The sequence below is a fragment of the Brassica rapa genome, chromosome A02, assembly GCF_000309985.2.
Source record: "Brassica rapa cultivar Chiifu-401-42 chromosome A02, CAAS_Brap_v3.01, whole genome shotgun sequence".
Classification (NCBI taxonomy): domain Eukaryota; kingdom Viridiplantae; phylum Streptophyta; class Magnoliopsida; order Brassicales; family Brassicaceae; genus Brassica; species Brassica rapa.
Window position 1 is genome coordinate 22158435 of NC_024796.2, and position 53940 is coordinate 22212374.

Consider the following 53940-nt stretch of genomic DNA (forward strand, 5'->3'; position numbering starts at 1 on the left):
CTCATTCCACGCATAGCGCTGATCTTAACCTAGTGTTGTAGTAATAGACCATGTCGACAAACACAACAACCTTTAAACAAAACATGTAAGAACAACACCATGTTCCTTTCTCAATAATGAAACCATCATGCTCAGAAACAATTTTTGGCTTCAGCCTAACTAGGTCTTGCGAACCGGTTTACTTGACAATCTCATCAGACCACTCAATTCGATGGTTTCTAGAGCTTCCATGGACTTTTTTTCCTTTGTCTTTTGCATGGTCTTTTTTTTGGGTAAAATGTTAAATTATTATACCAATTTTCGAATTTGTAACAGAAGTTACACAGTTAACAAGTAGCGGAATGCGAAAAAATGAAACTAAACAACATAACTAAGCGGAATGAAACAAACCCGAAAGTAGCGGGACAAAGACTAAGAACCCGGTTAGTTATGAGCCAAGCGCGGACCTTACAAACCGAAACCAGTCGAGAATGAGAACCGGGCACCGCGAGCTACCCTCAAACCTTGAAGCTACGGCTCCTACAGCTTCCGACAGCTCTACCGAAACCAGATACGACAGAAGAATCCGAGCATGAGCAAACTCAACCCACCCGACAGCTAAATCTCCGACGGCACGAGAGAGAACCACCAAGCGACGATGCCGTCGTTCATCGAGTTGTCCCGGAGATTGCTGTCTCCATTCCAACTCGCCGTGACCGTTTACACCCATTGAACCGGAACCCCATATAGAGATAACAGACCAGAAGATAGCTAACCCTCCGGAAGCACAACTGCAGAAGAACAAGCCGTCCGCTAGACCAACAACTGCACAAGAACAAGAACAAGATCCAACCACCATACGAGCTCATCCAAGACCGCAATACCTTATTCGAGAGAGTTGAGGCGTGGAGGCCTCAGGACACGGCACAGACCACACCGGAACCACCGGGAAGCTGCCTTGAAGATAGACTGGAAGAGCAAAGACCCATCTGAACGTGTGAGCTGCCACCACCACACGCGTCGCCGTGACCATCGCGTTGCCACCACAAGCTCACCGGAGACAGAGAGACCGTCACCCGGAGAGCCCACACGCGCCTACCAGAGACCACCCGTAGAAGAAGAGAGACCGAGCTTCACCATGCCACTGGACAGAAGAGCTCACCAAGCATGGCCCATCATCTCTGCAACCACCACACAAACACCACTCTGACCCACGCACGAGAAAGCTAAAAAACCCAATCCGAACAGAGACACAATCTGGCCACAAACAGAGACTTTGGAGGAGCCATACACCGTCCTCAAGCGCTAGCACCCCCTAGATCTGACCATGAACCAGAAAAGCCTCCGGATCTGAACCGAATTGGACCTTCACCGCACAAGAGAAGCCGCAGAGATAACAGAGGAGGAGCACGAAGAATAGGACCCAACAACAGAGAAAACCAAAAAAACAAAAAACGGAACCCGGCGGCCACCAGAGAGACATAATGGCGACCGCCGGAAGCGGCAGAAAACGGTGGTGAAAACCCTAGGTTTGAAGTGAGAAGGGAGAGCGTTTTATTATTTAGAGAGAGAAAGGAAAGTCCATTCTGTTGCATGGTCTAAGATGGTTTTTCTTCTTCGGTAAGCTCTGTGACGAGAGTAAGCTTGTCTAGTGATAACGCACCAATCAGCCCAAAGTGACTTTTAATCTTTTTCTTCCTCCGTTGGTCCTGTCCAAAGTAACACTTGCTTCTTGATTCATCCTATCAAGAACAGAACCATACGCTTCACACAACGATTTCTCAATACTTCAACGTTCATGTTGATTATTATTTCGAGAACGGTACATTTATTAACCATGAATCTCACCCTTCTGTCAACCTTGTAAATGCCAGGCTAAGAGCATCTCCAAAAAGATTATCTATTAAAAAGTTTGCAAAATTCTATATTTGAAATTTCAAAGTGTTATTCTCCAAAAACAAAACTTCAAATTTAACTTTAAAATTATTTGTAATTTACACTAAGGTCTTTATATTAATCATAATTAATATAAATCCATAAAACTTTTATAAATAACTATCACATATATAAAAATATTATAGTAATATTAATTTAAAAAATCTTATAATTAAGTATAAAATTATAAACATAAATACATAATCAATACTATTAAAAGGGGAGGAGTCTTAAAAAATCTACCTAACAAAGTTGTTTGGACCATTTTATTTAATTCATTATTTTTTGGTCTTACCTTAAACTTAGACTAACAATATGTTACCATATATTTCTCTAACAATACTTTATTCAATTCTTTTATTTATTCAAATACCACTCCTAAATCTTAATCATTACTAATTTACTATTATTATGTTTACCATTTTGACTTTTAATCATAAAAGCATTGAAACTAATGTTTTATATTATCATTTTTATCATATAATATATAATTTAAAGTAAGAGAAGTTACACGACATATATGTGTACATTCCTCTTTCCTTTATAATAACGTAATCATATCATATATAAATTTTCCCATTAAAATCTCATATTATATACTAAATTTTCAACCGTCTATAGTTTGATAGATATTTTCATATTAAAAAATGAGTTTTCTAAAAAAATATTTCATCAACCATGTTTTTGTACAATAACGTTAAAAATCTATATCAAAAGGTTGTTGGACCCGATATGGACGTAATGGGTCCACATCTGTTCGGGTATTTAGGATCCTAAAAAGATTCGAAATATCTAAAAAATCTGAAAAATATCCGAAACACGGAAATTACTTGAAACTCCAAACAAAAACCCAAAAAATTCAAATACATAAAAATTCAAAATCTTATTCAAAATCTCACACTGAATTGAAAATACCCAAAATATTATCCAAATACTCAAAAAAATTTTAATTTGAAAATTTTACCTGAAATAAAAAACTATAATCGTAAACCAAAAACCTAAAAAAAATAGTCATAATGCCGGAAACATCAAAATATCCAAATATACCAAATAAACACAACATATTTATGATCGGGTCTAGGGTAGGATCCAGACTCAAACAAAGACATGCGGATCCAAAAAAAACCCCAATAGGTTATCTTCTCTGGACCTGAACTAAACCTATATTTCCGTGTCAGTTCGATTTGTTTTTTTGATCCGGATATAATTATCATGCCTAAAAAAACTTACGTAAAAGTGAACATATAAAATATCAAATAAATTAATTCATAGATTATATAACTGTTAAAAATTATATTTTCGATATAATAAGACATTGTATTATAATATAATCCAAAAAACCCGCGCTTTCCAAGCGCGGGTCAAAATCTAGTTAAATATTAAACTACAAGCAAAATATCACATTATTACATAAAATTATTTTCTTAATGCTTCATTTTCGGTTACAAAAATTTGTTTGGACAATATTTTAGAAGTTCAAGAGAAAATTTATTAGACTATTAGTGTTGTTGTAATATTTAAATTTGTGTAATAATTATGTCTGCATGTATCTTTATTTTTATAAACTATTAAGTTTCTTTTGTAATATTCTTGTTGTCTAATTATACTTTTAAAATATTATAAATCTTATTTTAGTTCTTTTAATTTTATGTGTAAATTTTAAATTTAAAAAAAAAAATTTGAAATATTTAAAAATATACAAAATTTTAAGAATTAGAAGATGATAAATGAGATGTATAATTAATTATAAAGACCAAGATGCAAATAAAATGATGAAACTTCAAATTTAGAGTTTTAAGAAGTGAAACTTAATATTTGAAGTTTTGAAATTCCTTTTTGGAGAACAAAAAACTCTATATTTTGAAGTTATAGAGTTTCTTTTGGAGATGCTCTAAACTTGATTCATCTCTAACCATAATCTCTAAATTCTCCGACAAATTTTTCGGTCTACTAAGATTGCCAGTATCTGACTCACATAGGCAATTCTCAAGCTTCATCCTATGTGAGCAACAGAGGTTACCTTCTTGTGGTATCACAGAGAAGACCCAATCACCACAATCACACTCCAATGAGTACCCTAGCATTCAAATCTATCTAAACACCATGTTACTTCATGAACCAGATGCTAAGATCCCAATTCTCGCTGAGCTTTTACACTTTGAAGCTTTTCTATCTCGACGGCAGAATCTACTCAACCTTTTCAAATGAATTCTTTGTTGCATTCTTCAGTCTCAAGACATTACATGAGAACCACAATTTTCATTCTTCAGTCTCATGATCTTTTATTCCCTTTCACAATACTGATCACAAGAGCTTTCAAGATAATTACAGATCAATCAGTATAATGTGACCAGCCCCATAGGTCGAGTTATTATTTTGCGATTAAGCTTATAGAACGGAAGACCATCCTATCTATATAAACGATTTAGACCACCAAAAAACTAATTTTGTTTTACTGTTTTTTTTTACTTGTCTTTTTATTACATTGTTATATTTTTGAAATTTGTGTATATATGGAACAAACAAAAAATCTAGATATGTGATGATAACTGCAGCGAATCCATTACATAGATCTCAAAGATAGTACACACAAATATCAAAAAAACTCGAATTAAAGGAAGTCAAATAGGAAAAACACATTTTATCACATTATGCAACACTCTCATTGGTATTTTTTTTGTTTCCTTGCCATTTCCAAACAATATCTTTCAACGAAGGCTTAAGCTCACCATCGCAAAACTGTTTATACTCCATTGTATCACCTTTACTTTTCTTAAACTCAACCATATGAAAACTCTTTGTCACTTCAAATATCTCAACATCAATTGCGAGTTGTCCTTTTCTTCCTTCTCTTCTATCCTCCATCTTCACTCCTACATTACTCTTCTTCAAATCGAACCTCTCACTATTCATAGCTATCTCTTCGAATTTCGACACTATCTCCTTCGCTTCCTTCTTTGTCGTAAACATCGATTCTGATCTCTCTTCTTTCTCAAACAATCCCGAGAGATCAAATCCTTGAGACAAAGAGGAGATTAGGTCAAATGCATTGTAACACATCGGCTGTACCGCAAATGCTGCATGCACGTCACTGATTAGCGATTCGATCTGATAACTATCAGGCGATTTAGGAGTTTCTATCTTCTTGAAACCCTTTTGAAACCAAGAATTCTCCATGATTTTGTTAATCTTGATTCTTGAATTAGGGTTAGGATCAAGAATTCGAGATAATAGCTTCTTGACCTCAGGTGGAAACCAGTTTGGACATTTGAATTCCCCATTCTTGATCTTCCGATACATTTCGACAAGATTCTGTTGATGAAACGGAAGAAAACCAGCCAACAACACATACAACACAACTCCACAAGACCAAACATCAGCTTTGTCTCCATCATAACCTTTCTTGCAGATCACTTCAGGCGCCACGTAAGCAGGTGTTCCACATGTCGTGTGAAGCAAGCCATCTTGTTTCCTCGACTCTCTCAATGCGCTGAGCCCAAAATCAGATATCTTCAAATCGCCATTTTCGTCTAGAAGCAGATTCTCTGGCTTGAGATCACGATGGTAAACTCCACGACTATGGCAATAATCGATTGCTCCAATCAGTTGCTGGAAATATTTTCTAGCAATGTCTTCTTTAAGCTTTCCTTTAGAGACTTTGTTGAAAAGCTCACCGCCTTTAACGTACTCCATCACAAAATAGATCTTTGTTTTGCTCGCCATGACTTCATGGAGGAACACGACGTTTGGGTGACGAACGAGACGCATCACCGAGATTTCTCGTTTGATTTGATCGATCAATCCAACTTTTGTGACTTTCTCCTTATCGATTACCTTGATCGCTACGCTTTCACCCGTTTTTAGGTTGCGTGCGTGATACACTTTTGCGAATGTTCCCTTCCCTAGAAGACGGCCTAATTCGTACCTTTTCATCAGCACGATGCCTTTTTTATCCATTGGTTCGAGTTTGTTTTTTTGGAGAACAATCTAACTTGATGAAAAAAAGAGGAAAAGCTGTTGAATAACTTTGTTTGGGTATGCTGCTTCTTCCATTAGAAGAGAGAGAGCTCAGATTCTGGAAATGTTCATGAGAGGAGAAAACCAAACTAAATTTTAATTGTTTTTTTCTTGAGTCTCAAAATCTGCATATATAAAAATAGTATTTCTAAAAAAAACTCAAGGGCAAAAATCTAGATTTGTGTGGCTCTGAATATTGCTTGAAGTGGGCGCCCCTTAATACATGTATCTATATGTGATTTTTATGAGCTCTTAATTATAGTGAAGGAGAAGTTGATAAAAATAGTATTTCTAATTTTTTTTTTAAGATTCCAAAATTTAATTTTGGAGCTATGTTCTAAATTCATGAGACTGATAAACAATAAATATTCTAAAATAAAACTTTTTGCCATCTCCAATATATAATTTAATTATTTACTATTAATTTATATTTCAAATTTGACGTGTAAATACTAAATTATTTCTTCTTTTTATTAAGAAATAAAATAATAAAACTGTAGTAAAATTATATTAAAAATATGACATGATATTTATTTTATAATGAAACGTTTATTATAATAACATTTAATTGGAAACTCAAGGAATATATTTCAGTGGCTGCCCATAAATCTTGAGATGGTGAAAGAGTTGACGCATGACATGTCTTGATTTGAAATAAATGGTGGAGGAATCATGAATTTAAAAAAAATATATGATGTATTAAAATTTTCTTTGGACTATTTTTAAATAACTTTAATTTCGACTGTTTTTTTCACTGTTGTTCATCTTTCGAGAAGTTGTTGGCGTAGTGATCAACTTTGTTTAAAATTATTCTAGTTAATTTGTATATGTGTTCAAAATGTTTGTGTCAATATATGATGCATATAAAACATTTTTAGAACCGTATTTTCATAGTTTCGACATAAATTTTAGTACTACATAACGTGTCTATATAGCGTATCTATTTATGTATGTATCTTACAATACTATAAATTCTTGAGCTATAAAAAAAAGTTCTTGAGCTACATATTGAGGCTATATCTACGTCAGCCTGGAAATTCAGACCAATTAGAGAGTGATGAATTGCCACGTCATAAGAGCTTTGTTCCAAAATGATAAATACCGAAACTTTCATGTGGGCTTATGATATTTCCTAATTGCCCTGTCAAGACCACTTCAAGAAATGGCGCACACACTTTGTCTTCTTCGTTTTCCATCCTTCTTTTATGGTTTTGTTTCACCTCCCTACATATCTTCTCCTATATAAATCGTTTCTTCCAATTAGAGGAGGCGACCAATCTATTATTTGTGTTGTGTGTGTGCAAAGTACTTTGGGTTTTGATTTCTTAGAATTAAAAAGTATGAAAACTGATTCATTGTTCGGAATAAAGTATTGGCCTTAGCTGAGACATGGTTTGCCTTCCTGCTTTATATAAGAAATTCACGGCACACTGAAATTCTCTAAACATTTCAGTGTTTTTAGCAGCATGCATTTAAGTACTTAACTCTGTATTTATCAATGATCTTACATAATTGTCTCCATTGGGATCAGTGGCCTTATGCTACTGTCGATATACTACAGATTCCAACAACATCATATCTTCACAGTCAAAAAGGGGGAAGATGAACATGGCGACTTGAACTCTGTCTGATGAGCTGGCTCTGGTGAAAAACCGTTGAAGAACATGGTGATGGGAGAATTTTCTGTGGCTACCATTATAGATTCATTAGTTACTATTCATGTTATGCTGCAAAATGATTAGTTTCATAAGTTTCGCCTTCTACATTGATATATATGTAGAAAAAGAAGAGAAAGAAGAAAAGCTTACAAGGGTTGAGGATGTTAAGGGTCGTTAAAAGGAAAAAAAGCACTGCAAGAAATGAACGACAAGAGCAGCATTTCGAAGTATTGGACGTAACTCGTGTTTTTTTAATCTCGGGAGTATTTCTTATGTACTGCTTATATTACATTGAGAAAATAAGAAATGTATTTCTTAATTTGCTTCACCAGTGCCAACAATCACACAATTATAATTTGTTCTTTCTTCCTTCAGATTCTAATGATTGGTTGTTATTTGAGTTGTTGTGATTTTTAGTAGCGATTTTTAAAGGAAGATGGAATCTAACAAGACAGTGGCGGAGGTTAATGATGAAATTGAGGGATGATGGTAGTAAATAGGTTTTTAGTTGACATTTTAAATTACGTTTCATTTGGACAGAGTGTTGAAGTTTATGTGGTGGCTAATGGTCAGATTCATCTGATGTTGATCACAAGCTCAGGCGGTGATCTTGATCAGAAGGATGGAAAACAGCTTAGACATATGGCTCTAGCCTACAAGGTCCCGATTATAACAAGTGTAGCTAGAGTATTTGCCACGGCTGAGGGATCAAGAGCTTGAAGCCAAGTGCTATTAAAATGACTGTTCTTCATCACTTCTTTGAGGTGAAGAATGAATCTTTTTTGCTCGTCTGAGTTGAGGTTTGATTTCTATGTTTAATCGTATATGAGTGGAACGTTTACGAATTCAGTTAAATGTTAACGGATTTTGTTTTCTTATAAGCATTTCAATGAATAATCTTCGAAGGTCTATTTTTGAAATGCAATAACAACTAGAAGCCATTAAACTCTGCCTTCTTCAATCTTCAATTATGTGTCTCTCTCCTATCCTCTCTTCTGTTTTTCTCTATGATTTGGGAATTTTTTCTCTCAGCTTTCAATTTAGGGTTATGAAATTGGATCTAGGTTCATGGGCTTATGATTTTTTCAGGTCTAGGTTTTTAATTTGTGATTTAATAGATGTAGTCTGGTCATTTATTGGTCCAAAACTAGCTTCATTAACCAAAACAGTCTAAATTTATAGGCTTAAACCGAGTAATTTAATTTTCTGGAGTCAGAGATTTTGAACTTTTAATTCATGGAGAGATAGGTGTTAAGCTAAAGTTTCATGAAAAAATAGCTTCAAACTTTTAATTTGGAGACATATGGAATGAGACCATAGTTTAGGAGACATATGGTGTTATACGGTATTTCTCGTGGGAAAATAGCTCGCCATCCCATCTTGTTGTTCTGAACTTAATTTTGATGATATTTGGTGCTTATGGTCCTTTTGTTTGATTAACCTAGAGTATTCCATGCCCATGAAAATGTCCAAATTAATTCTCAAGGGGAGATGTAATCTAAATATGAACTATTTTTCTAGGTATTCAAATAGGTTATAAGCAATGGAGCTAATAATTTAGCACTAGAGAAGAATTGTTCCATGGTCTGGACCAACAGCGCAATTCCTCTTCAAGTGGAAACTATTGGACCACGACAATATATGATGCATACATATGCATACTTATGGTCATACTAATCTTTTTTAGTGAAATGTGCAATTTATATGGATCATTTTTTTTTTCTACTTATTCAAATGAAATTTAAAGTAAAATTTTATTTTATATGACCACCCAGATTTACTGTGGTAGAATTGTTTAGAATCCAGACCGCTTGACTTTCAAAATTCGCCAAACGTAATTCCACTCCCATATGGGTGATACATACATATATCTATAATATTATTTTCTATAATATGTTCAGAAGAAGAAATCGATAGAATAAATCAAATGTAAGCTTATATGGTTTAAAAGTCGTAGAGCGTGTTCCAAGGTTGATAGAGCCTAAAATACTACAATACTTTTGGAATCGAAAGAGAGCTTAATAATGATTTAAACTAGAGTTAAAATAAGGCTAACAAATATTTAGAGATTATCAATTACCACGATCTCCAGAGACATATAATTTCTTCTGTTTCATTTCTTGAATTGTTTGGATGGTTTAATGATTTTCCACCTCTAGTTTTTGTCTTTTCTGTTTGAAGTTCACTTTCTTGATCGTGTTTATTGATGAAGGGTATGACTCTACATGGATCAGTTAAAGCATCATTTTCGAGTTGATTGTTTCGATATTGACCATGTAGGATGAATTTTTCTCCATAATCTATTTATAACTTGGAGCAAGAAAATTTCCTACTAATGGTTAGAAAGTAGACATAGAATATGAAAATGACACCTTTTTAAATTAATAAATGATATTTTTCGTGTTGATTTATTGCATCTCTTCTAGAACTAGCCTAACTTCTTTTAGGCAGTCCTTATTTCCGCGTGAAAGTAGTAGCAGATGCATAGCCGGTTCAAAGTATATATGGGCCCATGGACAAATTTTTTTTACATGTAGTACCTATGAGGGCGTCTTACATTTTTTGGGCATTTATCTCCATTTATTTTGAAAAAAAAATTGGACTCCTCTTTAACATTGTTTTTTTAAATGGAGCCCATGCACCTTTGCTCCATGCTCTAAGCCAGCCGGCCCCGAGGAGATGTAGACCATTTTAGAGGCGAAATAGGCTTTGGATCGGAGATGATATAAAATACATTTAGGTTGATCTATTATTAAGGGTGAGATGTAATATTCTCTATTAAGTATAGGTACATTCAAACTTTTTTTGTAACTTATCCACATTCAAACTTTCATCTTAAGCTTCTGTATATTTACCCATGGTAATATCAGAGACATTGGGTGGGAAAAGCCATCTTTTCTTTTTATGTCACAAATTTCCGCTATCACATTTGTGGAGGGATATCCATATGTATTCAACTTCAACGAAGTAAATATTTTATTGCTTGTCGTCATATGCAATTAACCTTGAAAAGGTTTTATCTAACTCCATTTTAACAAAAAATTGTTGTCCCATTTGCATGTAGTTTTGCGACTTAAAATTGGTTTTCCAAGACCTGAAGCAATGTGACTATTACTAAGCAGTGATAACATTTATCTGGAATATTTTGAAGTTGATGTTCAAATCTCTAGGCTTAGGAGACTTGTAAACAAAAAATTGTTTTCCCCATTTGCATGTAGTTTGCGAGTTAAAATTGGTTTTCCAAGACCTGAAGCAATGTGACTAATCTAAGCAGTGATAACATCTATCTGGAATATTTTGAAGTTGATGTTCAAATCTCTTGGCTTAGGAGACTTGTAACAGGAAACCAAAGTGCCACAAACACTCATGTCATATACCTCTATCAATAATAAATACTTCACATACAAATAAAAAATATCACAGAAGGGCATAGTTCAGAAAACCGAAGTTAATACTTAATAGTTACAACAACATTTCACCATAAAATACGTATATGTAATAGGTATGAATGGTAGAATACAATTATACAGACACATGCATCGTTGTATTATCTGGATCCAAATACACTATCAAAACCAACCAAGAAACAAATTTTAATATGAAGAATTTAAAAAGAAAAGAAAACAACTTTTACATACGACGATGTTTACTGTAAGCAGAGGGAAAGAGACAGAGAAAGAGCGTGTGAACCTGGACCTCTTGACACTTGTGACAACTCGAAGAGAGAGAGAGAGGAGAAGGAGGAGGAGAGAGAATGGTTCTTCCGGTTAAGTAGCTTCAGAGGATAAGATCTCAAGCTCTGCCCACCAAAGAGGAGAGAGTCTCGGTGTAGCTTGTTCTGGGGAAATGTTGATTACTTCTTTCAGTTGCTCAATCACGTCTTTCATTGTTGGTCGTTGACTCTGGTCAGTTCTCAGACAGTGCCGTGCCACGTCACATATAACTTCTAGGTCCTCTTCTTTAAACGTTGTTAATGTAGGATCTATCATATCTTTCAACTTATCACTCTCCAGATACTTTGATGCCTATTAAAGAAACCATAAAAGTGTTACATTAGTGATGTCAATTTCAAAAGAAAATAGATCCTTTTTTTTGTTATATTTGAGTTGAAGTACCCATTTTGTAATTGATCCTTCCTCATCTGAATCTGGGGGTTTTCCAGAGATTATCTCAAGCATTAATACTCCAAAGTTATAGACATTAGTCTCTGGTTCAGCTGGTAACGGCAATAAAGATTTGTCTAAATCACCACTTGTCGGTTTTCTCGATTTAAGTCCAGTTTGTGAGCCGAAAGGAACCTCTCCGACCTGAAAACAGAATAAATCATTTAGTGGTCTATTACGCAAGCAATCAAGAACCATCGAAACAGTTTCTTGTTAACCAAGGAAGCAAGAACCTTTGCTGCATAATCATCGGTTAAGTAGATTGCTGATGAAGCAAGTTTAGAGAGTGACATTGGCGGATTAAGCTCGTGCATATGTTGCAGACAATAAGCAGTTCCCATAATTATCCTCATCCTCGCGCTCCAATCAAGATGCTCCATCTCCTTATCTGAACAAGACAAGATGTGCATGGTTTGATGATAATAATAATAACTGATAAGCAACCACTATCACAAGATGAAGGCCTTTTTAGATGTTTACCATGCAAATGTTCGAAAAGAGTTCCATTTGGGGCATATTCGAAAACCATCATTCTATTAAATGGTTCATCTTCTTCACAGTAACCAATTAGATTTATAAAGTTCTTATGGTTGACTCTGGACATTGTATCAATCTGCAAAGTTGAGCTCTCCCAATATCAATCAAGATTCTTCAAAAAAGGCGAAAATGAATGATTCTTAGAGTGTTACCTTTCTGCGGTAAGTCATTTCCATGGCTCTTGACCAGTCTCTCCTTTCCAAAATCGCGGTTGACGCAACCCCAATCTCAACACCACTTGATAAAGTTCCTTTATAGACAGTGTAACCATCATATGTTTCAATGATGTTACTGAAATCTTCACAAGCTGTTTCTAATTCAGACCGGTTTAGCTTTGGTACACCTGGAAAACATTTCTCACATTATGTCAAACCTAAAACAGAACCAAAATGAAAAAAAAGTTTTAAAACCATTTTCTTACCAGTTACAAAAGCTTTCTGCAACTGTCCACTTAAACCAGTCTTCCATGGACCTATAGTCTTTACTGCTCTTTTCCGGAAGAAGAATATAACAGCTATTACTATCAACACCGCTACAAAAGCAGCAACCCCGATAAGAACATATAACCAAACATCCTTAGACCCTTTTGTTTCTTCTTCTTCAAATTGCCTCGGGGGATCAGAGCTTATGTTGTTGTTGTTGTTGTTCTCATCTGTTGGAGGAAGAGAAGGAGGGATCAATGGAGGTATTCTCTTCTTTGCAGTAGCCAACGCAGGAAAAGACCCGCTGCTTCGAGGAAACACGTTGGTTATGATCTGAGGAGAAGGACTAGGAGCATCAGGCGCAGGCATAGCTGCTAAGTTACTTGTTCCCTCTAGTAACTCACGCCTTCTGAAGATACTAGATCCATTCTCTATGGAACCTGCCAATAAGAGAAAAATAAAATTAAAGATTGAGTTACATTTAGCATGAGTTCATTAAAAAAGATACATTTAGCGTATGTGTTTCAAAAGCAGAAGTTTGGGTTGTTTTTCTTTTGCTTACTTGGGATGTAAGTCACGACTTTATTCTTTCCATGAGGCTCACTTAGCAGCCTGAACAGACATAGACATAGAAAATCAGCAAGGAAAAAATAATACAAAAATCAAACAAAAATGATTTGAGTTATTGAATTTATATTTTGAAAAAGGAAAATGCTTTCATGTACTGTCTTGTAGTTGCTTTAATCCGCAATACAAATGCTTTTGCTTTGTTTAGTCTTAACAGTCTTCTCCTTGAAACACTGTCAAATGGATATAGTTTTTATTAAAACATTGTGTAAGAGTCCTCCAACTGAACATCTATAATGCAGAAAGTTCATTTTACCAGTATCCAAGTTTTCTATTTACACAGTCGAAGACAGCATTGGAAGCAGAAGACAGCTCTCGATGCTTGTTCAAGTTGACTTTATATAGCGATTGAAGTCTAAGGAACTTTATCTTCATATAACCAGCAAACTTGTTACCAGAAAGCAACCTGAACCCACCAAAAAAAACAAAAACAAAACGTTAGTCTCTTGTCCATTGATTTGGTTTTATTCAAAAAAAAAAAGCATCACAAGCCTTTTAACTTACAAGTTCTCTGGTGACAACATCTTGTTTAGCTCAGGTGGAACTGCTCCGTTTAACTTATTATCTCGTAAATCCAACAACTTCAATCTCGGGAACGTGACAAATTCATTTGGAATATCACCAAAGAGATTGTTCTTGTTCAGTATGCTACACAAAAGAATTGGTTTTCAGTTCTTGTTTTTTTCTTCAAGAATCAGAGCAAGAAGATAGGTTTCAAACAGCCCTTACAGAGATGTTAGTTCACTCAATTGGCTTAGCTCAGGTGCTAAAGTTCCTCCCAAAGAACATCCACTAAGATTCCTACAGAAGCAAAACAAAAATATTCATCATAAACTGCGGCAAGAATTTCAAAGACGTAATATTAAAAAAAAAAACAGGAACTTACAGCATCTGGATTTTATTGTCGACACACGTTACACCAAACCAAGAACACAGATGATCATCAGAAATATTCCAATTCGCAAGAGTTCCATGAGGATCAGAATCAACTCTTTCCCGGAATTTCAACAACAGAAATCCTATAAAATTCAAGAACACTTCAATCAAAAACATTCCAAAGAAGACAAGATTGAGAAAAGGCTGTTGATATGTTTTACCTTCGGAGTTGAGGGATAATGAGGAACGAGATTGAAGGGTAATGACCAAGAACATAAGGCAAGAGTATTGAAATCCAGTAGGATTCCATCGACAACCCATTTCAGGTAGTGCTATACAAAATCTCCAGATTTTTTTTCTAATAAACAAATACAGAAATAAAATAAAAAAATTGCAAACTTTACAGAATCCTCAGCAAGAAGAGAAGGACGAGGTTGATGATTGAATAATAATAAGGGTCTCTCATTGTTTGCAAAATTTATTGCACAACACCCTAATCATCAAAAAATGAATTTTCAAGAGTCAACAACTCGTGAAATTCTCTTCTTCTTGTTAATCTTTTAATACCTAAAAGCCGACATGAAACAAACACAAAAGAAATATCAAAAATTTGAACAAAAAGTATTGAAACAATTAAAAAAGGAATACGAACAACCCCTTGAAGAAGCAACGTGAAGAAAATATGAACCCACAAAAAATTCCAAAAAGAAAGAAAAAAAAATCATTCTCCCTCATAAATGAAGAACTTTTGGATACAATGTATAAAAAAATCAAACATGCAATCAGAAGAAAACAAATTTACCTTACAGAAAAAACTTCTTCTTAACAAAAAACTCGGGAATCGTTTACCAAAAAAAAAGGAATCAACAACTAAAATATATCCCAGGAAGCGAAAATGACTTTATAAAGAGAATTTTAATGAATATTGAGTTATATTTTCTGATTTCTTGTTGAACTTGCCCTTGTTTTTGCAGGATGTTGATGATGATGATCTCAGAGTTTTTTCTCTTCGACCATCTTTGGTCTCTCCAGGGCCAAAGGGTGGTGGGTTCTCTCTCCTTCCTCTCCTTTTTCTTTGTTTACTTCTCTCTTTCTGCGAATCCTTTTTTTCTATTTTTTAATTCTTTCTAACAATTTTCCCCCACAAAACTCTCTCTATTTTTTTTATCCTCTCGAAACTCCCAATTCAATGAGTAAGTCTCTATTAACTTGCTTTAAGTTTTCCATAATTATAGAAATGTGTATACACATACATGCAAATACTCTAAAGAATTCCACATTTTTACTATAAATTTATAATTTTCATTAAATAAAAATAAACAAGAAATCATTCACTTTGCGGTAATTCCTTCCAGTGTCCCCGAACATATATATGCATGGCGGGAAAGATTAGCAGAAATATAGGTCCCACTATTTCAGTATTTTTATGTTTTAAAATGCGCCCGTTTTGCCGAGAACTTGTCCAATTAAACATTGATCATAGATTCATAAGATTGTTTAACCAAAAAAAAGATTTATAAGATTATTATGGTAAACAAATTGTGTCGGTCTGTCTACGCTATAAAACGTATTTTCCCTGCAATGGTTGAAGAAAAGAAATCGACTCTTAATTTGTGAAATTGAGTTGGCCCAATTGAAAAGCTTTGTAAATATTAGAGTTTTATGTTGTAGAAAAAAAAAACTAAAATTAGAGTTTATGTTCCAAATTAGAATTTGTCATAAAGCTGCTATATGTAGATAAAATTCACAAAATAACTTGTAATATGGTAAACTAATGAAAATGAAATGTCGCCATAAAAAGTTAGTAAAATCGCAACAAAAAAAAGTTGAAGACAGATATATCGGATTTATTAAACTAAAACTAAATATTGACAAAGTGCGCTCTGTGTTGAACTTGTGAGCTATGGACGCATACTTCTAGACCATCAACATGTACATTATATACAAATATCTGGATTTATAGATAAAATAACAAAAAGCCCCAATTAATCATGTATTGTTTTTATTAGTTGTTAATGTGGTGATCAACGGTTATAAGTCTAGTGACGTGGCATATATAGTGAGCGCAGTAACATGACTGATGTACTCTAATATAGTACATGACATCCACTACTTTCTTTTAAAATTGTTCTTGACTAAAAATCTAAAAAATAATTGTTCGAGTCAACCTTAATTTTTTTTGGAAGTCAACACTAATTATTTTTTCTCGACTGTATTATTGCAAAATTTTATAATGGGGTTATTAGTTGGAATCACCAAGTGATTTTGATACATCTATATGATTAGCTTATTTTTATAACTATAGAAGTTCTGGGCATTAAACACATAATCTCTCACATGCCGGAAATTAATCTTTGAAATTAAAAAATTTCATACTAAAAGGAGTTTAAATTCAGTGTACAAGAGAAATGAATCGAACCTCCTTGCATTACCATTAACCACCGATACTTTGGTATTAGTGTTTTTTTTTTCTCTTTCTATCTTGATGAAATTATTGGGCTTAATTTTATTTTATGTATTCTTCGCTGAACCTAAAGATAGGTCCAAATCATTCATAATTCTTTTTCAGTAAGCCCATCCGTTTACCATAGACCGAAACCCAAGTCCAAAAAATTGTCACTATCCTACCACCACTTGTTTATCTGAAATGATTTGAATATATATATATATACGGGTTTATTGGTGGAATAACAAAAAAAAGAAAAATTAGATTTTAGAAAGAGGGGAAGAGAGAGATAGGAATAGAAAAGAAGAGAGAGTGTAGAATTTTAGTAAGATAGTGAATTATATTTTTTTGGGTGTTATTGAACCCATTTTATATATATATATATATATATATATATATATATATATATATATATATATATATATATATATATATATATATATATATATATATATATATATATATATTTCAGCTTGGGTGATGTAGTATTTAAAAAAAATAGTTGTCAAACTAAAACCTGATTTCTTGTTCATAAGTTTGATATGGTTTCGGTTTTCGATCAGGTTTAGGATTCAGTCACATATATCGTTTTTACTTTTTAATGGTATGTAATGTGTTAAAATTATATATTAAGTTTGGTTTAAAATTATCGGATATATAATAACTTAAGTCAGTTTTCTGGCCGATTCATGTCAAATCATAATGAAGACCATGAATTTGAATCTTTTGTACTTGTAAAACATTTTGGACTAAAACTATAAAAGCAGATTGATTATACCTAAAAATTCAATAACAAAAGACTTTTGGTGTTTTTGTATCATTAGTTAAGTATATCTAGGATGTTAGAAGACATTTATAAAATACTATAATTAGACATTTGTCCAGATGAATATATTCATGGATTTTTTTATCAAATAATATTCATGGTTTAGACCATGAATTGGATCTTGTTTACACATTTGTAAGATAATATAATCAATATTAGATTTAAACTTTTATTATAATATTTTAAAATAAAATGAAATTTTCGTTTAAAAAAAAATCATTCCAAATGTTTGAATCAATACACATACACATCCTTAGATACTGGTGGTGATAATAATAAATGTTGATATGTGGCACTATATTTCCGAGCTAACCCAAACTGGTCCGACACGGAGTTTGGATTGATCCGACATTATTACCTCTTGTACAGATTATTTTTCTTCTTTAACACACACATACCACAATCGTAATCTATACTATTAAAGCAGGATCCTATTGTCATAATTACCTTAGGGGCATGTTTCCTTCACTAACATTGCATGTTTCATTAAGGGCAATTAAGTAATATTAATAACAAATCTATATTGGGTCATTATTTTTGGATCCAGCCCAAATCAAATCTCTCTTGGGCCATTTGGGCCTATTAAAAAATCAGATTCAATTCTCACCTTTTTTTTTCCTTTGGGCCATTGAGTCCAAGTTCAAATAATTTTTTTTCAACTATTCTTAATTATTATTTTTTCTTTTCTTAATATAATTTAAGCATTCATAAAAATAATTGAATTTTTTTATCGAAAAGTATAAATCTTTATTAAAAGTATATAATTTTTTAATTAAAATATTAATCCCATAATAAAATTAATTTATCAGAGTTATACCAACTTAATTCATTAAAAATAAAGTTTATTTTTTTTTAACATAAATAGTCATTTAAAATGAAATCGATAAATAAAGATAAAATTTTTAAGTCTTTTATAAAATAAAACACAAATATAGGAAAATATGACATTTACTAAATATTTGTCAACTGAAAAAATAATAATAATAAACCCGCGCTTTCAAAGCGCGGGTCAAAATCTAGTAACAACATTAAATAAATATCACTAAATTTTACTGTACCGGAAAAGAAGATTCCGGTTTATGGTTTGTGTTGACGAGAGGGATGAACAACAGTGAGCTCCTGTACATAATCCGGAAAAATCACACAGAAAATCAAAATAAAATACATAGAAAAATAAAGATATCTTCAGAATATCATTCATACCTCTGAGTAGCGTACATTGTCATGGTGTTTATACGATGTTTTTACAATCGTCTCCCATTTAATAGACTTTTGATCCATCATCTTCCTCAAACCGGTGTCTTGACCGGATAGAAGGACGGGTAATTGACCAGGGACGACGGTGCTGACTGTCGAACTTCTCGGAAGTGTACGGCAAAGCCAAGACTCTGAAGGAGTTTTAGGCAACGGAGGTTGAGAAACAGAGATATTCCCTGACCTGTTTTTGTTTCTGTTCCTCATTCTCTTTACCCCCTCCGAAAGAAACCTCGTATCTTGTCTCTTGATCTGAGTACTCGATGTTCTTTGCAACCTCGAAGTTGTGGAAAGCTTTTCTGAAAATCTTGGTATTGGAGAGGTTTCTTGAGACTTGCTCATAGCCTTGTTTGATCTCACGATTATTGTTGATGATGCTGGTTTGGTTTTATAAACAGAATATTGTGTTTTAGGGTTTATGATTTTGCTAGAACTTACCGCAACATTCTGACAAGTTTTGATCCGAAAAAGAACCGGATTAAGAACATCCAGTGAGTTCTTGGAACATAACTGTGGCAAGAACCCAAACATAGCCTTCTTGGGGTCACTTGAGTGGACTGCTTCTTCAACATGATCATGACCATCATTGTTTAAATCTTGATTTATGGCCATGGAGACTCTCTGTAGAGCAATGATCCGTTTCTTTTTCTTTTTCTTCATCATCTTCTCTTCTTGGTCTCTATAAGATCCTTTCTTCTGTTTCAAGGCAATCGCTTTAGCAGCTGGTAAAAATCTCGCCATGATGAGGTCACGATATTCAAGATTGACGTCATCTTTTGATACACTGCTTGGTCTGCCTCCATTGTTCTCGAACTCATCACTTACTCCGTTTGTACTACAGTTAACAGAAAAGCTTGCGGTTGAAGAAACCATATCCAATGCTTTGATTAGGTCTGATTCTTGGAGTAGTGTATGATGATCCTTTGGCTTTCCAGGTGTTTGTTCCCACACAAATGGAACTAAAGATGGTTCCACTACATGATCGAAGCTCTTGTCATCTTGTAATAACCGAACCACAGTTCCATGCTCAGTTTCTTGACATGAATCTTTGACTTTTCTCCTCCTGATCGTCGTTGTAATCTTCTTGGTGTTCTCTGAGTCGCTTGGATTCTCTAGTTTCGTTGGAATTCGTCTCACGGATAGAGACGGAGCATCAAGATTCGGTTTCTTCTCCTCCATTGTTTCTTCAGACAAAAAAATCTTTACAGACCTCTGAAGCATCAAGAATGTGTAATATAAAAGAAAAAGAAGCAAGAGAGTTATTGATATATTCTAAAAAAAAAAGAGTTTTGATGTCAGAATGTTGATATATAAGTGAAGGCTGTAGTTCCGGGGATGAGGGGACTCAAGACTCAAGAGTAGTCAAATTCATAAAAATCATAAGTGACTACTTGATGGTGACACTTTGTGGAGAGGTAACAAAATATCGGTATAATTATATGTAACAAGAAATAGTAGCAAAGGATGATGCTACATTTAATCATAATTTTGGATGAGGAAATAATAAAAAGGTAAAAAAAAGTTTAGCTACATATACTTTAATGAATGTTTTGACACAAAAAATAAATAAATGAATTATATGTATATCCTTTTAATTTCTTTACAAGAAAATCTAGCAAAACAAAAATGGCGTACATTTTCCCGATTTCATTAAATTTATTACCTGGATTGATAGTGATATTTTGTATCGTCAAACTCTATCAAACTAGCTTAAGATCCTCACAGTTGCGCGGGATATTATTATCTATTTGTATTCATTTACGTATTATGTATATAATTAAATTAGAATAAATACATAAATCAAAACAATACATCTTGTAAATAAATCAAAACAATCATTTTATTTATTTTATATGGTATATAACTAAATTTCAATGACATGAACATATATATACAATATATTATATTTGGAACATTTGCTAAAACTAGAGTTATATATGTCAACCAATCGAACTTTACTTTCCTTAAAATACTCACAGGAAAAAAATCTGAACAAAATCAAAATACGCCGGTAGAGAGCTTTATTTTCAGAACAAAAAATTAGTGCTTTAGAAAGTTACAACAATGAAAGCTACAGCAAATAAATCTACAGATTAAATTCTACAGAAAAAAATATAAAGCTACAGTTCTTACCAATCATCCCCAATATTCATTAAGTTAAATTATTAAATATAAATAAAATAATATTTTAGTGTTAACTAATGTAAGAAAAGAGAAAATAGCATCATTTGCTTTCAACTATAAACTAAAACTACCAATAATATTAGTCTTTTATAATCTATTTACAAATCACCAAATTTAATAAAATGATGTCATTTTGGTGTCTCATTTGAGATGAAACAGATCAGGAACAAAGAGAGTATGCCAGATGGTAATAAAAAACTCTTAACACATCTACTTTAATCGGTTGAAGAGGCATGTATTAACTTTGTCGGACTCAAAACTACAGTACCATAATGTAATGTTTGGGCGACGACTGAAAATGCTAATAAATGGTACTTCCAGAGGCGTGCCTACAGTGTATTGAAAAAGGCATTTGCCTCAGGCCCCCGATTAATATGACTATTTTTAGGGCCCCAAAATTTAAAATAATTTCTAATCTAGTGGTTTAGACTTATTAAAAAAAAACATTTCTACGAAAATTAATTAACTCATTTTCTGAATTCATGTATTTTTTTTCTATATAACATAATATAACATATTTACGTTATAAACTTATTTTTTTACAGTATTAGACTTGTGTATTTGGTGAAAATAATATATCATATTAGAAAATTATTTTCATTACAGTTGTAAATAAGTTTATTTTTAGAACTTGCCTTAGGCCCCTTAAACTCTTCGCACGACACTGGGTACTTCACCTTCTATTCTCACCGTTTATGTACATACAACATAACAGCTATTGGACTATACTATACTGAGAACAATGTTGATTGTAAATAACCAAACAACATTGTTTGATTTAGAGAATTTAGAAATATATATGAGATAATTTCTATTATTTTAAAAATAATGTGAATATGGTATGACAAACCATCTTATATAGGTCATCTATATATGCTTCAATGTACGTGGATATCTGACTGTAATTTCAAATTTGTTATATATATATTGACATTACTTATTTTGCTACAGTTTTTAATAGGCTAAAAGCCTGACATTTAAGGTAAGAAAAAGAAAAATTATATTCTTTCTGTTTTTAAAAGATCCATATTTTAAGATTTTCACACTTATTAAAAAAATACATCAAATTTTAGTTACAAATACATTATTTTCCGCAATTAACTATTTTCCACAAGTTTTCACCAATAAAATTTTAATAAATACAATTATGTTTTTTGAAGCTTACAATTTATATTTAATTTATGCATTGTAAATATGAAAAATATATCTTTTTGAAATAATTTTTTTCTTCTAAAACATAGATCTTTTAGAAACGGAGGAAGCAATCATAAATTTTGGCAAATAAATAATATATATTTTTGTAAAGATAGTCATCCATAGTTTATGCCTTTCTCAAACAGTTTCCAATAATGTGGACCATATATGCATCGAAAAAGGTGAAGAAATTGATAAAAAAATATTAATTTTCTCCATTATTAGAATTTAATAACTACCAAACTCTTTGAAAGTGTGTAAATGTTCATTGAATTCACCAGCGCTGTTTTTGTTTCTTGTGAAGAAAAGGACGAACATTTTAATACTAGTAGCTTTATTTATCGGAAAATGAAATTGGTATTATGATTTCAAAACTAAAATTAGTAGCTTTTTTCCCAACTACACATTTAATTGAAAAAACAAGACATTTAAAAAACAATTAAATGTTTAATCAGAGGTTAGAGAGAGAGATACGAAAATAAATAAGGAGAAGGGAGTGTTTTGGTTACATAGTGAATTTGAGGGTTTTTTATGTATATGGGAAAACAAATTACCCTTACTTCAAGTTGGAGTCTTCAACTAAGAAATTAAAAATGCAAATTAGTGTTGGAGTCATGGCACGGTGGATGTAGGGATTGCGTTCGGTGGAAGCGGCATTTTAGGGTTTTCCAAATAGTCTCTTAAGTCTATCGGAGAAAGGCGAGGTGGAGGTGGTAGATCTGTTCTTGCCTGAGGTCTGGTTTGAAGTCTGGTTGACCGGTCTGCGGCAGAAAGGCGAGGATTGCGGTTGGTTAACTTTATTTCGATGTCTTAGGATCTGACCGGTTCAAATGCCGGCGGTTGTGGTTGCGACTACGAAAGTTTGCGGATACGGATAGTTGCGGTTTCCAGCGGTTTTAAGAGCTTTGCACGACTGGTTCTGCGGTTAGAAATTAGTACGCTTGAGGGATACTTATGACTGGTTAACCACTAAATGCAGCAGCAGTTAAATAATAAATTAACAATATTTAAATTTTATATAAGAGAAATACTCTAGGATAGCACTAAAAATGTTTATGTCACAAATATAGATTATAAGGATCAAAATGACCAAAATGTTTCATTAAAGAGGTAAATATACACTTATACCTCTCGGGTTAACTAATCCAAATCTTAGAGTTTAGAGTTAAGGGGTGGGGATTTGGGATTCAAATTTAAAATTTTATAAAATAAAAAATAAATATTAAAAATTTGAAAATAATTTTTTTTTAAATAGTTTCAAAAAATATTTTCGAATTACAAAAAAAAAAATTTGAAAAAAATAAAAACAAATTTTCGAAAAAAAAATTATAAAAAAGTTCGAATTTGAAAACATATAATCTAAAATTATAATTTTTTTATTTTATTTTATTTATTTATTTATATATATAGGGTTAAGATCTTTTTACCTATTAAATGAAACATTTTGGTCATTTTCCTTCTTGTGGTCTATTTTATGATCAAAATTTGAAAATGGTCTATTTAGGAGAATTCTCTTTATATAATTATAACAATATCAAAATAATAATATTATAATAAATATATAAATTATATTTAGAAAGTTATAGTTTTAAATTTTTTAAAATTATAGAAAATATTTTTACTTTAAAATTTTATAATATTAGTTAAAATATAATAGATATATTTTAGTATTCTTATAATTCCAATTTAAATATTTTATTAACTATTTTTATTTTTGTATTTATATTGTTTAAAAAAAGAAAAAAAAATTATCCTCCCGCAACCGCCAACGCTAGCTAGAACCAATTTTTGAATTTATGAGATTTAGAGCGGTTTATGTGATTGTTGCAAAACACCAACAACCACTACTAATCACAAAAGCTGCGTTTAAGAGTTGTAGCGGAGAAACCAGTCATACCCTTAGTGACTCGCGGCCGTCTTTTCTCGTAACATAACCGAAAGTCTTAACCTAATGTGATGGTTTTTTTTATTATTTAAGCATAAATTATATTTTTTAAGCCATTTGAATGATTTTGAAGTTGCAGATTTTTCAGATCTGAAACAGACTTTAAAAAACTTATATTAGATGACTCTGAGAAGACTCCTCGGAAGACTTCTAGGCAAGTCTTCTCATTCATTTTATGGTAGAAGACTTTCCACGAAGTCTTCAGGTAGTCTCCCAAAGTCTTCTTCCTAAAGTGGTACAAATTTTGGATATGTATTTTATATGTTTTTTATATATTAAATCTAAAAAATTATAGATTCAATCTAATGTGACTGTTTTGTTTATTATTAAGCATAAATTTTTTTTTTGAAGTTTTCTCTGTTTTGAAGCCATTTGAATGTTTTTGGATATGCAAATTTTTCATATTTGAGTCAGACTTTGGAAAAATTCTTAGAAGACTCTAGGAAGACTTCTTGCGAAGTCTTCTAATGCATTTTATGCTAGAAGACGTCCCACGAAGTCTTCCGAAGTTTTATGCCCAAAGTGGTATAAATTTTGGATATGTATTTTGTGTGTTTTATATATTAGATTCTAAAAAGTTATAGAAACAACTGAATGTGATTGTTTTGTTAATTATTTAAGTATAAAATGTTTTTTGAAGCTTTCTTTGTTTTAAGGCAATTTGAACGCTTTTAAATATGTAGATTTTTTTTCAGATCTGAATCAGACTTTGGAATACTTTTTAGAAGACTCTTAGAAGAATCTCGGAAGACTCTTAAAAGACTTCTTGCTAATGAATTTATTGCTAGAAGACTTCCCACCAAGTCTTCAGGAAGTCTTCCAAAGTCTTCTGCCCAAAATGGTACAAAGGAATGATGTCAACTGGAGTCCGCCAAGCTTATCTTTGTAGAAGAATGATATCTAGCTCCATGTGTAATAGTTTTGTTTTAAGTCTTGTTTTATGATCTGTATGTGTACTATTTTAGTTGTGAATTCTTTTGTAAACTTGAAGAGATGTTAATCAAAACAATTTGGTGAATATGTTCATGTTTTGCCAAAAGTACTTGACATTAATGAATTTATTAACATACCAATTAAAACTTAGTCAAATTTACTAAAACTAAGAGAGAAGACTTCACATGAAAACTTAGTCAAATTCACAAAATATCAAATTTGAATTTTAAGTAAAAGTTGAAATTTTAAATCTTATGTAAGTTAAAAAGTATATCTTATGATCTAAAAGATACATTAAACCACATGACATGATATTCTTGAAGTTACTTAACACTCTTGAAAATCAAACGTAGAAAACTGAAGACTTCTTAAGAAGTTTTCTCGGATTAGTTAGAAACATTAGTAAACATAAATATTTGAAATCTCATAATTATCACCAAATAAGTTATGAATTTCATCAAAGTGCTCCAATATTGACTAATACACATGAATAAATAAGAAAGTATTAAAATATCATTTTAATTGTAGAGAAAATGAAGGTTTATTAAACATTAACGTAGAAGACTTCTATAGAAGTCTTTTGTTTATGTCATTTTTGCAATTGCAAATTTACGAAGGAAGACATCTTAGGAAGTCTATTCTATAGAAGACATGTTGAAAAGCATTCCTTTGTAAATGGGCTTACTTTTGAATTTCAAAAAAAAAATTGAAAATGCCAAAGAAGACTTCTCGAATAAATATGTTAGTTTTGCAATTGACCGAAGTTTGTCAGAAATTTGACTTTTTATAAAGACTTCTCAATGTCGCAAGAAGTCTACATGGGATACTTTTGAAATTGACTATATTTGACTTTTCTAGAGAAGTCTTCTCATTAATATTAAAATTTTTACTATTATTTTTCAATTGCAAAAGTAACCCACGCAAACTTCTTACGACAGTGAGAAGACTTCGGGAAAACTTACAGAATACTTCTATAAAAGTTTTTCTCGAAAAGATTTCCCGAAAAGTCTTCTATTAAAAGTCAAATTTCTGACAAATTTCGGTCAATTGCAAAACTAACATGTTTATCCGGGATTTTTTTATTTTTTTTTGTTAATAAAGGAAAGTTAGAAGACTTCTAGAAAAGTCTTCTTGATGGAGAACACATCTAGCGAAGTCTTCTTGATGGATAACACATCTAGCGAAGTCTTCTGAAAGTATTTCTGAAGTTTTCTTAAAGTCTTCTGAAGAAAAAAATGATTGCTTAGCTTGAACATGTGAGATGACTTGCTTAGCTTCTCCAAGCACCCAAAACTTCACTACAAAAGCTACCAATTCGTTAATGACCACGAATCATGAGCTTCAATATCTCTATGAACCTTACAAATCTTGGAATCAAAATCTTGTTTTTTTTTGATGAATTTGAAGAGAGAGTGAGAGAGATGTGATTTGTGTGCATAAGTAATGAGATATAATGAGTTAAAACCGAAACTTTGGTGCATTAAGAGTTTCAAATTGGTTGTTCATAGTGATTAATGTATTGATAACAATGTCAACATTGTAAATACTTGGGGAAGATGAAGATGATAAAGTAAAAGACTCATTTTCGAAAAAAAGAAAGAAAAAAAATAATAATGGCATTTTCGTGAATAACTCAAACTTCTAGGCTGAATAGGAAAAATGAAAGTTTTTAAAAACATGGGTTATTTTTGTATTTCACTTGAAATTTTAAGTCATATTTTAAAAAAGAATACAAATTTAGTAAACAATTTAATTTTTATTAAATATATTTTTTGTCAGTTGAAAACCTATACTCATGCTTTAAAAGCACAAAATAAAATTAAATTTAAATATTAAAAACACTTTTTATCATATGTTTATAACCAATCCAGCCAATACCAAAAGTGGATACAGAGCTTTTCGGTTAACCATTAACCTAAGATTTAATTTTTTTTGTACATTATTCCTATCATCTTGTAAAAATGTTTGAGACCACGCCATTTACACTGCACGAAGAAAGCTCATACCCTAGCTTTCAATCCGCCGGTGTTGATGATCATGTATCCTGACCAACCAACCATTCATTTAATTAATTCCCCATAGTTTTTCTTTGCAATCATCTTAAAGACTCAAGGAAATCTTATTGAACATAAAACAATGGCGAGATTTCATATTTTCCAAATAGCTTAAGATACAAGTTTCCTATGGGTTTCTTGTAAAAGTGTATTTTATATGTAACTGAATCAATTGATGGATGTCAAAATCTATTTCAGTTTCGATTACGCGTCTAGGAAGAAATGTATAAAAGATTTACATATTGACGATATTATAAAAAAAAAGTGTATCTTATTGATAATACGAGTAAAAACGAGTACAAATGCAGTAGGTATCTAAGAACAAAAAAAAAGTATTGCTCTAGGACAATTCCCTCCTTTTCTTCTGTCTTTGGTTTTGTTTTTATAGGTCAAGAGTCGCTCGGAACGGCCATGTGATCTCTGACGAGTATCATGTGCCTTTATTCCTTTGAACTGTATTACACTGTGGTTTGATTGTGTTAGCTCTGCATGAACCGTTTGTTGAGCTTGGCATGGGCCTTAGATTTTTGTGAGCCTGTTATTTTGTAGTGAGTCTGGAGAATTTTGACTCAGGCTCGGACCGGGTATAAAGCAGGCTGAATTTCACCTCTAACATCAATGATAACATGTTCTTTTCAAAATGCGTCGGTAGCTGTAACTCTTTTTTTGTCATTAAGGATAATAAAGTTCTGTCCCAGCCAAACGATAAGGGATAAACAACATAGAGTATCGAGCAGAACTAAAACCAACTCCAATAGGAGAGAAAAAAAACAGAGCCTTAAAGAAAGGAAACCAAAGCACAGCTACCCATCAGAACATGGAACTCCTTAAGCTAATGCTTCCTGGCGAATCAGAGATGCCAACCACACAGGACCGTGAAGAGCTACATACGACTGATGTTTATGATCTCTCGTAATCATATTGGCTAAGTTGTTACAGGAGACCGGGACAAAATTCAAACTGTCTTCCACAATGGAATGTATCGTATATAGCGTAAATTAAGGAACAGCTTTGATAATCGCCTAAGGACACAAGTGAATGCTCCATAGATTTTTTGACTTCTGAAGACGAGAACTCCATAATTACATTTTAAAGCTTGAGGTCGCACATGGCTGCTGCAGCCCACTGTGCTACCAAGTTAGCTTGGGAGGAAGATCCAGTTTGAGAAAAAGACCTTCTGTTGTGGAACAAAACCAACCTTTCTCATCACGTACAATACAAGCACCCCCTTCTATTTTTGAACTCCCATCCCAAGATGATCCCACATTGCATTTAACAAAGGATGAAGGAGGTTTTTGCCACTTCCCAGGAAAAAATGAATGCTAACAACAAAGTTGGATGAAGGAGGTTCCAAGTGAAGTCAGCCATGGTTTGATTGGTTTCTCTTTATAAACAATTTATATCTTACTTTCTCCCCTTTGTTTAGTTTTTTCTTCCTGATTTTGAATTTATATAACTATTGTAAGATCATTTGGTGGGGTCACATATGTTAAGAAATAAATATGATAGGACCATTAATCAATTAGCCTATTTAAGTGGTCACTATTGTGAATAAGGTAAATGCTTGGGCATAAGTGCTATGAAATATTTATATGTGGTACCTTAAGTAATTTCTAGTTTTGTGAAGGGCTGAACTAAAAATTAATACTCTATATAAAGAGGGTTTTGGTCTCCAAGGAAACCCTAGCCGAAAATACATAATTTCTCTATATCCCATCAATAGAGAACTAAAGTCACATAGAGTTTGACTTGGAAGATCCATTCCCTAACTTCAGATCCTATAAGCAATGGATACATCAGGTACGCTTCCGCTTAAGCCTATACAATCATAGATTCATATGGTTAAAGGATTCATATTGATTAATTATAGAGAATTAAATCTAACAATTGGTATCAGAGCACCATGTTGATTTTCTGTTTGGATCTAAAGGAAATTCGAATTTATTTAAAGTTCATAATATAAATTTGGATTTTATTATTGTGTGAAAATATTGGATTGTTGAATCTGTTTTTTTTTCTCTAAGGTTTAAGATAGATAAAGTATTCTGGGATTTGTGTTAGATCTGAATTGTTTGGCATGTTTGGATCTAGATCTTTGGTTGTTATCTAGTGGAAAACATTTAAATTCAGATCTAAATAAAGTTTATGGATTTAGTTCTGGAAAAATAGTGTCTATAAGGTTATGGTTTATTGAGAATTTTAATGAAAATTTTCAGAATTTTTGGAGGAACAATTTTTCCAGATCTGTTCTCAGATCCGTTTTTTTGGGGTCTTGGCGGCTGAAAAAACCTGTTTGAGGTTATCATGAAAACCCTAGGTTGGAGATAAATCCGTGGTAGGCATGTTTTGTTATTTGGCCCATATCCAGTTTCTGATTTAATTAATTATTTTGGGCTTGCAAATTTAATTATTTTAGCCTAATTTCTTTTGTTTTAAATCAGTTGGGCCAGTTTGGAACAAACTTTAAGTCAGGCCCGTCCAGCTTTTAATTAAGTTAAAAAGCGCATAAGGTTGGTTTCAAACAAAGGTCGTGTGTGAAGCTGGCGCCCACTGCCATGTCTCGAACCATTCTCCCGCTTCAGTATTTTTGTATATAGAGCCCACAGACTTCTAGTTATCTGTCTGCGCAAGAATAAAATTCAGTTTTAAATCAACTAATAAATTTGATAATGCATCTTTAATAATTTAATTAATTAATTAAATTAAGATGTCAGTCCAAAGGAAGACCTCTCTTAATAAGATTTTTTAAGAGAATTATTAAAGGAAGTATATATGTAAATTCATGTGAATATTCAATCGGCCCAAAGGAAGGTTGTATTTGGTCGGGTTTACATATATACATATGTACAATATTCATGTGGATGTCAAATCGGCCCAAAGAAGGTTTAATGTTTGGCCGAATTGTACATACATGTGTGATGGTGAATACATGACGATTATATAGCTTTTTAACATGTGAATGATAAATCGGCCCAAAGGAAGGTTTATTGTTTATCATGAATTATGGTAAGTATTTGATCATTACAACAAGAGTACCGCTAATAGTCGATATTACTGTCCAAAGACTTGATATTGATGTTACATTTGGTATCTTGGATGAGAAGTATAATCCGTTAAAATTTATTATTGATTTCTTCGGATAGTGAGTAATTAATTCGGATTTTGTTCTCTTTTCAGCTATTTTATCTGCCAACTTAGGATCTATTCCAACACTTACGGATTCTAATTTTTTCGAATGGAAAAGTAAAGTTAAGATTGTTCTAGGTTGTATGGATCTCGACCTTGTGCTAAGGATGGACAAACCTGCTTCTCCTACGGATGACATCACTTAGGAATATAAGTCTGTTCATGAGAAGTATGAGCGTTCAAATCGCATGGGTTTGATGATCGTTAAGGACATCATTCCAGAAACCTTTAGACGTGATGGGGAGATCAATGATCTCAAACAGTTCCTTGCTGAAATGGATTTGCGCTTCACAAGAAGTGATATTACGTGTATACGCACACCAATTAACCTAATGTGCACACTACCACAATCGAATGGTATGTCGATGTAGCACTTTAGGATCGAATCCACAGAGACCAACGGTTACACTTTATTTTTCTGGGATCAATATCAAGCTAAAACAATATGGGGGTTTTAAGATTTGAGGGTTTCGTGAGAAACAAGTAACAAGATTAATTAAAGAATTCAGATAATTAAAAATGCTAGCCTAGGGTGGTTTGATCGGGTGTTAAGCAAGTGTGAGCCAAACAGTTATTCAAGTTTAATTAAGAGCAAGTCTAGAACTCTGATCACTCAAGTAGAACAGCCCACTGTCATGGTACTGCTCCCTATGCTGATCGATCTTGATACCTAAACTCTCGTTTGGATCAAGATGCGACAACAAGCAATAGAGGTCAAGTCCGATATGTTCACAAAACACCCTAACATCTACTTTCGCTGGTTAGGGATGCAATGCTCATTCAAGTTATGTATAGCAACCTATAACACTTTTGATGAATAGATTAAACCTAGAATCAGGCACTAAGTGGTTAACTTGATGCAAGCCTTAAGAACAACAGTGAATAAAGACAATCGATTTATAACTTATTTATGTCAAGCTCACGGATCTAACACCCTAACATCCTAGACTAAGCAAGCTGACTACTCAGCCATGGAGCAAGAAAACACAGAGACAGAGATATAAAGCAACATGAAATATGACTGAAATAAAGTAATAGGGTTCAAGGGGTTCTTCTCTAAATCGAGAGAGATGGCCTTCTCCCTTTACAAAGTAGCAAAATCTCCAGTCTCCAACTCTAAGGTCTGGTTTCTTATGTCTAAAACAGCGTAGAATAATCAGAAGAAATAGAAAAAGAAGATATATCAAAGCCACATGCGACTGGGAGAGAAAATAGAGAGATTAGGGTAAATTCCGAAATAGGTTGTAGTTTCCTTAAAAATCTCTGCCGCTGGAACAGACCCTCGGAACAGTCACTCGGGTTGCTCCGCTATCCGGAACAGTCATCAAGACTGTTCTGCGTGAAAATCACCAAATTGCACTTTTTGCTGCCTCTTTTCTTCCAGCTGGTCCATCTCACATCCAATGCAACTCCAGACCTGTAATGACTCGAAAAGGACTACGAAGACTCGATAAAGAATTGAAAACCAATTGAAAAGCATATATACAAGATGTATAAAACACCATATATCAAGAAGCGATAAGGCGGAAATAAGTATGCTTTTGCATTGCTTTAGTATGATGAGGTACCATGGCAATGGAAAAATAAGGGAGTACATTTTGGAGATGTCCAACATTGTTTCAAAACTCAATACACTTAAGACTGAGCTTCCGGCTGAATTGCTCATATTATTTGTCTTGAACTCTCTTCCTCCTCAGTTCAATCAGCTGAAATCAAATTATAACACACATAAGGAGAAATGGTCTCTTAACGAGCTCATTGGGTATTGTGTGCAAGAGGAAGAGAGAATGAAACAAGAGAGGACTGAAAGTGCTCATATGGTTTACACCTCTAAGAGACAGGGCAAAATAAAGAAATTTGAACCCGTTAAGGATGATGCTGCTAAGGGTCCTACCCAAAAGAAACATGCTAAGGTTGAAGATACATGTTTCTTTTTCAGGAAGGGTGGACACATAAAGAAGGAATGCCCTAAGTATCACGTTTGGCGTGCTAAAAAAGATATGTTCCTTGCTTTAGTCTGTTCGAAAACGAACTTGGTTGAAGTACCTAGAAACACTTGGTGGTTAGACTCCTGTGCTACTACTAACATCAGTGTTTCACTTCAGGGATGCCTAAGGTATCGAACCCCAACTGATGCTGAAAGATGCATTCATGTGGCTAATGGGAGTCCGGTGCATGTGAAGGCAATCACGTATTTTAGACAGTTTTTTAGTTCCGGTCATTTTCTAGATTTGAAAGACACTTTATTGTACCGTCTTTTAGACGTAATTTGGTTTCTGGTCATGGGTTAGACAATTCACGTTATTTTTGTCTAACAGAGAAAAAAACCGCTACTTTGTCTTTAAATTCAGTACTTATTGGGACCGGTAAACTTTTGGAAAATTACAGTCTTTACATGCTTGACATTATAAACTCTAAGGATGAAAGTTTAAATGTTGAATCAAGAGGTACTAAACGAAAGTTCGAAGATACAAATTCAGGAACTCTTTGGCACAAACTCCTAGGTAACATCTCTAGAAATAGAGTTGAGCGTCTTGTGTCAGAAGGTATATTAAGTTCCATAAAGTTCACAGATTGTGATATATGTGCGGATTGCATTAAAGGAAAACATAACAAACATAAGAGATTAGGTGCATATAGAGCTACAGAAGTCCTTGAGTTGATACATAAGGATATTTGTGGACTGTTCCCTGCAGTTTCTTGGAATGGTCAACAATACTTTATATCATTCATTGACGATTATTCTCGATATGCATACCTATTTCTCATTCATGGAAAATCGGAATCTCTGGACATGTTCAAAAGGTTAAAGGCTGAGGTTGAGAACCAACTCGACCGAAGGATAAGTTTGTCAGATCTGATCCTGGTGGTGAATACTACGGTCGGTATGATGGCTCAGGTGAACAACGTCCATGACCATTTACCAGATACCTAGAGGAGTGTGGTATTGTGCCTAAGTACACCATGCCGGGGACGCCTATCATGAATGGTGTGTCTGAGAGAAGGAATCACACTCTTAAAGACATGTGGAGGAGTATGATTAGTCATTCCTCCTTGCCTGAATCACTCTGGGGAGATGCACTAAAGACTGCAACATACATTCTTAATAGGGTACCAACTAAAGCAACTGCTAAAACCCCTTATGAGCTTTGGACTGGTCGAAAGCCTAGTCTAAAGCACCTTCGGATATGGGGATGTCCAGCTGAGGGAAGGCCTTATAAGCCGTATGAAAAGAAAATGGACTCAAGAACATTTAGCAGTTATTTTATTGGTTATTCGGAGCGCTCAAGGAGGTATAAGTTTTATGATCCCACTGCTAAAAATATTTTTGAGACGGGAATAGCTACGTTCTTTGAGGGTATTGATTTTGGGGGGAGAAATAAGGTTAAGGATATCATCTTTGAGGAAGAATCGGCTCTGGTACCTATACCGATTCGTCTAGTTACTTCTGATGAAGTAAATTTGGATCCTCAGGTTGATAATAATGTCGTCCCTCGAACCAGGTTGTCGATGATATCGTACAAGAAGGTCAAAATCAAAATCCTCAAGAACCAGTACAGCAAGATCAAGTTGCTCTTAGGCGATCCACCCGAGTTAGGAGAAATACTATTCCGGATGATTATATAGTATTTCTAATGGAACATGAGGAAAATCAAAAGTCTTTTGGAAGATGATCCAATCACGTTCCTTCAGGCTATGAGTTGTTCCATGTCGGATATGTGGCTCGAAGCAGCAAAAGAAGAGTATCAGTCAATCCTAGACAATGAGGTTTGGTAAATCGTTAAATTACAAGAAGGAAAGAAACCCGTTGGTTGCAAATGGATATTTAAAACCAAGCATGATTCCAATGGTAATGTGATATGATATAAGGCTCGTCTAGTGGCTAAAGGATATACTCAGAAAGAGGGGATTGATTATAAAGAAACTTTCTCTCCGGTATTTTCGAAGGATTCTTTTAGGATAATCATGGCCCTTGTTGCACATTATGATTAGGAGCTTCATCAGATGGATGTTAAGACATCGTTTCTCAATGGAGACATTGAAGATATAAATCATATGGTACAACCAGAACATTTTTCCTAAGGTGATGCAAAAGATATGGTTTGTAAATTAAAGAAATCCATCTATTGTCTAAAACAAACTTCCAGTCAATGGTACCACAACTTTCATATGGTTATCACCTCCTTTGGTTTTGAGGTGAATTTGGTTGATGATTGTGTTTATCAAAATTTCAGTGGGAGTAAAAATATTTTCCTGGTTTTATATGTCGATGACATACTTCTGGCCACTAACGATATTAGCATGCTGGTTGAAACCAAGAGATTTCTTAAGGGAAATTTTGAGATGAAAGATCTTGGTGAGGCATCTTTTGTATTAGGGATCGAGATTCATCGAGATCGTCTCGAGAAATTCTTGGATTGTCACAAAAGAGCTATATCTTTATCTGAAAATATTTGGCATGCATGATGGCAAACCAGGAGATACCCCAATCGCTAAGGGAGACAAGTTTTGTCTCGAACAATTCCCTAAAGGAAAACTAGAAATTCATAAGATGCAGAAGATCCCTTATGCATCGGCAGTAGGGAATCTTATGTATGCTCAAGTTTGTACGCGTCCGGATATTGCGTATATTGTTGGAGTGTTAGGCAGATACTTAAGTAATCCGGGCATGGACCATTGGAAAGCAGCCAAAAAGGTCATGCGTTACTTGCAGAGAACAAAAGGCCGTATGCTCACATATCAGAGATCAGATAATTTGGAGATCGTTGGGTATTCTGACTCTGATTTTGTGGGATGCCAAGATAATAAAAAGTCTACATTAGGTTATGTTTTACTGTTGGCCGGTGGGGCGATCTCATGACGTAGTGCTAAGAAATCACACGTAACAATGTCCACAATGGCGACAGAACTGGTAGCAGTCTACAAGACATCAACTGAGAGAATTTAGCTGAGAATTTTTGTCACAGGCCTAAAGATTCTTGAAGGAATTGAAAGACCACTCAAGTTCTACTGTGACAATAAGGCAGCCGTTTTGTATTCCAAAACAGTAGGAGTTCGGTAAAGTCTAAATTTGTAAACATCAAGTACCGAGTTGTTAAGGAATGGGTACACAGTGTAAAGTTTACCATATAACACTTAGAGGCGAACTCTATGATTGCAGATCCTCTAACAAAATGTATTGTACCTAAGGTCCTTCATGAACATACTGCTCGTATGGGTATTTCGGTGTCTGAGGATCATTCGGTTTAGTGGGAGTTTGTCATTTGGTTTATGTTCTATGTGTTGGTTGTGTTATGCACATTTTTCTGATCAGAAATAAAGTTTAAAGTCTTCAACATACACTTTGTACCATAAGGTTAAATTGATCTCATTAAATTTGGACCAGTTAAAAATCGACATGTACATACCACATTTCATGTGATTTTCATGCCACATGTTTCATAACTGATTTATGTCATTTGGTTGGACTAATGTATGTGATCATGGAATGTTTAGTTATGAAAGAATGTAACAAAAGCCGCCATGGTCCTATGTTGGTATAACTAATGGACGAGATTGTTTATGCTCTCGGGATTGATGGCATAAAGAGCGCTCATACAGTCTATCACATTCTAAGGCACATATATGACCCAGTGGGAGATTGTAAGATCATTTAGTGGGGTCACATATGTTAAGGAATAAATGTGATATGGCCATTAATCAATTAGCCTATTTAAGTGGTCACTATTGTGAATAAGGTAAAGGCTTGGGCATAAGTGTTATGAAATATTTATATGTGGTATTTTAAGTAATTTCTAATTTAATGAAAGGCTGAACTAGAAATTAATATTCTATATAAAGAGGGTTTTAGTTCCTAAGGTAACCCTAGCCGAAAATACATAATCTCTCTATATCCGCTTAATTCTATTCAATTAGAGATTCATATGGTTAAAAGATTCACATTGATGAATCATAGAAAATTAAATCTAACAACTATACATACGATATGTATGAATATCATGTTTTGACATGTATGATATACACGCGTGTATGTATATAGATACATGACTACAAAGTCGTAAACATAGATATAATACCAATACATTTAGAAAGAGTTTAGAAATCTTCTCAAACTTACAAATATATAACCGGGCATGTATAATTTCATGGCTCAAAAACTGTATCCAAAAATGGTAGGCTGTGTCCTGAGATCGAGACCATCTTTTCCATTTTTAGTCATCTTATTTGATTCTGTCTGCAAGAAAAAAAAATATAGAACATGAGAAAATTAGTAAGGAATGACCAGAGAATATCATATTGAGTTGCGAAGTTAACAAAATATGTTTTACACAAAGATGACCATCCAAATTCTTGAACTTTGGTGGTGGAAAAGAATCCTTATTCGGATTCATCATATAAAGATCACATCTAAAATATAATTGTAAGATCAAAAAGAAATAAGTTAATTTATCATCGCATTCCAATTAATTTTTGCTTAGAAGTTGTGAAGATTATAATACAATATTATCTTAGGCTCTTTTCTTAGTCCAAATAGAAATAAGTTAATTTATCATCGCACTTTGGGTGTTTCTTTCTTCACAACATGACAACCTGAATTTATCTTTCATCAAGAGAAGCCTACTCCCTTTGTTCTCTTTTGAATGATGCTTTCAACATTTCACTCAAATTAGGCTATTTATACAATACCTATTTTAATCTTTTATATATAGATTAATTTACTCTAGCCATTACTACGACAGATCATGGTAGAAGATTAAAATAATTCAATTTTGTTATCTTTTGCCTAAATTTTTGGAAACGTCTACTACATTAAAACAAGATAAAAATACGAAAATGTCACTTAAAAAATAATGGAGGTAGTAGTATTTAGTCATAGGTTGATGAATTTTCAAGCAAAAACGCAAAATATGATAATCCATGCAAAGTAAATTGCCTATATATATATGATAGTCTATATATGCAGACACATATATACCAGAAGCTGCTTCATCTAGATCAAGCAATCTTCGATACGTATAGAGAAGTAATGTTTAAGCGTAATTGTGAATTCATGTTTATCTAAGTTAGGAAAGAAGATTAACACCTTCATTTCAATAAATATCTTAAATTTCAGTCAGTAGTATCATTAAAAATTTCCTATATATTAATTGAGAAACATTAAAAAAGATATAACATATAGTTTGTACTAATTAAAAAAGTGCACTGCTGAATAAATAATTTTATTTTAATAGGTGTTTATGTTAATATATATATATATATATATATATATATATATATATATATTTCATATCATTTAAATTAAACTACACATCATATGAAAATACATACTTATATTTTGATATCTGCGTTGAACATATATTGAAAAGTTAATATTTTGAATTTTGAAATCTTTAATTTTTAAAATGATTATAAATTATTGAAACCACTAAGCACTCCACATTAAAAAAAAAATCGTTGGTGTAAAATTTTGTTGCACAAATATGCAAATAATCATAAAATCATATGAGTAGAAACCTCATTTAATAAATATCCATATTAAAAATATATTATATATCTATGTTAATATCATTTAAATTTAATTATATATCATATACGATAGATAAGATTGATGGTTTTGATTTATTTACCCTAAAATGATTGTGAATAAACAAGAGCGGTCGTTTGATTTAGATGTGCACACCAATTTATTACATAATAATAATAGTAACTGATTTCTTAGCTATTTAATATATAATTATTATTTTATAATTTTATAATATGCAGAAAAATATAAAATAAGTAACAAATATAAATCTTTATCGTGCACAAGTCGCATATCTTAACCTAAGTATGTATCTCTTTAATAATTTTAAATCTTAAACATTTTCTAAATCTCTGGCCAAAACAAAATAACAAAATGAGAATAAATTCAAACATCAATATTTATAACGAGCAATAACCAAAATAAAAAAAAACGACACAAAAATGAGAAAAATATTGAAGATAGATAGGATTGGAAGTGAACGTAAACTTTTCATAACCATAATTAACATTTAAATTGCTAAATCATGATATAAAACCGAGCTGACATAGTTACATTGTAACCAAATAGTATGCCTGAAATTCTTCGGCTTAAACGTTATGTTCTTATGTGATAAAAGATTTTTTGACATAAATATTTTTAAAAATGAGATCAGCTCATCAGTAAACAAATTATGTAATTAACAAAAAAAATTTAAAAATTGTTTGAGGGCCAAAAATATTATTTCGATCAAGAATATAAATTTTATTTTTCAATACTATATTTCTTAAATAATTTTTATATAAATTTACTGTGCGCAAATCACAAGTGTTATCCTAGTTATTATTAAAAAAGCACTATAGCCATTAACCCTATATAAAGCTAAATATTTTAATCCAATAATTACCAAACCAATATACACATAGTAGACAATATTATACATGGCCTAATTAAGGAACATGCGGAGAATTATGCTTTATATCTAATTTAGTAAAAATTAAGCTCTATATACACACACATCATGAACTTTATTTAATATCATGGGCTGAGATTAAGCTTAAAGTTATAGCCACAGGTTATTATAAAACAAGTAAACCTCCAGATTTATATATTGGGTTAATATTAAAAACTAAGAGAAAAAAGAAAGAATTATCATAAATTCTTAATTGATCCTAGTAAATAACCTTACCAAACATCAAGGAATCATTGTGGAAAACATAGAAGATTAACATAATTTCTCATATTAGGTTTTTTCCCAAGGATTCACCAGTTACGGTTAGAGCATCGACATTGAATGTGCTCTCACAAGTGTTCTTAGATTAAAAAACTGAAATTTAAATTAAGAGAGAAGAAGAAAATGCTCTTCTTTGCGAAAACTTAAAAGCTTTGTTTGAAATGTGTTAATATTATATCATTTTGTGTGTTATGATATCATTGATCTAAGTTTAATTGTAATATTAATTTATATGATAGTTTTATCCATAAAAGACTCTAATATCAAAGTCTCAACAATGCTGATGCTCTTAGAGCTTTTACGTTATGGGTCGAAGTAGAGATTGGAGTCTAATTAAGTAAACGACAATTGTTTTTTATTACCTTATATAAATGATCGAGTGATGAGTGATCAATGGGACTAGTGATTACGACCCCCCAGAGTTTGAAAATCTTTCTTGATCACTGATCAATGGGTCGTTTGCGGTTTTCTTCCTTTTCTTTTTCTTCCTGTATGGGATTCCACGAGCCTTAGCTTGAGACTCTCTAATTTCCCTCAAATGAATCCGAATTGACCCGTTCCCAAACGGGTTACTATCGGATGATTCACCACCATGTTCATCGTAAGCAGCTCTCAGCCGTCCGATCAAAGCATCTAAGCTTCCCCAAGCTTGCTTAAGAGGACAGGTGCAAGGAGATGGTGGATCGGGTTGCCCGAAGAAGGCACAAGCTTGGTGATGGACTTTGGTTTTACCGAACTGGTCTAAGTAGTCGAGGAAGCTTAGCACGTGCGTGTGGTCGAATTGGGAGATTTTTATGGGTGGATTTAGGGTTTTAAGGTATTGTAGAAACGTGTTCCAGTCGCGGCGTTTCTGTGATTCGTAGCGGCTAAGTTGTTGTTGAACCGGTGGTGGCATGTGGTGGCCGGAGTTGGAAGAGGAAGAAGGTTGATCCGGTGTATTGTAAGATGACATGGTTAGGCTGGGGAAAAGGAAAGAAAGAGAAACTGTTTTGAAGTTAAAAGTTAGAATGGAATAAGAGAAAGACAGAGAGATCTTGAATATGTAGAAACGAATATATGAGTTACATGTTAGCAAAAAAAGAGAAGATAAGTTTATATTTTATATATTAAAGAAAGAAGAAAATACTTTATATACTGAATCATATCGTGCGAATATATCAACATATCTATTTTGTTTTGATTGCTTAATTTCAACACCCGACATAATTACCTAAGTGGACCATTATCTATGTGTGTTAAACATATTTGATTACTTTATATATGAATTTATTTATGAATCATCTTTAGCCGGAGTTTAATTAAGAGAAATCAGCGGTATAAGCGTGTAGTGTTCTTTGTTTTTTTATATTTGTGTATTGGATATACGTTTAAATGTATTCGTTTACTTATGTGTCAGATCTCTTAGAAACACAAAGAGTTATAAGAACAACTTTTCTTATTAGCTTTAGAAACTACTCAAAACTAAAGCTCTCAATATGTTTCACTTAGATCATATGGAACACCTCTCCATTAGACCTATATTTATATGAAAGACAATTCCCTTTAACATGTGGGATATGGAAAACACAAACCTAACCTAAATAGAAACTTCATTTTCCTATTTCTAGGTTTCCTTATTGTGTTTATCTTAACATATTAAACATCTAATAATATGTTAAGTTTCCACAAGCTTGGAATTATCCAACATTCACCCCCTTAATTCCAACTTGAATTAGGGAGATCAATTTCTTGAACTCCGATTAAGCTCCTCATTTGCTTGAACTCAATCATCAAGTAATCATCATCCACCACACCACAGTGTACGAATCCACCCATTGGATTCACATCTTTCTCAAGGTTAGACCGGATGCTCTCCTTGCTTCCGTACCGCTTCTTCTTAGAATCGGCCCAGTTCTTGTAAAACCTTCTCATGACCTCTTCACTTAAGTTGCGATGAGTCTTGTGGCTGAAGCTCACTGCGATGATAACTCTGGTTACATCCGCCATCTTGCGTACGTGAGCTCTGGGAAGGATGTCGGCCTTCTGCTCAACACCCAACTGATTTATCTCTGGTTCATCTTCAGCCTTTGAGAACGTGACTCCATTGGTACGTGCATTGTGTCACACGCTTCCACCTTTGTGTCACACACTCCTCCGTGAGTCGTGTTGCACACTCCTACGTGAGTCGTGTTACACATTTCCATCTTTGTGTCACACAAGATTCCTTGAGTCGTGTTGCACACTCCAACGGGAGTCGTGTTACACACTTCCATCTTTGTGTCACACATGATTCCTTGAGCATACCTCTCTTGCTTTATTCTGATTCCGTCTGCTCCTTGAATCACCTATATGCCAAGGTAGTACGTTAGCTTACCTAAATCTGACATCTCGAACTTCTTAGACATCTCCTCCTTGAATTGCCTAATCATCTTAAGCGAAGTTCCTGTCACAAATAGATCATCAACGTAGATGGCTATGATCAAGACGTCTCCACCTTGAGTCTTGCAGTACACTGATGGTTCCTTCGTGCACTTTTCAAATCTCATCTCCTTGAGAACCTGATCAAGTTTCACACTCCATGCTCTGGATGCCTGGCGTAACACATGCAACGTCTTGTGTAACACACAAACTCGATCCTCTTCTCTTTTCTTCTCAGAACCAGTCAGTCTATCTACAAGCTCCCATATCTTGTTTCTTGTGATAGACTCCAACTCGTCTTCCATAGCTTCAACCCAATCTTCTTCACAAGATAGGTTGAACTCATCTGAGGCAATCTCTCCTCCTCTATCGGTGCATCCTAGATTGAACACATCTGAGGCAACCTCTCCTCCTCTATCGGTGCAACCTAGATTGAACATAGCTGAGGCAAACTCTCCTCCTCTATCGGTGTGAGATCTTTTGAACCGATAGAATGCCTCACGATTATCTGCTGGCGTTGGTGGTGCACTTATTCCACACAGGTCTCCAAGCAATAATCTTAATGGCTTTGATGTACAAACCATGGCCTTAGTCGGGAATGAATCTCTGATTTGCTTCCCTGCGAAATATGTGTCACACACGCCTTCTTCGTGTGTTACACTCGGGAATGAGTGTCTCGTCTGCTTCTCTGCTAGACATGCGTTACACACGCCTTCTTCGTGTGTTACACTCTGCATTCTGACGATCATCTCCTTTCTCCTCATGTTGTTCATCACTCCATAGCATATATGTCCTTGTCGAGCATGCCACCTCCATGTAGCATCTACGTCCCTGACATGTAAACTCTCCGAGTAGCTTATCTCCATAGGGGTCTTGTAGAGACGGTTTGGAGATCTTGTCACACGAACTAGCAACCTTCCATGCGAATCTGTGAGCGTTAAGTAGACATCTTTCATGTTAACCTCACATCCGTTCTCTGTTGCTTGCCCAAGACTCAATATATTGTGCTTCAGATCGGGTATGTAGTATATGTCCTTGAGTGCCTTCTTCTCTCCAGTCTTGCACACAAAAGTAACCACACCCTTTCCTAAAATGTCAACACACGATCCATCACCAAACTTCACCTTCCCTTTGGTGTTGAGATTCAAACTCGAAAAGAACTCCTTATTCCCTGTCATGTGATTGCTCGCTCCATTATCCAAATACCAGACACTTGCATCGCCTTTGTTGATATCAAGATTCTTCGGAATCACCTTATCTTCGTTCAAAAACACCACCTCGTGTACATAGAGTGCATCGGCCTCTTCTGTCTCGTTTAGGTTGGTTTCTTGATCCTTCTCTGACTTCTCGGGACAGACAGTTGCGTAGTGACCAGGCTTGTCACATCTCCAACATATCAGCTTTGAACGATTTATTTCCGAGTTGTTATCTTCGGTGTGTGACGCACGGTTTTGGTTGTGTGACCTACCTCGACCTCTGCCTCTACCGTTCCTTCCTCTTCCTCTACCACGAGAATTCTCATAGCCCCTCTGACTATGCTCTTCATTGTTCGAAAACATCAGCTTCCCTTGGTCTTCTTTCTGAGTTTCTTCTCCTACACGCTCCTCGTACGCTTTAAGCCTTCCAACTATGTCTTCAAACCCCGTCGAGTTGAGATCTAGGACTTGCTCAAGTGATGCTACGATCTGGATATACTTGTGTCTTGGAAGACCCTTCAAGAACTTCTTGACCATCTTGGATTCTTCTATGTTTTCCCCCAAAGAGGTTGCTTTGGATGATAGGCCCGATATCTTCCCCGCGAAGTCATCGACCGTATCTGAATCATCCATCTTCAACCTATCAAACTCTGTCATCAACGTCTGAAGTCTCGCCTCCCTTACACGATCAGCTCCTAGGTGTCGCGACTTGATGGCGTTCCAGATCTCTTTTGATGCGGTTTGTTCTCCCACCTGGAGAATCAATGATTCGGGAACAGATTGAAACAAAAGAGCTATCGCAACATCGTTCTTCTTTTGATCATCTGAACCAGGTTCGATTGTGTCCCACACTTCATGAACACGTAGTAGAACCTTCATCCTCATCGACCAAACTGTGTAGTTTGTCGATGACAACATCGGACATTGGATGGACGTAGATCCAAAGTCCTTCGTGCGTGGAGCCCTAGTCACGTCAGCCATCTTGCCGTCGCGATATCTTGTTCACAAGCACCAGGATCTTAAGCTACAACTTAAGCTTAGATCGAGTCTCCAACCTGAGGCTCTGATACCAATTCAGATCTCTTAGAAACACAAAGAGTTATAAGAACAACTTTCCTTATTAGCTTTAGAAACTACTCAAAACTAAAGCTCTCAATATGTTTCACTTAGATCATATGGAACACCTCTCCATTAGACCTATATTTATATGAAAGACAATTCCCTTTAACATGTGGGATATGGAAAACACAAACCTAACCTAAATAGAAACTTCTTTTTCCTATTTCTAGGTTTCCTTATTGTGTTTATCTTAACATATTAAACATCTAATAATATGTTTAGTTTCCACAAGCTTGGAATTATCCAACAATGTGAATGCAAACATCCATATGAGTAAATTGGTTGATTTAATTCTGATTTGACCTGAGCTTGGGTTTAATAACACGAAATCGAAGTGACTAATGATAAGAAAACAAATCGAATTGTAACTAGTTTATATATTGAAAATTTCGGAAGAGTGTATAACTAGGGATGAATGAATGAAAATATAGAAGGTTTTACATATCTGGAAGCAAGTAGTGACAACTAAAAGTAGTATTTAGTCGACCTAAACTACCATGATATTAGCATTTTACTAACGAGAAGTTTATTGATGTGTACAAAGTTTAATTCCCAAACTTTCCTTTGGAACAAATAAACTTTCAAGGAATGAAGTTTAAAAATGAGATTTTATAGCCAAAAGAAACAATTCTTACACTTCCTACTATGCCACTATAAGTCAAGGCTTTTATATAGCGGCCCGCCTGACCGCTATTATAGTCCTGAAAAACTGTCTACGCCTTATTATTCACCATTTTAACTCTAAAATGCTCCAAGCACCTTCAAATTCACCAAGAATCATCTCCAAACCCTAATAAGGACAATTTCCATATGCTCTAAATACATCTAAATGCAATCTTAAACTGGTGCTAAAGGTCCTTAGAATGATGGTTAAGAACACGCAAAAACACAATACGTCATTTGCCTAGTAGGTAAAACTTATACTATCTAGAAAGGTTTTAAGGGATCATGAACTCAATTCTCGTTGGGAGAGGTCTCTTCTATAAGAAAAAGGTTAATTTAAAATGTTATTGACCTCACTCTAATTAATCTGCGGGCCATTTTGGGTTAGAACCTCCTAATTATTCCAAAAAAAGATATTAGCCATTTTATATGTTTACTCATTTTTATAACATTTGTAGTTCACAAAATACGTTTGAATGATACAAACTATGATACTTTATGAGGTTATTAGTTACCATAAACACTTATGATAACATAGTCCCAATGCCTTTTTTTTATCGTCTGGAATAAGTGTTACATAAGAGCAGGTAGTGAAAACTGCTTAAACATAACTGAGAAAAGAAAGAAACCACAATGAAAATCTTAAGGGAAAGATTATCTTCGTTGTACTCTGCTGCTTCTCGAACAAACATGCAATCTAAACGGAGAGGTCCTGATCCTCAGAGCAAACATCCGTTTTATCTAATTTTCACGCATAGCCTCTCTGTGTAGTCTCTCATGAAGCCACGCCGGACCACCCATATATAAACTAAAAAGAATTAAAATATATAATAACTATTTAAACCATGCATTTAATCCATAAATATGACATGGTTAGATGGTTAGAGCCGGTCTTAGGTTTTTTAAGACTACAAGCTCAAAATATAAAAATGGCTGCAAATGAAAAAAAAAAATCGCACCCTAGGAGATTCGAACTCGGGCATCTCACATAACTATGGTGTATTATTAATCATTAGACCACTGATAGTTTTTGTAAATTTATAGCCAATTTAATACTTAATAAAATGGTGGTCGGAAGCATGGGTTACATTCGTTTGGACTCAGTTTGGACTCATGGCCGTTTCTGTAGATGGTCACGGTGAATCAAATTCAAGTGGTTATCACTAAGCCAAGACCATTTGGTTAAATTAAAAGAAACTCAAGAGAATATATTCCGTTGGGTGGGTAATAACAATGGACGACTGAGGCGACCTGTCATTACTGGATCCACAAAAGGTAATTTCTTTAACAGTTTTGTTAGTTTGACGTTAATTATTTATATGTTATTGATGTACCTATTTACGCACTATAATGCATAATCTTTAGCTTAAGATATAAAAAACTATTATTATAATATATCTATATATTGTACGACTTAACAACGCAAATCAAACATTCGTCTCAAATATGCAAGTATTTTAAGTTATTACTTGTTAGTTATAGTGACTTGTTAATTAATTCATTAACTTGCTTGTCATAGTGGCGATTGTCCAATTAATACTATAGTCTACTATGTAATTTTATAAACCTACTATTTAAATCATCTTTACGATATAACTACAATAATGATGGACAACAATAAGCCGATGAATTTATTACATTAATGTAGCATTATCAGGTTATCACGCACGTACTACTAAGCTACTTAAAATATAAACATGAACACAACAGTCGCAGACAAGTTGATTAGGTTTCCTCCAGAGAAGTAATCAATAAGTCATCTAAACTATTAAAAGAGAAGTACCATTTTTTATCTATCATAAAAAAATCATGCTAGCTTTATTAGGTCAATTTCATTAATTACATTTATTAAATTATTTACATTAATCTATTAAATATATAAAGATATTAATAATAAATCAATTTTAACTGTAAATTTAAATTTTATCTTTAGTTATAACAAAATATTGAGAAAAAATCTAACAAAATCTTTCTAAAATTTAAAAATATTTTATTTAAACTAATACCATTGATTAATTTAGTAATTAATAATATACACTGTTCTACATTAATTTAAATAAGATTTTATTATAAAACAAAATAAAACAAAAGTGTATGCTATTTTTCAAATTTTATAATTATATTCTATATCATTTTTATTAAAAGAAATACCATAAAAATTCATACTAGGTATATTTCATCAATTACATCTATTTGATTATTTAAGTTAATATATTTAATATATAAAATTTTTAAAAAATCTTATAAATTATATAGATATTAATAAATAAATTTTAACTGTAAATTTAAATTTTACTTTTACTTATAACAAAATATGTTGGAAAATATCTAACAAAATCTTAATAAAATTTTAAAATAATTTTAAATTAATGCAGCGATTGATTTCATAATTATAATATACTATTATTTTAATCTATTTACTTATAAAATCCCACAATATACTAAAATAAATAACATAGAAATATAAATTATGCTAAGAAAATATTAGTTCTATAGTAACTAAATAAAATTTTAAAATGTGTTGTATTCAGTCTGTAAAAATTAGAAAAAAATAAAAGAGATTCTCAATTTTTTTTTTCATACTATGAATTTATTTTACCAAACTCGAAAATATATTAATATATAATAACAATTAATAATAAAGTAAAATATATAAAACAAATCATTATACATTAATAATATCGAATAAGAAACATAACCAATAACATTATAGATTTACACAATATATAACACTAAAATGTAAATTATATCTTCGAAAGTTTTGCGATAGTATCTGTTATATATTTATAAAATAAAAATCTACCCGCACAGATGTGCGGGTGAAAAATCTAGTACTGATTTTAAAACATTATTAAACCACCCTAATTAAATTAACATGCTTAATCAAAGCTTATTCGACTACACACCAAATAAAACGATTTTAACAACGCTCTTTCATTGCTGGTTTTTTTTTTTTTTTAATTTATGGAGGATTTGAAAAATACTCACCCAAAATTTAGGAAAATCGCTCAATCCATGGCTGATTTCCTCTTAATCTTAGAAGGTAAGTTTTACATTCTAATTCGTCTGAGTTTTCTAATTTCTCTTCACACAATATGAAGAACATTTATTTTTTGCTTGATTAATTGGATGATACTTGATATTGTCTGACTGTTGCTTGATTTCAGATTAATGGGAGATTGCTTAGGACTAGAGCCCTCGTCCGGTAAGCGTTTCCGGCTACATCTCATCGACTTCTGGACAAGATGATTTCAGGCTTCGATTTGATTTATATACAAAAAAGATTTGGGGGAATGCCTTGAAATCTGCAAAGAATTTTAATGGGTTTGATGATAAGACCAAGTTGTAATATGATCTCGAGCGTTTAGCTATGGAGAATGGAATTACTGTTAGATGGGATTTATTTTTGGTTATGTTTAGATTTAATTAGTTGATCAAATAGAGAAAGATACGAGAGAAGAAAAAGAAGAAGAGCATAGGAGTTTGTAAACGACGTGAAGTTTTCTTTTGCTAACTTCTTTTATTTCTTTTTTTTTTATATTTTATTAGTAAAACAGTGTGAAGTTTGACAATGATGATTACAATTTTTTTTTACTAATAGAACATTTATCTTGCAAAAAAGTCTTTTTTCACAAAGTCGTGTAGCAAAATATATGTAAAGTACAGTATAACATCTTTAAACTAATACTCTATAAATTAATATACTCTAAATTAATATACACTAAAAATCTCTATAAAATAATATAATTTCATAATTTCAAATTGAAATTTTTGTTCAATTAATATATCGATAAATTAATAAAAAAATTATAGTTTTGTTTTAGTTCCAACATTATTAATTTATAGAAGTTTCACTGTATTTGAAATCACTACGAGACCTAAGACTAGAAGACGTAAGGATAGGCAAAAGATGTAGATTAGAAGAATCGAACCAAATCAAAATAGGCCCGAACAAGTAATACGTAACCCAAATCAAAATTGGTAAAATATCTGAATAGATCAAAATAATTTAAAATTCAGAAACTAAAATGAACACAAATCAAACCAAAATATTTTCAGTATCTAAAAATATTTAAATTATACTTATAATATTTAAATATTTTAATTATTTCTAAAATTTAAATTTATAAAATATGAAAATACACAAAATACTCAGAATTATTTTAAAAATCTAAAAATACCCAAAACAAAACTCAAAACGCTAAAAATATATGTAGTACCTACCGGTTTCTCCACCTAAATATACAAAACAAACTAATTTTATGCTAATTTTAGATATTTGGTCATACTTATTTAAATTTATATGTATATATTATTCAATCTTGAATTGTGAGGATTTTTATATATTTTTGAACTTTTAAATTTTGTTTTTACATACGTCAAATCGTTATCTGAGTCAAATTCACAATTATTCGAACTGAACACGAACAAAAATTTATAAATGTCCGAATGCGGTTTGAGTCTCTATCTCTGTTATATTAACATGTTGTATTTTAAAATATCTATATATCTATTTGTAAACAAATACTGTTATATTTTTGTGTAAATGTAACAACAACATTATTGCATTTTAAAATATCTATATATCTATTTGAAAACAAATATCTGTGCGTCCGCATGGATAAAGCTCTAGTTAGTCTTAAAGTAGTGAACGACATACAGAATCATGATTCCTACTATTTTACCTACGAGTTTATGTTTGTCTCAACAAAGAAGTAAGAAAAGAAAAGAATGTTAAAGAGCCCGAGATCTAAGGATATGATATGCCACGATTAACTTACTTAGGCGCTAATTAATTAAAATTCAACAAAAAGGTTTTATTCTTTGGATGACAAACGTTCTCGAACGTAAATGTATAGTAGTAATAACTTGGTTTGGATCTTTTCAAAATTCTTCCCTATATATATTTACTTAATGAAACTAAAAGTGAATCAATTTTCTGCGGGTTGTTTGAATTAAATTTTAATAAATCTAATATAAATTCAAACTATTTGACATGTTCAATTTTAATTTTCATGTCTTTTACACAAACGTTTCGATTTAGTTATCACAAGATCATTCGATTTATCTAGACAAAATGTTTCCGTGTAAGTTTAGAGTCTTTGTTTGCATCTATTTAACTAAAATAGAAATACTATATGAATTTAGCTTTATTGTAATGGGGTATATAGCAGAAATGCCATTAAATTTCTGAATAATGTCTAGGATTTCATCAAAATTGTTTTGTCATAATAAACTTGGTCACAAGATATATAATATTATTTAAATATTTCCAAAACAAAAAAAATAAAATTCTCTTCAAAAATTTCATTTCAATACTTTTGATATTTTTATTTTAAAGATATATATATATATATTATTATTTTATTATATTTTTTCTGAAACTTACGTTCTCAATAATAAAATATTTGCATAATTAGTTTATATATTGTAATAAATTAATATTAATTCATTTTTCATTTATTTAATAAATAATAAATTATAATATATATATATATATATATATATGTATATTTCATATTATAATTAATTATTACATAAAATAATAAATATTGTAAAATAAACTAGTATACTAATAAAATTATAAACTAAAAAATTAAAATATATATTAACGTAGACATGAATTATATAAAATATAAAATACATAACTTATGTATAAGAAATCTAATTGTATTGAAATAATTATTTTCAATTAAAATTAATTTTAATCTTTTACATCTCTGGTCAATATGAATTATTGTATTAGGATGGTATTAGGATGGAAGACAAAAATTGAAAAAAAAAAATACTACCTCCGTTTTAAAATAGATGATGTTTAAGTAAGTTTTTGGTGTTTCAAAATTGGTAATTTTTATATATTTTAATAAAAAATTAACTTATTAAAACTGTATAACTAATGATATTTTATTGTTTATTTTGTAATTAGTTGAATAAATTTTAATTTATATTTTAATAATATTTTTAGATAGAACTTAAGTTTGTAAATAGCTGTGTACTAGTATAAAATTTCATGTATCAAAAGAAGGATATTTTTTAACGTCAAAAGAAGGATTATTTAGAAAACAGAAAAATACAAGGACATTAGTTAGACAAGAACATAATAATTAAAGACAAAATATATTCGCACCATGTAAATTATATATGCCGAAATGTTCACTTTTGTCAGGAAAAGTTGTCTGATGGTGACATGACGGGAGTCCGGTGATCGGAAAAGTAGAATCCGATGAAAATAACCCTTACAGCTTTTTATATGGACAAGATATGTAAGGAAGATCTTGCGTGGGACAATATCTATTCATTTTGTATATACTTTAGTCTGCAGAATCAATAAACCATTCACTATATCCCAAAAAGATTTAAAGATATAAATAGTCCACTCACGTGGGGGGTCAATATGTTTCACCTGGGACTATATACTTCATTTTGTTTTGTTTTTGTAATATGTGGAGTATTCGTTTTTGATTGTCGCCATTATAACGTCTTTGATCTAGTGGCCTTAAAATTTTATTTTATTTTGTAAAAAGTAGTTATATATAGTGCTATTAATGTTATTTAATTACTACACTAATATGCTGTTGTAAGTTGTAACCAAGAAATAAAAAGTAAAAATATATATTCTGAGCCTCAGTGTTGTACGTAATATATATTCTGAGTAGCAAACCAAAAGCCACAAAGGAGGACCGCGGATAAAAATGTGACTATCAATCTAGCAACTGTAAGACCAGAATAGGCCCATGCACATGTTTAGGTCTGAGAAGTTATCTGGACAGAGGAACACCAGTTACCCAGAAGAACAACATCACGACAATGAGGTTTTTTATTTGAAGGAGTACTCCCTTTGATTAATCTAGCGTTTGATATGTTTTTACACAAGCTATATATGTTTTTCTAGTAGTGCAATTTCTTGTATATTATGAATGCAAATTTTATCATAAGTTTGACCATGATGTATATAGAGTCATCAGTGAGAGTGTGAGAGACATATAGATTATTTTTACCAGTCAAATATAAGAAGTTATTTTAAATAAAGTATACATATATGTTATAGTATCACACAAACATTTAAGCAAAATAAGAACTATCAACAAATATGGTATTTTCTTCGCAAAGAAAAATACACTAATTAAACCCAAAAAACGGCATGGGCGTCCTTTTCAAAGGAACATTTGGAGATTAGTCAGCACTTTTTTGTGAGTCTGTGATATCCCAAAATTAAAAAAAAAAGAACTTGGATTTAGACCATGATTATCCCAGTTTCTTAATAGGGTTTTTAAGAAAAATCACTCATTTAATTAAATCAAAAGTAAATAAAATTGATAACCGATTCTTAATTAAACATTTTGGACACCGGTCTTTAGAGATATTTTAAACACACGTGTCAGCACACAATCAAATATAATTTGTTTTCTCTCTTCATTTTCTTTTATTTCTCTTTCTTCGTCTTCTCTTGCTTTCTCTGTGAACACGACGATGTCTTCTGCGTGAGGACGACAAAGGCCGTCATCTTCGATTTTCAGCAAAGGAGTTTCTAGGGTTTCTGGTTTCGGTGTTGTGGACATGTGCAGCCGTGGTTTCAGTGCTAGATCCTCTCAGATTAACGATGATGGGTCTATTGATCAAACTCTTATGCAATCCATGGAGCAAAAGTTTTTTTAACTCATTTGTGTTAAAATAGAGATAATCCAAATTGAATTGATTGGATACTTATTTATTTATTCTTTGGCAACAATTGAATCGTATCTTGTTCATGATTACTCTCACTCTTCTTCTCAGTAGCTCAAATGATTAAGATTAGGTTGTGTGGTTTCACTAAGTTAAGATCATCAAAGAGGAATCTTTTTCTGAGAAGGCATATCTGTTTTTTTTTTTTGTAAGTGTGAGTAAAGCTTGATTGTTTGTCGGTTTGTCAACACATATGGAATTTTTCTACTGCTACTAATGACGATGCTGGTGATGGTACGATCACTCCACTGCTCTTAAACCGAGTGTCTATGTGATGTTGTTGTTCTTGTTTCCTATTTATGTTTCATGTTCTGTTTTAGTGGTTTAGGTGTGTGTTGTTGTTGTTCTTGTCCTGTTGTAGTTGTTTAAGTGATGAAAAGCTCGTGACTTTTGGTTTCTCTTGCTGTGATAAATATGAACCAGATTACTGAGACTTTTGTTTTTGTGATGACTGGATGTGTACGTGATCATATCGTGTAAATGTCATCTAAAAACTGAGACTTTTGTTCTTGTGTGTTTCAGGGTTTGATGGACCACAGAGAGAAAGACACCACTGCATGGTTTGAAGATCTTCATGGAAAGTGTCATGTTTGTTGTCAGGCCTTTCTAAGATCACGCATGGACTTGTGTATGCGTTTGTATGCTTGTGTCATGTTTCAATGCAAAGTCACGAGCTTTTGTTTGCTTTTGTATTGTTGTGTATTATCAAAATCACAGACTATTGTATTCTTGTGTACTATGAAGTTTGTATACAAAGTCTCGGAATTCTGTTAAGGTTCTATATAACTTCACAACACTCTTGTATCTCTCTCCACAGCACTTGTTCTCTCTTCACAACACTCTTCTCTTCAAAACACTCTCTCCACAACACTCTTCACAACACTCTCTCCAAAACACTCTTTCTATTCAAAGTCCATACAAAGTTTCACAACACTTGTTTTTTTAAAATAAAAATCTATGTTTAAAATGTTATCTTATACTATGTTTTATTTAAAAATAAAATTTATATTTAATAAAACAATGTTTAATATTTTTTTTTAATCCTTAATTAAGAAACTACCAATGGAACATAAAAACTAAGTGTTTTCTTAACTAAAGTTCTTAACTACCATTTATTATTAAAAAAAATCATTATGAAACCCAAATGGGGTTATAGGGTTAATCATGCTCTTAAGGGTGTCAATACCCAGAAGAAAACCAACTGAACTACTGGTTTCTTCAATAATGTTTTATATTAAAATTAATTTTACTATTTCTCTGGGCGGGTGACACCTCTAACCACTAAATCTACCTCCATGAATGATTTTTAAGTGTCATTCAAAAAATAAAATAATGAATTAGAGAACGCAAAAACATAACCAGTTATCAAACAAAAAAAACATATACAAGCTCATGAGAAATTGTAAAGACACATTTCTTTAAATCAGTGATCAATTTGAGGGACTGATGGGAGCAAGGAATGTACGGGCCACTCTAACACCATTACATGCAGAGATGGATGTGCTACTATGGGCTATGGAATGTATGAGAAACTTACGACAATTTCAGGTTACGTTTGCAACTGATTGTTCTCAATTGGTGAAGATGGTTTTGGAACCAGAAGAATGACCAGCTTTTGCAAGTTATTTGGAAGATATCAAGAGTTTGAAAGAGAGTTTCATACGATCAGAGATTATTCATGTACCAAGAACGCAAAATATAAAGGCGGATAACCTAGCAGGCAGTGTAAGGACACAACCGTCTTTCGTCGTTCACATGGATCAACATCTCCCAGTGTGGTTTACAGGGTCAATATGAGTATGTAATGTTGTTGACAAAAAAAAAACAAAAATTTAAATATACAACTAAATTAAACTGAATTTATTTTTCAAA

General features: G+C 32.7%; 4 protein-coding genes and 1 long non-coding RNA gene across 9 annotated transcripts; 1 reads left to right on the plus strand and 4 right to left on the minus strand.

Moving 5' to 3' along the window:
• Nucleotides 1-4426: 4426 nt before the first annotated feature.
• LOC103853663 (CBL-interacting serine/threonine-protein kinase 20) lies at nt 4427-9958 on the minus strand. The gene has a single exon (XM_033284032.1). It carries the CDS (start codon nt 5869-5871, stop codon nt 4564-4566), a length of 1308 nt encoding a protein of 435 aa, XP_033139923.1. The 5' UTR covers nt 5872-9958; the 3' UTR covers nt 4427-4563.
• A 1093-nt stretch (nt 9959-11051) lies between these two features.
• On the minus strand, nt 11052-16802 carry LOC103853662 (protein MALE DISCOVERER 1). Of its 3 annotated transcripts, none has more exons than XM_033284014.1 (14): nt 15017-16802; nt 14436-14572; nt 14225-14357; nt 14068-14139; nt 13843-13986; nt 13595-13744; nt 13431-13511; nt 13274-13323; nt 12711-13151; nt 12442-12632; nt 12233-12365; nt 11986-12140; nt 11705-11896; nt 11357-11614 (listed from the first exon to the last, which is right to left on the minus strand). In XM_033284014.1, the coding sequence occupies exons 2-14, from the start codon at nt 14533-14535 to the stop codon at nt 11357-11359; spliced, it is 2100 nt and encodes a 699-aa protein (XP_033139905.1). In that variant the 5' UTR covers nt 14536-14572; nt 15017-16802. The 3 variants fall into 3 exon arrangements, with proteins under 3 accessions (XP_033139904.1, XP_033139905.1, XP_009128820.1); XM_009130572.3 differs by having other exon boundaries at nt 14436-14781; nt 15017-16801; XM_033284013.1 differs by having other exon boundaries at nt 11052-11614; nt 14436-16798.
• Nucleotides 16803-17661: 859 nt separating this feature from the next.
• LOC103853661 lies at nt 17662-23215 on the minus strand. Of its 2 annotated transcripts, none has more exons than XM_033284029.1 (3): nt 18690-23215; nt 18514-18605; nt 17662-17896 (listed from the first exon to the last, which is right to left on the minus strand). In XM_033284029.1, exons 1-2 carry the CDS (start codon nt 19959-19961, stop codon nt 18564-18566), a joined length of 1314 nt encoding a protein of 437 aa, XP_033139920.1. In that variant the 5' UTR covers nt 19962-23215; the 3' UTR covers nt 17662-17896; nt 18514-18563. The 2 variants fall into 2 exon arrangements, with proteins under 2 accessions (XP_033139920.1, XP_009128819.1); XM_009130571.3 differs by having other exon boundaries at nt 17662-17895; nt 18507-18605.
• A 507-nt stretch (nt 23216-23722) lies between these two features.
• Nucleotides 23723-29724, plus strand: LOC103845988. The gene is made up of 2 exons (XR_004454960.1): nt 23723-28850; nt 29267-29724. It is a non-coding gene; the product is annotated as an uncharacterized LOC103845988 (long non-coding RNA).
• Nucleotides 29725-35508: 5784 nt separating this feature from the next.
• LOC103853659 (protein LIGHT-DEPENDENT SHORT HYPOCOTYLS 9) lies at nt 35509-40351 on the minus strand. Of its 2 annotated transcripts, none has more exons than XM_018656542.2 (2): nt 39334-40349; nt 35509-36471 (listed from the first exon to the last, which is right to left on the minus strand). In XM_018656542.2, exon 1 carries the CDS (start codon nt 39921-39923, stop codon nt 39378-39380), a length of 546 nt encoding a protein of 181 aa, XP_018512058.1. In that variant the 5' UTR covers nt 39924-40349; the 3' UTR covers nt 35509-36471; nt 39334-39377. The 2 variants fall into 2 exon arrangements, with proteins under 2 accessions (XP_018512058.1, XP_018512059.1); XM_018656543.2 differs by lacking the exon at nt 35509-36471 and adding an exon at nt 39172-39327 and having other exon boundaries at nt 39377-40351.
• Between the last annotated feature and the right edge of the window lie 13589 nt (nt 40352-53940).

Excerpts from the sequence above, each read along its gene's own strand:
- LOC103853659 (XM_018656542.2), bottom strand. The coding sequence starts at position 39,923 with ATGTCATCTTACAATACACCGGATCAACCTTCTTCCTCTTCCAACTCC.
- LOC103853663 (XM_033284032.1), bottom strand. The coding sequence starts at position 5,871 with ATGGATAAAAAAGGCATCGTGCTGATGAAAAGGTACGAATTAGGCCGT.
- LOC103853661 (XM_033284029.1), bottom strand. The coding sequence starts at position 19,961 with ATGCTTCAGAGGTCTGTAAAGATTTTTTTGTCTGAAGAAACAATGGAG. Across the intron at positions 18,606-18,689 it reads ACAATGTACGCTACTCAGAG|GAGCTCACTGTTGTTCATCC; the intron begins GTATGAATGATA and ends GATTATGTACAG.
- LOC103853662 (XM_033284013.1), bottom strand. The coding sequence starts at position 14,535 with ATGGGTTGTCGATGGAATCCTACTGGATTTCAATACTCTTGCCTTATG. Across the intron at positions 14,140-14,224 it reads GACAATAAAATCCAGATGCT|GAATCTTAGTGGATGTTCTT; the intron begins GTAAGTTCCTGT and ends TTGCTTCTGTAG. Across the intron at positions 13,745-13,842 it reads ATGTTGTCACCAGAGAACTT|GTTGCTTTCTGGTAACAAGT; the intron begins GTAAGTTAAAAG and ends TGGTGGGTTCAG.